The 72089-nt window shown below is 36.9% G+C and overlaps 1 long non-coding RNA gene across 1 annotated transcript; it reads left to right on the forward strand.

The window, feature by feature from the left end:
• Positions 1-7293: 7293 nt before the first annotated feature.
• LOC117979145 (uncharacterized) lies at positions 7294-28745 on the forward strand. The gene is made up of 4 exons (XR_004669815.2): positions 7294-7512; positions 10525-10696; positions 23898-23970; positions 26278-28745. It is a non-coding gene; the product is annotated as an uncharacterized LOC117979145 (long non-coding RNA).
• Positions 28746-72089: the final 43344 nt, after the last annotated feature.

Consider the following 72089-nt stretch of genomic DNA (forward strand, 5'->3'; position numbering starts at 1 on the left):
CCCAAGAAACATAAACGCCCTTGAAGTCAGAGAAAATTGTATAAAAATATGTAGCCGTCCACAGATTTAAAATGTTTAAAACACCTTAAAAATGTAACACATGCAAAATAAATATAAGAAATTTAAAATTGGCTTTGGATTAACATGTTATAATGCAGAAGTAGTAGATGGATCCCTTGATATCTGAATAATCAAGATCCCAGGCAGGATTTATAATTTAGGAGAGCTAATACACAGAGCTATATAAGCTGGTCCAACACTAAGAATTCAGCAGAGCTGTGTCAGTGTCTTCCTGTAGAGACGTGTAATTTTTTTCTGTCTGATTTTAGGACAGAAGAGTACATAGATAGGTGAATCAGAGATTTATATTTATAGTTCTATTTCTATTTGATACCAAAGCTTGCATCAGAACAAAATCAAACATTTAAAAAGGGAATTTTCATTTTATATTCTTAGTGCTCAACACTTAAAAATCTTCTGCATAATATTGTCCCATGTTCTTTGTATTTTGCCTTACCAATTAATAGCAATTTAATTGGTATTCATTCAGTAATACTGAATTCATTCAACAGACATTTATTGAGTTCCTACTATGTGCCAGATGCTGTGCTAGGCTCTGAACATGTATAACAATGACTGAGATAGGACCCATGCCCTGTTGAAATTCATAGCTTTCGAAGATTCATTTAGTTTAATTTCGTTATCAGTAGTGATTGGAAAAATGGCTAGTTGTTTAAGAGCAAATTCCTTGGAGAGGTTGGTGTGGACACTGAATATGGAGAAAAATGTAGAAAATTAAACTAGAAAAAGTATTAGGCATGTTCTTGTTAATGTAATTTCAATGGAGAGATAAATTTGAGTTTGAAATTGGGGTATGTAAAATGAGAAATGATCATTATATTTTAAAATAAGACCTTGATAGACATAGAGAGGATGGATTGGAAGACAGACTGAAGACAGAGAGATTATCAGGGAAAACTTTGAAATCTTTAAGGGATATTGAAACTTTGGGACTAAGACTGCATAAATATGAGAATAGAAAAGAATATTCTCGAGCATTTTTAAGGCAGACTTGACAAAAATCTTATTAATCAGTATGGAATTAGGAAATCAGATGTGTATGGATTATGATTAAAGCAAGAAGAGTTGTTGACACAGTTTAAATAGAAACATAAGAAAATAAAAGGCCAATGGCTGACTTTAGGGAAAGCTCAAAATTTAAGAGACCAAGAAGAGAAAAAGAAACGACTGAAGAATCTGCAAGAGAACTATGCTTTATTATAGGTGAACACAGTGAAAGCAAGTATAAGCAATGAAGCTCAAGAATTACTTATTACGTAAAACTGGAACTCCAAACAGTCCACTCTAACCTTGTAATTTTCAAGATCAGGAAAAGGACTTGCCCAGTGAATTTGCTCATGTAGTGGCAGAGCTAAGGCTTGAGCCCCATGTTGTGATTTCATAGTCAATTTTTTACTTCTATTATACATGTTCCTTAATATTTAAACATTAAAGTTGGCCGGGTGTGGTGGCTCATGCCTGTAATCCCAGCACTTTGGGAGGCCGAGGCGGGTGGATAACGAGGTCAGGAGATAGAGACCATCCTTGCTAACACTGTGAAACACTGTCTCTACTAAAAATATAAAAAGTTAGCTGGGCGTGGTGGGATGCGCCTGTAGTCCCAGCTACTCGGGAGGCTGAGGGAGGAGAATCGCTGGAACCCGGGAGGCAGAGGTTGCAGTGAGCTGAGATCGCGCCACTGCCCTCCAGCCTGGGCGACAGAGTGAGACTCCTTCTCAAAAAAAAAAAAAAAACAAACAAAACGAAAAAACATTAAAGTTAACTTGCTATTATAACTTTCCCTCTCTCTTCTGCCTTATTTGTGTCTTCCGGAAATAAAATTTTAATTTAATAATATATTTTCTTTCTTGATATACTCGGATTCAGCCTTGATCTGAGATTTTAAAAACTTGAGTTCAAAATATGTCCCTGAGCACGTTCCTAAATATCTATGCAGCTTAATTCCCCAGTTGCAAAATTAATGGTTGATCTAAATGATCTTTAGTATTCATTTGTATCTATGGTATCTTAGCTACCTATTCAGATATTTGATGAGCAACCATCACTAGGTGTGTCCCAATCTGTGTGGAGGCAGATTAAGGAACAATATTCCACAGGCAAATTAGAAGCATCTCCAAGACTTTTCCAACTCTGGAGGCCCATGGTGTATATTTTAGAAACATTCATTCTTAGACTGCAGCTGGGGAAGTCGGGCTTTTGCTGATGATAGTAATGTCTTATCATATGGTTCTGACAGCATATAACATAGGTTATTTTGCCATGTCTGCTGTTTTGCTATTTTTGTGTCTTTGGGGAAAATAATTGACCAAATTAGACTTCCTGCATATTCTTAAACATTCATGATAAAGCTCAGAGCTGCAACACTGTTCCAATTTCTTATTCATAGCTTGTTATTTTAAAAGATGTTGCATTTTGCAGAGACATTATACAGTGCATATCTTGCCTGAAAGGGAGAAAAAATTAGCCTACCTATATCCAACAGATACAGTTGTCAAAAAGCACAGCAAATTCCCTTTTCCCACTTTCTCGACTACCTAGGCCATCTCCAAATGTACACTTTGTTTCATGACAATTGAGGGAATAAAAAAGCAGGTTAAAAAAATCCCTGGAAGGGCTGTTGTGGTAAAGAGGGATTTTAATGATATTTTGACATTTTTTGGATGAGTGCTTTGATAGAACAAACTGAGAAAATGCTCAGCATATGGGAAGCTTTCACTATTCATATATGAACTACCTGTAACTATAATTTCTGTTAATTGTATGTAATATAGAGAAAATAATACTTTTAAAAAATTTTAATATGTAACACATTTTTGAGTGTCATAATCCCCAATTTTGGGAGTCCTAAATTAAATATATAAATCTGGACATAGCGAGTATCTGTTTCATTAAAAATGGTTGAAATAGACTAAATAAATGAAAAATTGACATTAAAAAATACATTAGAATAAGATAACCAAGTGAAAAGGCAGAGTTTCTTTCCCTGGAGTTGTTAAAAATTGGAATGAGTGCCCATCTGTACAGAATTATTTAGATACTCTCTTTCCTGAAGGCTAGCAGAACTATTTGACCTCCAGCAGTTCATTTCAACACTCAAAGCTTATGATTGCCTATTATTCTATTGTTTTCTCATTTAAAAGCTGTCTTAACATTCTCTCAGAAACACAGGCTTTATATGTAAAGGTTTTTGTTTAGACTTGGAGTGGAGATTTAAATAGAATATTTTGCAATATGGGAGACAGGGCAGTGTTTCTGAAGTGTGAGGGTACAGTGATTAGGAAGAGCTAATGTCCTAGCAGTTTGCACTTCTCATGCCTAATTTGATAAATGGTAATGAGCATCTGCTAATCTCCAGTGTAATGAGAACCTATTTGTAGTGCTTACAACCTGAAAAAACTGTGTGTGTGTGTGTTTGTTAGGGTATAGGAGAAATTTTCACTCTTGCATCATGAGCACTCACCCATGTGCATGCATGCACACACACACACACCTTAAACCCTAAAAAATAATTACTTAATCAATTGCAGGGTCAAATTTATTTTATCCAAATTTAGTAGAGAATCTTAATGATGCTAATAACTTCCAATCTGATAATGCGTTATTAGCTCTCCCTCCCACACAGCGCTTTTCCTCTAGCCAATTCTAGATGTAGCCATTGGCAGGTGGTGCCCTTTGCTGGCTGATGTTGTCTGGCTAAAGACCCTGCTGTCCAGGTGCTGTATTCTAGGCTTGGCTGCCAAAATATCAGTGGTGTGGGTTAAACCACATGCACTGTTGACCAAAGTGGCCTCCTAGCAGCCAAATCTCCTCTCTATTCCTGTATTACCTGAGGGAAAGCCATGACTTAACATCTCCAAATAGTTTCAGTAATGGGGGGGGACAATGGCTGGTTTGAGCCAGCTGCCTTGAGAGAGAGGCAATTATCTTGGCTGGGATTAAGTAGCTACAGGTGTCAACACCTGCTGCATAGTTAAAGGCTGTCTACATGACCGCTGTTTACTCTCATCTTGAAACAGGTCATTTGGTGCTTGAGTCAATGGAAACAAAGTCTTTGGCCTTAATTTGCTTCTCCTAACAGTCAAGCAAAATAAAAGCAGAATGAAAACACAATCCCCTTGGCTTACTCAGAGAAGGGACAAACGTGAAAATTCGGAGTTCACATTACAATAACTCTTATTTTGAAAAACAAATTGGAGTTTACATTTCCAAGATTGTAAAATTACAAATGTTTTACAATTTAGTATTCTGAAAGAGGTGTACCCATGGCCTTTCCTTTTTCATTGTGGCTATTGTTGTATTTTTTATACTTGTGATCAAATTAATATGAAAGCTTCTAGTAACAAGTATTTGGTGCCCCTCAATGCATATCTAGTTTTTGCTCACCAGTTTGTTGGAGCTTATTACAAAACCCAAATCTTCTTGGTTCACATTTTCCAGAGCTTAGCTCAGGGTTCTTATATTCTGAGAATTGTCTTCCATGAACGTTTCTTACTGTACATTCTCATAGTACTTTCCTATGTCTACAATTTCCTGTATTGCCACCTGATCCACAGACCAGCAGTGTCTACATCAGCTGGGATAATTAGACATGCAGGCTCTTGTAACCATCCCTGACCTATTGGATCAGACTCTACCTTAAAAAAATTCCCAACATTTTTACGTGCATTAAATTTTGAGAAGTACTGATACAACACATTTCAATTACACAATGCAGTTAATTATGTATATGTCTGGCTTCCCCAGGGAATGAAAATTCCTTGAGGTCAGGTCTTTGTTCAGTTAGAGCTACCAGCCTGGTAGCCTGCTCCTCATATCAATGTTCTTAAGACATCTTTCCTGTAAACTCAGTCCTGCCCTGGGCTGTGGACCACATCTTGCACATATATATCAAATTTCCCTGCTCTGCCTTTATTCCACCAGTTTAAAAGTTCAAGTTTTTTTTTTTTTTTTCTAATTTCTGAAGTGAAGTCTCTATAGCCTTTCTCAGTTTGGTAACTGGATATCTACATTTTATCACTGGGCATAATTATTTCCTGAAAATGTGCCTAGTGCTCCAGTGCTTCGAAAAGTAGGCTCTGCTTTATGCTTTGATTACAAACTGCTGGAGGATAGACTCTGGTCTCATTCCAATCTCTTTTCACAATGTGAGTATAGCCATAATGGTGTACCAAAAGGCCCTTGATCAATGATTTTTTGTAAGCTATACTGTCAATTAGATGCAGCTGCTTTACAAACTGTGTTATCTCTTTTAGGCCTATAGTATTTGGTAAGTAATTGTCCCAATGCATGAAATTTGTCCTACCAACTTGAAAGAATGAATACTTCCCCCAAGCACATCTAATTTATCCAGGTAAAGTATAACTCACCCAACAGATTTAGCTCCTTATGTTGCCATTGAATTTAGACTCATTTGGCAGAACTGAAAATCTCCAACTCTGTGCAAACTGATACTTGAAGCTCTTTGCTCTGCTGGTATGCTTTCTCATAGTTTTGGAAGGGGCTTGTGTGTGTGCGTGTGTGTGTGCACACACGTGCTATCTTTCCTGGCCCTATCTCTGTCCTGTTTTCAAATGGAAATTGTGAAAGGACTAAGGATAGAAAAAGCAACATCAATTTATGCTTATTAGAAGTAACCTATTATATTTTTATTGATATGTACCTGCATATTTCAAAGCACCTGCTGGCATTTTCCATTGGCTTGAGTAGCCCCATGCAAATAGAGAGACTAGGGTCTTTTCTGACTGTGCCTCTACCATGGACCATTGGAGGAATGAGAGTGGAGTTGAGAGTAGTTGTATACATATACCTGCAAAGAGAGAGAGAGAGAGAGTAAGAGAGAGAAGGGAGGAAGAGAGCAAGCACAATAATAAGCACAGATAAGCAAACATTTAGATAAGATGAGAGGTACACAAACCTTTGGTTCAGGTAAGTGTCTAGCTCTGTTACTAACTGGGAACAAGCATTTTTTTAAAACTCTCTGCATTTTTAAGAAGTGTTACCTAACATAGAAGAACCTCAAATTTCTCATCCATAAAATGGAAATAATATACCTAACTTTGCTTATAGCCACTATACACTTGTGCAGGCTGTGCACTGCACAAAGTACCTGCTGAGGGGTTTTTGTGGACTGAAATCCAGCCTGCTGTATATTCACCAAGACATGCATCCAGGCACAAGACTTTCTCTGCCTGGCGTTAAAAAAAAAAAGCGTTTCTAAAAATCACAAAGGTACCATATAGGCTAGCTCATAAAATGGGCTTGCTCATACAATTTCTTGTGGGTATTAAAAAAGATGGTTTGTAGAACTAAGGCAGACTGCTTGGCATTCACTAAATGTTTTGTCACTTCTCTGGTCCTTGTTTTGCTTCTCTCTAAATGTAGATTTTATTCTCATTATTTAACTTTCTCCCCCAGGCTACAATGAAGGCTGTCTATTCTTCCTGGGCTCACATCTTCCTAACTCTTCCCTCAGGTAAATAACCTCTCATCTCAGTTTTAATTTGAAAAAATCTTTGGAAAAGCAGGTCTAATAGACCTGACTAGAGTTACAAGCCCAGAATGATGGAGCCACTCTCATTATCAATTCTGAGCATAATCACGTGAGAAGCAGGAAGAAGTACAGAACTCAAAGAAAGGGCAATCATCTGTTTTTCCCCAGCAAATGTATGATATGTGGGAGAGATTAAAAACAAATATTTCCACCACGATTCTTAAAAGTATTGAGCACTTGCGGTATGTGGAGACTCCCAATAATCCCAATGAAGTACACAGAGACAGAGGAGGCGAAAAATTAGTTGAAGGCATAGAGAACACGATTTGAGAATCACTACATCGAGATGAGTCAGCAAATACAAAATAAAAATTGCAATGCTAAGTAGTGTTGTCCTTAATGGAGGTCATTTCTTCTTTTTGGGTCCCAGTTTTCTCATCTGAAAAATGAAGTGCCTGAATCAGACCATTATTATTAGGTTCCCTTTTACTCTGATGTCTATGACTCCTCCATCCATTCATCAGTCATTCCATGTCTCCATCCATCAATCCATTTCCCTAATACTGTTAGGTGCTTGAGATACTTAGATCCTAAGTCAGCAAGTGTTTATTGAGGGCCTACGAAACATAAGGCAGTATTTTTCGGTACGGTGATATATGCAGAAAATAAATGATAGTCTTTCTCTTCAAGTCGTTTCCAGTCTAGTTGGAGAAGGCTAAGTATACAGTATATGAAAAGCAAGAATTATGTAACAGACAACAATGCAACAGAACCAAGAAAAATTGGTGAACACTTGTCAAAGTCTGGTGAAGAAAATTTGGACTTCAGCATGAGTATGGTGATATAGCAAAAGGACATAGAGATGGCTCCATGGAAGAGAAGGGGTTTTACTTCCTCTGGAGACTGAGAGAAGGCCATCACCGGCTGAGCAGAGAGGTCAGGTACGCACCTTCTGTACTGGAGAAAAGGCTCGAATTTCTCATCCTTTTTAATACTAACATGGAATTGTTTAGGTTTGTGGTCTTTTTCTTCAGTGTTTCAATGTTTTCGTTGAGTATATGTTGTGTAAAATTAGAAATGCTGACATATACTGTAACTATGTATGTCAGAAAGAGAAGTTACCTGAAAACATTTGAGGTAAATACTAATTGCATTCATCTGCTAATTAGCACTTTCTTTGTCACTGACTATATCACCAGATTGGATTTCCCACTGGGAAATAGAAGTAAAAAAAAGTCGAGAAATTAGAATGCTAGTTGCTATGAAGATGTTAGAGACAAAAGTGTATGAGAAATGTTGCTGTCAGGCTAAGGTTTGAAAGTGGGTGGCCGGTAAGGAATTAAACACACATATGTCTATATGAATAGTGATTACTACCTTTTAGTTTAAACAATGTTGATTCTAATTGTCTTCAGAGCAACATGGAACTAATAGCTCATTAGAAATCAATTGATACCTGAATGAAGGTGCACAGTGAGCAGAGGAACAAGCTGGAGAAGGACTGTGATTACTTTGCAGGCTGTAATCATGGGGACAGAGAAAAGCCAAGTTTTTAAACCAACGTTCTAAATATGGTTGTGCTAAAATTAAAAGCACAAGTTTAAAAGTTGTCAGGCACAGTAAGGTATTGTTCAAAGCTCTATAGGATTTGTCTTGGAATTTAGTGTCACAAACTGACATAGTTCCATAAAATGCACTGTAATAATCATACAAAGTAGAGGCTGGTAAATTTGGATGGGAATGAATTTGCTATTTTTTGTCACATAATCAATAAAAAGGGATACAACATGCAAAGAATATATCTGGCATGGTCACCTACAATGAATGTTTAGGGATTTTGCTTTTGTTATTTATCACAATGTGTTTTTTAGTCCTTGTTTAAAATTTCAATCACTTAATTTTTTTCATTCTGTTTATTCTTTTCTGAGATTATCATCACAGAACAAAGCACGTAGTTTCCTTTGTGTATTAAGGATTGATTTACTTCATTTCTAGTCATAATTGTTAAAGTAGACCATCAAGTAATTGTGTACACTGGTGATACAGAGATGGATAAGGTGTGTCCTATGCCTTTATGGTCTTACATTCCAATGGGTCAGAGAATGCATCATTATAAGACTGTGCAGTATTTCTGTAAGAAGGTATTACAGAGAGTATAGGTTATTGGAAAAGTAAGAAAGAAAGAAGTGGGGATAGAGGAAAGGAAAAACTGATCAACTAAACTGGGCTAATCTCAGCGTCAGGATTGAAGAATAAGAACATGATAGTAGGAAATCTATGAGCAACATGCCTCTCCAAATTAAACATATCTGCCACAACATGGTGTAGCATACAATCTAGATACCACAGTTCTTGGGTGCCATAGGACCCAAGCTATGTCTCTGAGAACCTAAACAATCTTTATCAACAAACTCTGTTCCTTCCTAACTAAAATATCTCTGCTTCTGAGTGTAGCTGGCATGATACATCAAAGGGCATAATTTATTTCAGTAGTTTGTCAGAGCAGCTTTCTTATCAGGTGATTCTTGAGATTACTTTTTCGGACCCTAGAATTAGCCTGCTTTTATCCAGGAACTGTCCTACTGCATGAGGCTTATTGTGGGCAAGGCTGTGCTGAAGCTGCCAAATTGACTTCCTGTTCTCTGAACTCTGTCACCAGAAATAGAAAGATGATATTGTACATTACCTCTGTGCTAAACTTGCTATTCATTACCCCTTGTCCATGTGAGCACTCCAATCAATGGGCCTTGCCCCACCAAAAGCAAAAAACATTTAGTGCCAAGCAATTGAAAATACATTGTTTAAATTTATTAAGCCAAATTACATAGCATTTAGATATAAATATGCCCAAGAAAAAAGTGTAGACTCAAAATTATACTTTAGAGCTTTACATTCATAGCCGATTTTTTTTCACCATAGTTACCTACTTTTTTTCATAAGCCATTATCTCCAGGCAAATTGGCTTATCTATTTTTATATTTTCTCTTGTCATACTTTGTTCATGCAGCACTATCCACCTAGAATTATTTCCTATCTTCTCTACTACCAATGTACATTCTGGCTATTCTTGTAGACCCAGCTAAGATCTCTCTTTCCCCACAAGAGTATATAGTATCTTTTTTGACTTTGAGAGTTTCTTGTCAATTTAGACATGCATTGCCTTCCACTTTTCTTCCCATTGTTATCCTAAATTATTTTACTCTTTTGCTGTAGCGTAATTTTTTACTAGTTTATATTTAGTTTTCCTGATAAGTTTAAAAAGTTTTTTGAGGGCATATATCCTATTTTAGATTTCTGTATATTTCTACATTGCCAAGTATTTTAGTCTGTTTTGTGCTGCTATAACAGAATACTCCAGACTGAGTAAATTATAACAAACAGAAATTTATTAGCTCATGGTCCTGGAAGCTGGGAAGTCCAAGATCAAGGAGTTGACATTTGGTGAAACCTTTCTTGCTGCATCATCCCAGGGTAGAAGGGCAAGGAGAAAGAGAGAAAGAGCAAGAGATCAAACTTTCAGGCTGAAGCTCTTTTATTATCAGCATTTTTCTATTCATGAAGGTGGAACTCTCATGACATAAATGCTTCCCACTAGACCTCACCTCCCTACACTGTTTCATTGGTGATTAAGTTTTTAACATACGCTTTCTGAGGGGACACATTTAAACCATTTTGCCAAGCTTAGGTCATAGGTCAAAACATCAATAAATATTGTTTACAGTGTTTTTATTATTTAAAATTTTATCTGATTTTCTATAATTTGATAAAGAAGTTTGATCAAGCAAAACTTGGAAACTTTAAACTGATGGTCATCAATTATTTTCATGGTTTTTACAATGTCTTAATAAAATATTTTAAGAATTTGAGGCAAGATAACTCTTTCTAATTACTACTTATTAATTGCATGCCTTATGTATTGTTTAAATAATATTTGCATATTATATGCCTTACAGAGTTCCCGTTCCAGCTAAGACGGAGTTAACACAAGCCCCTTTTCACTTCCATTGAACTCAACTATAAAACCAGGAGAGAATTCACGGCCTAGCTATTTGAGAACTTGAAAAGCAAATAGCAACAAGTGGATCAGAGAAAAACGCCAGAATTTGGAGCATCATTGAACTAGTGGTGAGTTTATCTTTTTTTTCTTCCAGGTCTCTCCCAGCCTAAAATTCAACAAAGCCTGAAACCTGGAAGTGAGCATTGTAGTGCAGGCAGAGAGAAAGATAGAGAGTACTGCATGTATGAGCTTGAAAGGGAATTTCTAAAACTCAAAAAGAATGAGGGTAAATCCTTTGACTTTCTTTCTCTTCTTTTTCTATGCTTTTTCATTCTTCAGTCACCAGGAAATCCCATGGTGAAGAGATCAGTGACATTGACATCAGTCAGCAATGGAGGCCTGTTGGAGCCAAAGCTCTGAATGTAGAAAACATTCATCTCCATGTAGTGGATCTGTTGCTTCAGTATAATGTATCCAAACTCAATTGCCTTTCTTTCTCACTTTTGATCCTCCAACTAATTAGCCCCAGGCATGGTAGAATTATGAGAGTAGGTGGTTTCTAGCTGGACAATCAAAAAGAAGCATGAGAAAAATTACTGGGGCTGCCATGGAGAGCAAGAGGGAAAGTGACACCATAAAGTTGTTTATAAACCTTTGGGCTCATCCCCAAACTGCACATACGTAAATCTAATCCTATTTAGCATAAAAATGTTTAGAAATGAGAAGATGGGTCCCAGACTTACCACTAAGTAGTACACACATGGGACAGATCTGAATAACAGTGTAAATACATGAAAAATTAAACTCATTGGGACTGAAGGCCATAGAAGGCTAAAACTAAATACCCACTTTTTCTATAGGATTTAAACAAGACTCAGAGTCTCTTGATATAATATTCAAAATATTCCAGCATATAAAGAAATGTGAGACAATCAACTTGCATCAGAAAAGACAATCAACCTATACCAAAGATTAGATGACTGAGATGTTGATATTACTTAACAAAGATTTTAAATGAGTTGCTATAAAAATTCTCAAGTGAACTATCATGAATACTCTTGAAACAAATATATTTAATACAACATGGCAGTAATATTAGATTAAAAACTAAGTTCATGCTTAAAGTACCATATTCATAAGACTTTTGTTTTTCAAAGTAGTTTCATCTTTTAAAAACTTAGATATATTTCACAAACCATAAATGTCATCATTTTAAGGTATACAAGTCAGTAGCTTTTAGTATATTCACAAGGTTGCAAAATGACTCTCTAATTCCAAAATACCTTTATCAACATAAAGGAAAACCCTATGACCGTTAATAGTCCATTCCAAATCTTGGGTTCATTTTTCTTTGCCAAAATTTGCTTTATTTTTATTTTTTGCCAGTTTATAAACTGTCCTTATTGGACCATATGAGATTAATGTGAAATAATAATCCATAGTGAAAGATTACTGTATCTTTTTTCTTTTTTTTTTTTTTCCAAGATAGAGTCTCGCTCTGTTGCCCAGGCTGGAGTGCAGTGGCATGATCTTGGCTCATTGCAATCTCTGCCTCCTGGGTTCCAGCAAATCTCCTGCCTCAATCTCTGAGTAGCAGGGACTACAGGCACATGCCACCATAGCCAGCTAATTTTTTGTATTTTTAGTAGAGATGGGGTTTCACTCTACTAGTAGAGATGGGGTTTCACTAGGTTGGCCAGGCTGGTCTCGAACTCTGACCTCAGGCGGTCCACCTGCCTCAGGCTCCCAAAGTGCTGGGAATACAGGTGTGAGCCACCACGCCTAGCCTCTGTATCATTTTTATGACCATGGATTACTATTCCATTGTGATATGACATAAGTTCTTCTACTATTAGATATTTTGTTCTTAAATAACAAGATAGGTGAGTCCATAGAGAGGTGTATTAGTTTGTTTTCACAAGCTATAAAAAAACTACCTGAGACCAGGTAATTTATGAAGAAAAAAGGTTTAATTGACTCACAGTTCTGCAAGCTTAACCAGAAGCAAGACTGGGAGGCCTCAGGAAACTTACAATCATGGCAGAAGGCAAAGGGGAAACAAGGCACATCTTCTCATGGTGGAGCAGGAGAGAGAGAGATAGCAAGGGGGGAAGTGCCACATGCTTTTTTAACCACCAGATTTCATGAGAACTTATTCACTATCATGAGATGTACATAGGGGAAATCCACCCCATGATCCAGTCACCTCCCACAGGTCTCTCCTCCAATACTAAGGGTCACAACTCAAGATGAGAATTGGATGGGGACACAGAGCCAAACGTTATCAGTCTGCCCTTGGCCCCTCCCAAATCTCATGTCCTTCTCACATTTCAAAACACATCATGCCTTCCCAACAGTCCCCGAAAGTCTTAACTCATTCCAGCATTAACCAAAACGTCTAAGTCCAAAGACTCATCTGAAACAAGGCAAGTCCCTTCTTCCTATGAGCCTGTAAAATCAAAAATAACTTAGTTACTTCCAAGATAAAATGGATGTACAGTCATTGTATAAATGTTCCCATTCCAAATGGGAGAAATTGGCCAAAACAAAGGGGCTACAGGTCCCATGCAAGTCTGAAACCCTGTAGGATAGTCGTTAATCTTAAAGTTCCAAAATAATCTACTTTGACTCCATCTCTCACCTACAGGGCATGCCGATGAAAAGGTGGGCTCCCAAGGCCTTGGGTCCCTGTGTCTCTGCTGGGTAAAGCCCCGTTGGCTACTTTCACAGGCTGGAGTTTAGTGCCTGTGACTTTTCCAGGTGTGTGGAGCAAGCTTTCGGTGGATCTACCATTCTGGAATCTGGAGGACAGTGGCCCTCTTCTTACAGCTCCACTAGACAGTGCCCCAGTGGGGATTCTGTGTAGGGGCTCCAAACCCACAATTCCCCTCTGTGCTGCCCTAGTAGAGATTCTCCGTGAGGGCTCTGTTCCTGGAGCAGACTTCTGCCTGGATATCTAGCCACTTCCACGCATTCTCTGAAATTTAGGCAGAGTTTCCCAAACCTCAACTCTTGCCTTCTGAGCACCTGCAGGCTCAACACCAGATGGAAGCTGCCAAGGCTTTGGGCTTGCACCCTCTGAATCCATGGCCGAAGGTGTACTTTGGCCCCGTTTAGCCTCGGCTGGAGTTGGAGTGGCTGGAATGCTGAACACAAAGTCCTGAGGCTGCACAGAGCAGTAGGGCACTGGGCCTGGCCCATGAAACCATTTTTCCCTCCAGGCCTCTGAGCCTGTGATAGGAAGGGCTGCTGTAAAGTTCCCTGAAATGCCCTGGAGACATTTTCCCCATTGTCTTGGCTATTAATATTTGGCTCCTTTTATGCATATTTCTGTAGAAGGCTTAAATTTCTCCCCCAACAATGGGTTTTTCTTTTCTGCCAAATGACCAGGATGCAAATTTTCCAAACTTTTATACTCTGATTCCCTTTTAAATGTAAGTTCCAGTTTCAGACAATCTTTTTGTTCACACATATGTGCATATACTTTTAGAGACAGCCAGGATACATCTTGAATGCTTTGCTCCTTAGAAATTTCTTCTGCCAGGTGCCCTAAATCATCTCTCTCAAGTTCAGAGTTCCAGAGATCTCTAGGGTAGGGGAAAAATGCTGCCAGTCACTTTGCTAAAGCGTAGCAAGAGTGACATTTACTCCAGTTCCCAATAAGTTCCTCATCTCTATATGAGATCACCTCAGCCTGGACTTCTTTGTTTATATCACTATCAGTAATTTGGTCAAAACCGGTCAACAAGTCTCTAGGAATTTCCAATTTTTTCCACCTCTTCCTGTCTTCTTCTAAGCCTTCCAAACTGTTCCAAGCTCTGCCCATTAACTAGTTCCAAAGTCACTTCCACATTTTCAGGTATCTTTAGAGCAGTGCCCCCTCCTCTGGTACCAATTTTTTGTATTAGTCTGTTTTCACTCTGCTATAAAGAACTACCTGAGACTGGGTAATTTATGAAGAAAAGAGGTTTAATTGACTCACAGTTCTGCAGGCTTAACTGGACGCATGACTAGAAAGCCTCAGGAAACTTACAATCTTGGTGGAAGGTGAAAAGGAAGCAAGGTACATCTTCCCACTGAGGTTGGAGAGAAAGAGAGTGAGGGGGAAGTGCCACATGCTTTTTAAACCGTCAGATCTCCTGAGAACTCACTCACTATCACAAGACCAGCATATAGAAAAACCCACCCCCATGATCCAGTCACCTCCCACCAGGACCCTCCTCCAACACTAAGGATCACAACTCAAGATGATATTTGGGTGCAGACACAGAGCCAAACCACATCAATAAGTAAGACTGAAAAGAGTTTTCAATATCAACTGTGGTAAGAATCTTTCTTTGTAACCATCACTATGTTTGAGAGCTCTGAAATGTAGAGATAAACTGCCATATACTAGTTATTTATAATGAAAATATGAGAAATATTTAAATATGTAAAGGTATGCTTTTAAAAATTATACACATAGACACACACACATACACACGTATATTTTATTTCAATAGTTTTGGGGGTATGTGTAGTTTTTCGTTATATGGATGAATTGTATAGTGGTGAAGTCAGATTTTAGTGCACCTGTCACCTGTATGCTGCACATTGTAGTCAGTATGTAGATTATTTTTAATCCTTCGCTCCCCTCCTACTCTTCCCCCTCTGAGTCTTCAATGTTCCTTATACCAGTCTGTATGCCTTTGTGTACCCATAGCTGTTAAGTTAGCTTGAAGTTCCCATTTGATAATAAGGCTGTGTTATAGGAAGAATTCTAGAAAGGTGCTCATAATATCTTCAGAGAACATTATCCCTGTCTTCACGCTGGGTTGTTCCACCTAATTTATTCCCAATAAAATAAAACTGTCTATATATAATTTAAATAGGTATATTCCTGGAAATTTGATATTGACTTGAAATCAACCTACTTCTAAACGTGCACTCATCTATTTTTTCTATATAAAATGAAGTTTTATCAAAATGTTTTTATTTGCATTTGACTCCCTTTTATGCTATGTTGAAAACTGAATAGTGGGCTATAGGCATAAATTATCATTTGCCAAAAGATAAAACACAGGATAAATACAAAAGTATTATTTAATAATTTGTAGCCCATAAAAATCAGTTTATTCAGGGCAATAGCTATTGTGCACATGAAATGCCTAATATGTAAGTTATCTCAAATAGAGTTTTTTAAACCCTATCAATATTTTGAATATTAACCAATATTTTACGGAGAGCAGTACTTTATACAGTTTTCTATAGCATCTAAATCCACAAACAGAAATAAATAATTATATTCTTTCCCAGAAAATAAATCAGAATTTTTTTTAAATTCTTGATTAAAGAATACAATTATGTTGGAATCTTTCTCTGTTTAGAAATAAGCACTATAACTATTGGCCTTCTGCTGTTGAATATGTTTGTATATGCTTGTGTAAGTGGATTTGAATGTGTGTGTGAGTGTATGTATAAATAAATATAGGTACACATATGGCTATAGATCAAATAAAGATAATTATTTTTAGCAGAAAAAAACAATTAGGTGACTCAAGAATGTTGGTCCTGTTTATACTTTTGTCTTGAGGATTAGGATTTGTTAGCTCATAAAAAACTCGGAGTTTATTATAGGCATCAATTAAATTCTGCCTAGGGCTGAATCCGTGATGTGAAATATAATATAGTGTAAAATTAAATCATACTTATGAAAAGTAAAAAATAAAAACCAATTTTATTACTGAAATACTTATATAAGTGGGCATTCTGAATATAACAAATTTGAAGCATGATGAAAAATATAAGCAGACCATATTTAATGATTATTAACTGTGTGTGTACATGTATAAATAAATATACACATATATGTGTGTGTATTTATAATACCATCTCAAAGTAAATGTATTCTACATAAGAAATGTATAATAAAGTTGCCTTAAAAATTACCTAAATTTTTGAGGGATTCAAGTACTTCTCAAAGGTAAGGTTGAAATGATATACTTCAATACTAACATGTCTATAAAATATGCTCATAACTTGCTTAGTTTTATTTTCCATATTTTTTTACCCACAGAGTATTAAAAGCTCTAATGTACATTCAAGAACGTATAAAATTCATCATAGAATTCTTCATTTTATAGTAATCTTTACTTCATAGTACTATAATGTGGATAAAAAGGTTGTGAAAGCTTAGGTTCTCTCTGTCTCTCTCTCTGTCTCTGTCTCTCTCTCTATATATATACATATACATATACATATACATATACATGTACATATACATATACATATACAGATACATCTCCTGGACAAATGTTGAAATGCTATGTAGTTGAAAATCTAAATGTGCTGACATTTATAAATAATAACTATATTTACTGAGTCTTAAATATTCTGTTAGAAATAATTTAACTGAACACCCATCAAGCGTTCAACATGTGCAATTTCTTTTGTTTGTTTTTTGTTTCCTCGTCAATAACAAAACCAAACAACTCTTAAAAGTTAATCATAAGTACTATAGAAAATTGAAATGTGCACCTGCAGGCAGGGTTTCAACCTTAAGGTAAACCAAGCAAGAGATCTTACAGACTTTAAATAGAAGTCTCTTCTCTACAACCTAGAAAAACAGATTTCTCTGGCATTCTGAAATGATTGACAATTTCAAATAAGCGTCCTGAAATGATCCAGATGTACAGCTTCTGGGGAATAGTTTGATCAGGTGGCTCCATGCATGAGACGACTTGTCAGGAAGATCATCAAGTATCACCTCCCACATATGCAGTCAGGACTATTCAAATTTGTGTCAGGAAAAGGCAGCCAAACCACCAGGTAGATTTGAAGGGAAAGGGAGACTTCCCCGACAGCAAAGACATTTCCCTTGACCTATCAAAATTTCTAGAATTACACATCAGGACTGAAATATTTGGGGTGCTTATTAGTCTCACAATAACGTACATTAAAGTTTCCCCAGAAATGTTAATGCCACAAACCAACATCAGTGAAAATTTTGGAAAAAGTTCTGTGTTTTTCAATAAGGGTGTTATTGTCATTTAAAAAAATTTTTTAAAAACGTTTTAAAAAACGTTTTAAACTGAGCTTTATTGTGGTATACTTGACATACTATAAACTGCTTATACTAAAATGTACAATTTGATAAGTTTTGAAAAACCATAACTAAAAGATAGTGAGTAGATTGGTTTCTTCTTTGTAATTTCTCCATCCTATCCCTTCCTATTACTGCTCTCCCAGGCAACTATTGCTTTGTTTTCTGTTACTAGAGATTTATTTGCATTTTCTAGAGTTTTATATAATTGGCATTATAAACTATGTAATTTTTTGTGTCTGGTTTCTTTCACTCATTATAACTATTTTGAGAGATTAATCCATATTATTGCATGCATCAATAGTTCATGCCTTTTTATCAGTCAGTAGTATCTCATTGTATAGATATACCACAGTTTGCGTAGCCATTCAGACATTGTTGGATATTGCAGTTGTTTCCAGGTATTGGCTATTACAAATAATTCAGATATCAACATTTGCTTACAAATCCTTTTATGAACATAAGCTTTATTTTCTCTTGGATAAATACCTAGGAGTGGAATGGCTATTTCAATTGGTGAGTGTACACTTAACTTTTTAAGAAATTGCCAAGCTATTTTCTAGAGTGGTTATACTATTTTACTTAAACACCAGTATTTACGAGACTTTTAGTTATTCGTTATGCTCACTGGCATTTGGTATGATGATTCTATTTAATTTTAAACTTTCAAGAGGTGTGTGGCATATTCCATCCCATTGTAGGTTTAATGTGCACTTCTCTAATGTTGCATGATGTTTATAATTTTTGTGTGTGTGTTTGTTAGCCATCTGTGTATCCTCTTTGGTAAACAATATGTTCAAGTAGTTTGTCCATTTTTAGTAGGATTGTTATTCTGCATTCAAATTTTTTATCAACTATGTTTTTCAGATGTTATTAAAGATGTGTGTGTGAAAAGTGGTTAACTGAGGGTACATAAGATAAACTTCAAAAGCTGAAATATATTACTAAAAGCTGATCTCTCTTGCAAGTAACCAAGGATAACAAAAATTTAAAACTTACTAGTATTCAAGACAATCCTAAGCAAAAAGAACAAAGCTGGAAGCATCACACTACCTGACTTCAAACTATACTACGAGGCTGCAGTAACCAAAACAGCATGGTACTGGTGCTAAAACAGATATATAGACCAATGGAACAGAACAGAGACCTCAGAAATAACACCACACATCTACTACCATCTGATCTTTGACAAACCTAACAAAAACGGGCAATGGGGAAAGGATTCCCTATTTAATAAATGGTGCTGGAAAACTGGCTAGCCATATGTAGAAAGCGGAAACTGGATCCCTTCCTTACACTGTATACAAAAATTAACTCAAGATGGATTAAATACTTAAATGTTAGACCTAAAACCATAAAAAAGCCTGGAAGAAAACCTAGGCAATACCATTCAGGACATAGGCATGGGCAAAGACTTCATGACTAAAACACCAAAAGCAATGGCAACAGAAGCCAAAATTGGCAAATGAGATCTAATTAAACTAAAGAGCTTCTGCACAGCAAAAGAAACTATCAGCAGAGTGAACAGGCAACCTACCGAATGGAAGAAAGGTTTTGCAATCTACACATCTGACAAAGGGCTAATATCCAGAATCTACAAAGAACTAAACTTACAAGAAAAAAACAACCCCATCAAAAAGTGGGTAAAGGATATGAACACATACCTCTCAAAAGATGACATTTATGCAGCCAACAGACATATGAAAAAAAGCTCATCATCACTGGTCATCAGAGAAATGCAAATCAAAACCACAATGAGATACCATCTCATGCCAGTTAGAATGATGATCATTAAAAAGTCAGGAAACAACAGATGCTGGAGAGGATGTGGAGAAATAGGAATGCCTTTACACTGTTGGTGGAAGTGTAAACTAGTTCAACTGTTGTGGAAGACAGTGTGGTGATTCCTCAAGGATCTAGAACTAGAAATACCATTTGACCCAGTGGTCCCATTACTGGTTATATACCCAAAGGATTATAAATCATGCTACTATAAAGACACATGCTCACATATGTTTATTGCAGCACTATTTCCAATAGCAAAGACTTGGAACCAACTCAAATGTCCATGAGTAATAGACTGGATTAAGAAAATGTGGCACATATACACCATGGAATACTATGCAGCCAGAAGAAGGGATGAGTTCATGTCCTTTGCAGGGACATGGATGAAGCTGGAAACCATCATTCTCAGCAAACTGTCACAAGGACAGAAAACCAACCACTGCATGTTCTCACTCATAGATGGGAGTCAAACAGTGAGAACACATGGACACAGGGAGGGGAATATCACACACTTGCGGGGTGGGGGGCTGGGGGAGGGATAGAATTAGGAGAAATACCTAATGTAAATGATGAGTTGTTGGGTGCAGCAAAGCAACGTGACACATGTATACCTATGTAACAAAACTGCACATTGGGCACATGTACCCTAGAACTTAAAGTATAATAATAATAATAATAATAATAATAATAATAATAATAAACTTACTAGTATTGAATGAGCTAGTCTTATTTCTGAGTCTTATGGTAAAACATTTTTCTGTAGTATAGTGGTTTAGGGCAGGGCTTCTGGAGCTACTCTGTCTGAACTCAAATTCACTTGGCTACTTCTCAGCTGTGTAATTGTGTGTAAGTTTCTTAATATCTCTATGCCTCTTTTGTAGATGTTATACTTGTGGCTGCCTCATAGTGTTGTCATTATGCACATAAAGCACACAGTAAAGGCTCAATAATATTTGCTATTGTTTAATAAATTCATTATTATTTACCCATTCTTGCTCTCTAAATTTTATCTGTGATAGACCTCATTTAACTTGGCCAGCCTCTCAGGCTAATTTCTTTCCATAAGTGAAATGCCCTTCAAAGGCCATAGGCTGTCAGGAGGAGGAAATTATGTTCTTGAGGTTTGAGTCAAAGAAATTGTGTAAAATAAGTAGAAATCTCTGGCCAGATAGTGCTAAGAGAAGCTGCTGATGAAGATCAGAGTATTGAGGCATGGGGGGAAGGAATGATTATGGTCTGTCTTCCATCTAGGCAGTTTGTTTAAACTCATCAATTTGTTACCGTGACTGGATCTTGACACTAAATTTAACTTAAGAATCCTTGAAAAGATAGTACGTCATTGAGTTGGGGGAAAGTGCATGAATAGGGACCTTAACTGTTGTCTCACTATGACTAAAACAAAAACTCTTCTAAAACACCTACTGAGTGATGGTTTTCTCAAGAGAAGGTTTCAAGTTGGCCAAAGGATAGTTTGTGGAAACAATAATTTCAGGAATTTTACTATTAGAGAATGTAGTGATTCACCTGGGTTTGAAGCCCAAATGAAAAAAAAAAATAAGATTTTGGAATGCTCTCCCCAACCCAAAAAGAGTTAGTGTGAGAAGGGGATAATGAATTTGAAGTGATCTAGGCTGAGAACCATATGGAAGGATGAGAAGACATGAGACTGACATCTGGAAAAACAACAGGAAACATTTTTAATAGTCAAATGTGCTTTGTATTAGCATCAGGAAACACTTAAAAATATGTCATCCCTTTAGACTGTGAGTTGTGTGAGGGCTGAAGACAATGCCCATTTTGTTCAGTATTTTTTCTGGTGCCTAGCACAGTGTTTATTATATAGCAGATGCTCAACGAAAATATAAAATGTGTATTTTTAAGTACTCAACCTCATCCTTCTCTCTCCACAATGCAAAATTCAGCTCATGAAGTTTTCCTTCTCTTCCCAAATCTTGAAGGATTAGACAACGTATGATGTTGGGAGGGTTTCATTTGGCCTGAAACAATTATGACACCATACATGTCTCCTGTAAAGCTTCTAAGGACCTCACCTATTAACATATTTTATCAGTGCTGCAAGTGTTTATTTAGATTATATCTAATCAGCACATTCTAGACTAGATTGAGAATATTTAAGGTTAAGAATCTTTCTGAGTTTACTTCACCCCTTTGATCTTGCTCTTCTTCCTCCTGTAAGACCAGTTACCTAGAGCAATAGAAGCTCATGTTTAGACATGGCAACTAGTTTGGAAGAGGATGAAGCTCATAGTGAGTTGCTTCCACCCAGGCCAGAACAGCTGTATTTGGCAGAATGTAAAGGGGGGCCATATCTCTTGGACAACTGTACCTATTTTTATGGCCACAAGCTCAGGTTCAGGTGGTCTCAGCTTGTGTATGTAAGTACTATTGATGATCTAAAAGCTCTTAACTATACCATAGCTTAGTATTATATGCCATTCAGTGTTACAGGAACAGGGAAGAGGAGCATGATATTAAATACTTTGAACACACTTTTTTGGGTTTGTTGTTGTTATTTTTGGAGACAGAGTCTTGCTCTGTCACCCAGGCTGAAGTGCAGTGGCATGATTGTGGCTCACTATAGTCTTGACCTCCCGGGCTCAAGAGATCCTCCCACCTCAGTGTCCCAAGTAGCTGAGCCGAAAGGTGTGTACCACCACGCCCAGCTAATTTTTGTATTTTTTTGTAGAGCCAAGGTTTTACCATATTGCCCAGGATGATCTAGAATTCCTGAGCTCAAGCTATCCTTCTGCCTCAGTCTCCCAAATTGGCGCTGGGATTACAAGTGTGAGTCACTATGCCCAGCTAAAACACACTTTTTTTTTCTTTTTACATTTACTGGTTTATTATAAAGGATATTACAAAGGATACTGATGAAGAGACACATAGAGCAAGGTATGGGGGAAGGTGTGCACATCTTCCATGTCCCCGGCCTGCCTCTCTCCAGGAATCTCCACATATTCATCTACCCAGAAGCTTCCTGAACCTGGTTCTCCTGGTAAACAGATTTTTTAAAAAGTTATCCACCTAGAAGTTCTATTATTTTTCTTAACCACCATTCTATGTATGAAAATATTGAGGCTTAGAGAAGTTAAGTGATGCTCCCGGATCTCATGGCAAATCAACTAGTAGATCCAGTTTTCGTTGTGAAATATTTGCCTCTTCCTATGTCCAGAATGGTATTGCCTAGGTTGTCTTCCAGGGCTTTTATAGTTTGGGAATTTACATTTAAGTCTTTAATCCATCTTGAGTTGATTTTTGAATATGGTGTAAGGAAGGGGTTCAGTTTGAATTTTCTGCATATAGTAAGCTGCAAATAATATTTTAAAGAAAAGTTACTGATAGACCAATTGCACAATTGTATACAAAATAATTATATTTTAGATGATGTAATAAACAGAAATGTGATTGTCATAAATATAAAGGTGAGCTATCCACTGTCCAGTAGATTTACCCTCCATCTCTGCTGTGAGAAGAAAATTTAATTTTCTTCAGAATGTTATTTGTGTATATGTTTTTCTCATACTTATAAGCTAACCCTTTAAAGTGTCAAACCATTACAGGACGGTTATGGACTGAAATGTGTACTCTCAAAATTCATGTCTGGAAACCTTAATCCTCAAAGTAACTATATTTGGAGATAAGGCCCATAAGTCAGTAACTAAAGTTAAATGGGTCTAGAAGGTAGGGTCCGTATATGATTGATCTGATAGGTCCTTATAATAAGAGACAACAGAGAATTTGCTTTCATTCTCTTTCTTTCTCTCTCTCTCTCCCCCATGCGAGGACACACAGGAAGGCGCCCATCCATAAACCAAAAGAGATTTCTCACCCAAATCCAACCATGCTGGGGTTCTGCTCTCTGACTTCCAGCCTCTGTAATTGTGAGAAAATAAATTTCTGTTGTTTAAGCCACCCAGTCAGTGGTATTTTGTTATGACAGCTAGAGAAGACTAAAAAAAGATCTTTAATAACGTATGATCTATCCCTAAAAATTCTGTACAACAGAAATCCAGCTTTCTTTCAGTTACGGAAAAAAACAGAGACAATAGACAGTTGAGAGATAGGTAAATAGACAGATGATCACATATTCATTAAGAGCTCAGATGAACTTTTGTGACTTTGATAATTTCTGATATTGTGATAGAAATGTGAATCTATCCCAAAATATTGACCCACATATAAGCTTAGAATTTCAAGTGCTTCTATTTTGATGGCGGATGTACTAAGGGCATACAGTCTCCAGAGGGAACATAATGACCAACAGAAGTGATATTTTTAGGACTTTAACGACTTGCCAAATTGGCTGAGGCTGAGGTACAATATCAGACCTTTTACAAGTGATTATTAGATGCTAGTGGTACATAACCTGAAAGTCATTATTTTTAGAATTTTTAGACATGCACAAAAAGTAAAAAGCCTAATTACCTGTTTTTCTGCTACAGAGTGAAAATGTACGACACCCCATGAAATACTGGAGATGGCTATGCAGGACTGATCATATTACACAAAGCTGATGTAAGTAAAGAGCAGATGAGATATTCTTTATAATCCATTTCCCAGCTAGCTGTAAAAAATCAGTGCTATATCAACATATATGTTGGATCCTAATAATAAAGCTACATATGTTGGTCAAAGGAGAAAACAAATAAACACTGGTCTTGGATCTCAACTTATTTAACAGCAATCTATATGAAATGATTTTGCTGGAAAGCTTCCCCAATGACATAACAGGGTGCTGCACCTCCAAGGATGGGAGAAGTTCTTAAAGTGTTTAGAAATCTTCATGTAATTATCAAATATTGGTGACTGTGCATTTGGCATATACACTATGAAAATGTGAGAGTATTCTTTTCTCTTTACTTAAGGCAGTTCTGAGAACAACCCATAAACAGCTTCCCCCAAGTCTCCCCTTTATTATAATCCATCATGCTTAGCTATTTTAATTTGACACTGGTCGTATCTTGCTGCCAAGGAGAGCATGGATAATTCCGCATTGACATTGCTAATTTCTAGAATGTAACCACAAGGTTTGACATAATGCAGTCAGGCAGTAACCAAAAGCATATTTTCTGAGTTCCCTCGTAAAACCTCAGGGATATGAGGGTCTTAAAAAAATAAAACTTATGCCTGGTTATTTTTAGTCCACCAAATGTGAGAAAAGATGAGTGAAATCTCAGTCATTAAAAAGAGAGATAGAGTGTCTTAAAAAATCCACTCAAATTAGAAAAATATGGCAACACTTTCATTCATGAGCAAACACTTATTAAGGGCCTATATGTGCCAGCAACTGAGCTTTCTGTGCTCAGTTCAATTTTAGCGCACATCTGGTCTACTACAGAACACTGTTTGAAAATATCTGAAATAAACCCGCTAAAAAATTTAACTCTCTCTCTCCCTCTACTTCTCTTCCTCTCCCTCTGTCCTTCTTTCCCTATTTTTCTCTCTCCAAATTTCCCTCTTTCTGTATCAATGAGAAAGGCAGAATGATGGCATATTCAGAAGAAACATAGATTATTTCTGGTTTATAGTGAAAAAGCAATGGTTTAGAAATTATATGTCCTGTCACCTACTAGATGAGTGATCTCTAGCAAGTCATTTAATTTATCTGATGATGACAAAACAACACCCTGCCTAATAGTTCATAGGGTACTTTGAGACCCACATATGATAAAATATGTATGTTTTGACAACTGTCAAGTGCTTAATAAATGTTAGATGTTATCTTATGTGGGAAAGTATTAAAATGAATATCTAGTTTATATAAAGGTGTTTTAATCATATTTGTTATATATGATTAAAAATAAAAATAAATGTATAGAGTGCACACACACACAGACACACACACACATACAGAGTTGACCCTTGAACAAAGTTTTGAACTTGGAGGGTCTGTTTATATGCAGATTTTCTTCCACTTCTGCCATCCCTGAGAGAGCAAAATCAACCCCTTCTCTTCTCCTTAGCCTACTAAATGTGAAAATAATAATGAAGACCCTTAGGATGACCCACTTCCACTTAATGAATAACAAATATATTTTCTCTTCATTATGCTTTCCTTCACATTTTCTTTTCTCTAGCTTACTTTATTGTAAGAAAACAGTATATAACACATACAGCATACAAGATATGTGTTAATTGACTATGTTATTGGTAAGGCTTCTGTTTAACAGTAGTTGTATTAGTCAGAGTTCTCTACAGGGACCAAAGTAATAGGATAGATGTATACAAAAAGGGGAGTTTATTAAGGAGTATTGACTCACATGATCACAACGTGAGGTCCCACAATAGGCTGTCTGCAAGCTGAGAAGCAAAGAAGCCAGTCTGAGTCCTGAAGCTGAAGAACTTGGAGTCTGATGTTTGAGGGCAGGAAGCATCCAGCATGAGAGGAAGATGTAGGCCGGAAGACTAAACCAGTCTAGTTTTGCCATGTTCTTCTGCCTGCTTTTATTCTGGTCATGCTGGCAGCTGATTAGATTGTACCCACTCAGTAGTGCCTTTCCCAGTCCACTGACTCAAATCTTAATCTCCTTTGGCAACACCCTCACAGACACACCCAAGAGCAATACTTTGCATCCTTCAATCCATCAAGTTGACACTCAATATTAACCATCACAGTAGTTAAGTTTTTGAAAAGTCAAAATTTATTTATGGATTTTCAACTGTGTGTGTGTGTTGGGGGTGGGGGATTATTCCCTTAATCCCCATGTTGTTCTAGGCTATAACTATTTTATAATATCTTTAGTTATAATATGTATATAATATGACTATTTCAAAAGCTCTTTTTTCAAAGGAATTTTAACATTCTTCTGTTCCTACCAATAGGAGATTTTCAGAGAAAAGAATGCACTACTGAGAAGATAGGTAGTTGCGACGAATCATGTTTATATTTAATTAAGGATAAACAGGTGAGTCTTCTATAGATTATGGTAATCTTAGAGTAACTAGTAGTATGCTGAATACCATAAATAATAATCTGAATCTGCTTTTCTTTTTCAAAATGGGTAAAGTAAAACAAATGTGTTGCTGCATCAAGGAAGTCACAATGTGAGGAGAGAATATGGATGCATATGAAAAATGTTCATTGTATTAAAGTGTGTGGGGTGGAAACCAGTATTTCCGCAAAAATTCAGAAAAGAGATCCCTCAACATGGGCTGGGTTAATGAAAAATCTTCATGAAGCCTGTGTTAGGAGTTAGCATTAGGACGCATAGAAACGTGGGAACAGAGCCGTTTAAGGAAACAATACTTTGAAAGATTGAGGTAATGGTGTTTAATAGATGGCTTAGAAGCAACTGAGCTGGAAGACTAGGCAACCTGCAAAAAAAAAAAGAAAAAAAACCAAAAAAAAAAAAAAAACCAAAAAAAAAAACCAAAAAAAAAACAACGTTCCTGTGATGGTGCAAAGATGAAGTCCTGAGACCTTAATTAGGGTAGCAGCCTTGAGAAGGCAGAAGAAAGGCCCAAACCAAGTTCCCATCATATTTAGTAGAGGCAGTAGTAACCAAATACTAGTTTTATTTCCCACTGGCCTCTTTGTTGTTAGCCAAACTCACAAAGCAGATCTCATTTCAGGGTCTCATGACATATAGTTTCCTTGGACTGAAAAACATTTTGACTAGATATTCCTTTGCCTTTCTCCCTCATTATATTCATAACTTGACACTTTATCTAAGAGGCCTTCTCTAAAAACCCTGTCAAAATTAGCACCACCCAAAACATTCAGTGCCATATGATAATATGGCATATTCCTCGTGTTAGTTCATTTGGGCTGCTATAACAAAATACCACAGACTGTGTGGCTTATAAGCAACTGAAATTTATTTTTCACAGTTCTGGAAACTGGGAAGTCCAAGATCAGGGTGCTAGTACAGTTGAGTTTTAGTGAGGGCCTTTTCTGGGTTGCAGACTGCTGACTTCTTGCTGTGTCCTCACATAGCAGAAGGGATGTAGGATCTCTCTGGGGTCTCTTTTACAAGGGTACAAATTCCATTCATGAGGGTTCCACCCCTATGACCAAATCATCTCCCAGAGGCCCCATCTAATGCCATCGCCTTGGAGGTTAAGATTTCAACACATACATTTTGTGTAGACATAAACATTCAGTCTCTTTCATGCCTATTTGTTTACATATATAATATTTCTCAGCCAAAATATGAATCCTGTGAGAGCAGACAAATTCTTATTCATTCTCTTGGTTCAAAGGAAAGCATAGAAATAGCAGCAGGCAGGTGTAAACGTGGAATTGGGGCTCAGGAACAAAGCCAGATCTAGAATGTAGCTAAAGAAATCATTCCCACAGGAAAAAGTGGTAAAATCTTGAAAGGTGAACTATCCAAGATAATCATATGTTGTTGAGAACCATTCCAAGTCTCTGAGTCTCCAGTCATTCCATGATAAATATGAGGATTGAACAGTTCTTTGATATAAAAAAGAATACTAAAGGTTCTTGGAGTGATCATTCTGGTAATCAATTTCAATTATCAGTACTCTAGATAAGGCAAGTACAAGAGAATGAGGTGTGTAATGTGCTGAGCCCAAGATATATCAATTGTTACAATTCAACAAATAAATAGCATATGCTCATTTTAATATGGCTTGCCTTTTTTCAAAAGTATAGTAAGAAAAAGTCTAGTTATCTGAAGATTGTGGATATTGAGTTAAGGTTGTGCAATAATTAAAGAGAGAAGATACTTTAGATTAAATTCTGAATATTCCCTGGATATTGTAGAAGCAAAGTAGTCTGGACTCTTTGGGGCCTATGCACAACAGCCTGAACTTCGGAACAATCACAGACGTAAAAGTTAAAAGAAGTAAATTGTTGGTGGGCCACAATTAATCATCATTATTTAGATGCTTTAAACAGTTGGACTCAGCTCTGACTGATACGGAAGTGTTGGGAAGGGAAGAGTGTGTTCCCTTTAAATGATACAGAAGAGGCAGAAGGGAAGTGCTGGGTAGAAGAGGACGTGGTCCCTGGCTAGGGCTCCACCCCCACGGACCTAGGTGAGAACAGGCATTTCCTGCCCAAATGTTGCATTTCCCAAGACCACCCTGGCCTGTCATGTCCTCATCCTGTGCCTATAAAAACCTGAGATCCTAGCAAGGCAGAGACAAAGAAGCAGCTGGACATCAAGAGGGGCACATCAGCGGAGGAACACACAGGTGGCTGGACGTTGAGAGGAATGCACCAACAGGCACCAGCATAGCCAGCAGGCCACCGACTGGCAGAATGACATGGAGTTTGGCTGGGTCAGTTGGGGGAAAGCCTGGACCACCAAGCGGCCCAACTCCAGGGCAAAACCATCTCCCTTCTGGCTCCCCCATCTGCTGAGAGCTACTTCCACTCAATAAAACCTTGCCCTCATTCTCCAAGCCCACGTTTGATCTGATTCTTCTGGTACGTACGCCAAGGCAAGAACCCTGGATACAGAAAGCCCTCTGTCCTTGCGACAAAGTAGACGGTCTAATTGAGCTGGTTAACACAAGCCACCTATAGACAACAAAACTGAAAGGGCAAAACTAAAAGAGCACCCTATAACACCCTCCCACGGGGGCCTCATGAGCTGTAAACATTCACCCCTTGTCACTGCTGTGGAGTCGGAGCCCCACAACCTGCCTGTCTGTATGGTTCCATAGAGGTTTGAGAAGTGGGGCACTGAAGAAGTGAGACACTTCTCCTGTCACACACCCTGCAAAGGGGACAAGGGAACCTTTCCTGTTTCATCACCATGGCCAGTATCCCCTGCCATTGTGCTGTGTTTGCTACTTTGTCCGATGTCATTCTTAAACACTTAATCAAATACATATTCCCTAAACCAAGATACTTGGACCATATGGTTGATAGTTTATACAGAACTACTAATTCATTGACTTTTTAAAATATTGTATAGTAAGGGTGGCTGTTATACCATCTGACTAAAAAGGATAGACAGATGGCAAAAGCCAGATGAAACACAGAGGTTAGAATACCCATGATCATGATTTCTCATGTGACTGAGCACAAAATCTAGACAAAATCCCCTGCTAGATAGTCTGAAATTGGAGATGTTATTTTCCACCATCCCTTCTAAAATTACATTTATCAGATTATCTCATATTAATGATTTTCTCATATTAATGATCCTTCCACTCCAGTCAGATTGGCTCCATCACTGTCTGATGCTCATTCGTTATGTATCCCTGCCTTTAGGCTTTTGTTTATGCTACCACCTTTGCTTCTGATGCCATCTCTCAACACCTTCATTGATCCAAATCTGACCATCCTCCAAGACCAACTTCAGATTGTGAGTCAGCTGAATTCTTCCCAGACCTCTGTAGGCCATTATCAGTGTTTCCCTATTGTAGACACTGTAGAGTCTGTACGTCACTTAGTATTAGCATAATTTCTTTTATACGGTTAACTTTTTTATTCCCAGGTTTTCTCTTTACACAAAGATTACGTTCTTTGCTGTACTTCCTAGAACCTACAATATGACCAGTTCTTTGTCTTGCACAGAGCTGGTATTCTCTGTAGAATAGAGTAGAAACAAAGTGAAGGCTTTGTCAATAGGTCAAAAGACTGAGAACATAAATAATAAATTAATAATGTAATTTTAATCATCTGAAAAAGATCAACAAAGGACAGCTCAGAAACTGGTATGCCGTTGTTTAAATAAATGAGGCACTTTTTGAGACATAGACTTACACTGCATGAAATCAGAACCGGTGCTCCTGAATTTATGTTTCCCATTGTATTTAGTATGCTTACTGAAGTTTATTTAGCATGCTTACCAAATATGAAATGCAGAGGAATTTGTCAGACGTCCATTTACCTGCTTAACTTTTCATTTCCTCTCTCCCTAATTTCTCTGATCTTTTACTTGTAGTGCCCACTGGGGCCTATCCCCTCCCCTTGCAGATGATGAGTTTCCTTTTCTCTCTGTACTTAACTTCACACACAGAGTGGACACTCTTCCCTACAGCTGCCAGATCAATCTGTTCCATCATGGGGCTTCCTCAGCCAACAGTTATATTCACAACTGTATGTTCTAAACCTCACAGGAGCATTTGTATTTATGTTCTAAATCCAGAGGCTACACAATAAGAGGCTGCTATTTTAAAATTGTGGAGTAGGAGGAGAGAATTTGTAGATATTTCTAGATGTTTCCTGTAGACCACCAACCATTTATTGGAAATAAAATGACATCTACTCATACATTAAGGATAAAAGCATTTTAAACAGACTTTCACTTAACTAAAGATAAACAAATATAGGATTCATGATGGCACTCATTGTTACATTCAACATATTCAAAGGAATCAAGCTCTAATGCTCTAATAATATCATTTTCACCTCCTCTCTTGACCCAAATAATTTTGCTTTATTATATTAATATATTGAAAGCTAAATACATTAAATTCTCTGAATATTAAAATTCTCTTCATTGCAGTGCCCATTTCTACATAATATTTTTTCTATTCCCATTGTCTGCGGAGCTGTGAGGATTCCCCATATCTATAACCCAATGCATCTTTTTACTATATATCTAAACTCCATTGCTGCTGGTAATATATATATATATACACACACACACACACACACATATATATATATATACACACACACACATATATATATACACACACACACATATATATATATACACATATATATATACACACATATATATATTTTTTTTGAGACAGGGTCTCTCTCTGTTGCCCAGGCTGGAGGGCAGTGACGTGATCTCAGCTCACTGCAACCTTTACCTCCTGGGTTCAAAAGATTCTCCTGCCTCAGCCTCCTGAGTAGTTGGGACTACAGGTGCCTGTCACCGTGCCAGGCTAATTTTTGTATTTTAAGTAGAGACAGGGTCTCAGCGCGTTCGCAAGGCTGGTCTCAATCTCCTGACCTCAGGTGATCTGCCTGCCTCAGCCTCCCAAAGTGCTGGGATTACAGGCATGAGCCACTGTGCCCGGCCTGTAATATTTTTAATATATATATTTCTGTGACATTGAAAGTACTGGCTTTGCTCTGTGCTAAACTTCCACAAACAACTGTTAGGCTGATTTTCTCTATGTTCTCTTCTCTGCTTCTTTTAGTTTTCTATTTATCCCACTTGTTAGAGAAGACAAAGAAGGTGAGAAATTTGTCAGAATAAGTAATTCATGTGTCAGAAACATCAGATGAAGGATATGACATTAGAGGTGACTGGGTGGGATGCAAATGCTGCAGAAGTTGGCCCCTGGAACATTTGTTTTAATGCTTTACAATCTCTGGATAAGGGCCATAACTTCCCAGTGTTTTTGGCAGAAAATTTGCACAAAGAGATGAAATCTGTTGGAAATACTTTATTTAAACGGGATTCTCTGGTTGTGTCTTGGCCACGCCTTAGCAAAACTGACATATACTTTTTCGGTGGCTCTGGAACCTCACTCTAAGTGAATGAAATAGTCATTTTTGTCAGTAAACTACAGAACCAGAACCTATGGGATGTTTTTGGTAAGACTCGCAGTGAATAGCATTGTCCATGTGCCAGCTTTCAACTCTGGATTCTGTGTCTTTTACTCCTGTACTGAGATGTTTTATGCTGTATCACTCTACAGCCATCATTGAAAACATGATTCTTCTGTTTTACTTAGCATAGATAGAGTTCACAAGTAAGCATTATAGCAATCATATCTGAAAAATAATTCATTTTATTGAAGAATGAATAACTACAATCCATGGCTACCTAATTTTTTATGTTTGCTAGAGCAGTTAATGGCATAACATCATGGTGTAAACATGGATGGAAAATAAAGTATTTAGGATGACAACTGAGCCATTTCCTTTTTAAAAAAATATGAGTAATCCTCTCTTTAGCAAACATTCATCCATAGTTCCTAATGCATATAGGGTAGCATTTATTACATGTTGTTTCTAAGACTACTACAAATTAACACTCTTACAAAGTTTTTTTCAAGTACAACATTTAATATTTATGTTTAGTGATATAGACCTGAGGCCAATAGTTGGTCTTAGATATTGAAATATTTCAGAAACAAAACAGAAAGAATACATATGAACAACAAACAAAACAAAATCTTTGCATACATTGGGTTTTTTAAAGTTATCCGTGGCACATGACTAAGTTTTACGTAGACTGACAAAAACCTTAGTAATCGTCATGAGTGGGATGACTTAGAATCTCCTCAATTTTCTAGGATAGTCTAAAAGGCAGTAGAGCAAATGCAATCCTGACTGAAAGGGAAGCAGTGGAAATGGTAGAGGGACCAGTCTGGTACTGATGGCAAAGCTTAACATGGATTCATACAAGAATCCAGATTATGTTTCATTTTTTCTTTTTAAATTTAAAATCTTCTACCAGTAAAATTAACTGGTATTAATTTTACCCACTGCATGAGTATTAAATAAAATCATTATTGAAAATATGTGAAACCCAAAGACAACAGTAATTCTCAAGAGTTGAATATCAAATAAAAGCAGTATTGGACAATATCTCTATGCCAAGAAGAATGAGTGATGTAATCAAGCTGGCCTTCATAAAATTATTAACTCTTGTGTCCTGTGCTAATATGCCTGTTAAGATATTAGGCAAAAACATAATACCTGCATTAACAGAAAAATATAATACCTGCATTAACAGAAAAATATAGCACAGGTATATTCATAGAAGAGGATCAAATAAGTCAAATTCTTCCTTTCTTGACCCCCAATTCCTCCCTCTTTCTTCACTCTTAATCACTTTTAATTCTGCTGTTATTAGTGCTTCATGATTTTTAACCACTACATACTATCAATTCTTATCTATAAAATGTGATAAATTGTGTATACTTATCCTACCACCCTCTCCCTTCACCCTTTTTTTCTTTCTCCAACTTTTAATGTTTTTCATATTTATACTTTAATGTTTAATACTTTTCTTAACCCTCTATTTCTGAACCCACTATCTTGACTTTGTATCGGTTGAATTTCCACATTGTAAGATGAGAAAAATCACACACCCACACCTCTATACCTTCCCCTCCTTACCTCCTCACTGTGTTAGCTGCGTCATTATTTTATACTGCCAAGTTCTGTAACATTTATATTCTCCCCTGTAAATATGTCAAAGTCTTCTGTGTATCTTTAGTTTTATTCTAAACATTGAATCACATTTATTAGGATGTATAATATGATTGTGTAAAGATTATTAATTGTAAAACCAAGTAGTATGATTGGATCTGTAGGAAAAGAAATGTAATCTCGTCTTAGAAATCTGCACCACTTGAAGAATGCTCCAAGCATCAAAAGCAAATGGATTATCTTAGTGCTCCAAAAATATTGCTCAAAATAGTTGAAAATTTTGGTTTGCTTTATGCAAAGACCATGATTTCACCACACTGCCACTTTTTATAACATTTTTTTACTGTCATTCTTTCCTATTTTTGTTAGAAGAGACAGTAAGTCTTTCTTCCTTTCCAGTAATTAGAATTCATTTCATTCCTGAAGATACTCCTCATTCTAATTTAAACCGATGCTTTCTGGTTTTACTGAACAACTATAATCCCGGATGTTTATTGAAATCCAAGATCATTTCTACTATTTATTAATCCCACGTCGTTCTTGGATGCATTTTTCATATTGCTATAGTAGTTTCTTAAGGTTTGTTTTTGTTGCTTTTAAGAAAGGAGTACATAGGGAATAAACTTTTTAAAACTTTATGGGTTTGAAAATATCCTTTTGTTCGAATTTATTGATGGTTTGGTTGACCATATGGTAATTTTTTGGGATCAAAATTATTTTTACTCAAAATTTCTTATCAACATCAAGTATGTAGATAAGAAAACTAATATAGTAACTCAGATTTTAGCCTTTCATACGCAACTGTATTCTCCTTGCAAACCAGTAATTGTCATTTCTTTATCCTTGACACTCACAATGATCTATCTAAACTTGGGTATTTTATCTCTCCAGTCAATTTGTGACTATATTTTTAGTCCGTTTATGACTAAAAGGATGGTATTTCATGCTACATTCTCTGTTCTAATGCTGAATGTGCCACTTACTAATTGTGGGACCTTGTGTGAGTTACGAAGCAAACCTCTCTTTGCTTTATTTATCATAAAATAATGAGAATGTTCAGCTCTCAGGGTTGATTGAAGATTAAATAATTCAATATGTTGTGCAATTGTTATAAAGATTGCAACACATATAAAGAATGCAATAACATTAACTATTGTTATTTTATTTTGTTCAGCATTCAGCAGATCCTCTTCATCTGAATACTTTCTGGTCCTTTTCTTAGCTCAGAAATTTTTCATCTATTATTTCTTTGACAGCTTCTTCCCATCCATTTCCACAGCTTTCCCTTCCTGGACCTTATACTAAATAGACATTGTTTTTTCAAAATTGATTTGCCATATCTTTTATTATTTTTCCAGAAAATAAAAGTTTTTGGCCTTTACCATGAGATTTTTAGAAATCATGATTACTAAAACATATGTTTTGTATTTTCTTCAAACTATTTTCATTGTTTAGAAGCTTTTCTTGGGGAAAACTGGACATCCATATGCAAAATAATGAAACTACACTCCTATCTCTTGCCACATACAAAAATCAAATCAAAATGGATTAAAGATTTAAATCTAAGACCTCAAACTATGAGACTACTGTAACAAAACACTAGGGAAGCTCTCCAGGACAGTGGTCTGGCAAAAATTTCTTGAGTAATACCCCAAAAGCACAGGCAACCAAAGCAAAAATGAGCAAATGACATCACATAAAATTTAAAAACATCTATACAGCAAAGTAAACAATCAACGAAGTGAAGAGACAGCCCACACAATGGGAGAAAATATTTTCAAACTATCCATCTGACAAGGGATTAACAACCAGGACATATAAGGTGTTCAAACAAATCTATAGGAAAAAATCTAATAATCCAATTGAAATGGGCAAAAAATCTGAATAGACATCTTTCAAAAGAAAAGGTGCTCAACAGCATTGCTCATCAGAGAAATGTAAATCAAAACTACAATGATATATCATCTCACCTCAGTTAAAATGACTTTTGTCCAAAAGACAGACAATAATGAATGCTGGAGAGGATGTGGAGAGAAGGGAACCCTCGTACACTGTTGGTGGGAATGTAATTAGTACAACCACTATGGAGAACAGTATAGAGGTCCGCAAAAAACTAAAAATAGAACTACCATATGATCCAGCAATCCCACTGCTAGGTATATACCCCAAAGAAAAGAAATCAGTATATCAAAGAGATGTCTGCTGTCCTGTATTTATTGCAGCACTAGTCACAACAGCCAAGATTTGGAAGCAACTTAAGTGACTTTCAGTAAATTAATGGATAAAGAAAATGTGGTATATATACACAATGGAATACTATTCAGCCATAAGAAGCAATAAGATGGCATATGCAACACCATGGATGGAACTGGAGGTCATTACATTAAGTGAAATAAGCCAGTTCAGAAAGACAAACATCACATGTTCTCACTCATTTTTGGTATCTATAAATTAACTGAATTCATGGGGATAGAGAGTAGAATGATGGTTACCAGAGGATGAGAAGGATAGGGGTGGGAAGAAGCAGGAATGGTTAATGGGTATAAAAATATAGTTAGAATAAGAGCTAGTATTTGCTAGCACAACAGTATGACTACAGTCAACAATAATTTGTTGTACCTTTAATAATTACTAAAAGAGTATGAATGGAATGTTTATAATACAAATCAATGATAAATGCTTGAGATTATGGATACCCCATTTATCCTGATGTGATTATTACACATGGTATGCTTGTATCAAAATGTATCATGTACCACATGAATACATACACCTCCTATGTACCCCTTAAAAACTAAAAATTAATTTTAAAAAATAACTTTTTTGGTTATCTGACAATCTTGACAATACTATACAATATAGTATCCTGTTCTTGTTTATTTGGGTGCAGTCTGCTTATAATTTATCTGTGGATTAAGGAGAATTTTTATAACATTCTTTTCTCTTCCATGAATTACAATTTTTACGCTTATGATTAGTTGTTTCACTTGTTAATCTTGGTCCTTTATCCTGCTTGTATTGTTGAGTCTCTTTTTTTTGTTTTCAAATGTCAAGTGTTCATAGAGTGTCTATTAATATTTATAGATGAATAACTATGTTGATTGATATGTGCTGATAGCCCTAGTTTTCTTTCCAGTTGGTGAGGCTGTTCCTCTCACATTCCAGTCCCCTCAACAGGACTATGGGCTCCATGTAAGAGGCTGGGTCTACTAACGGGCAGGTTTTTCTTTGGGGTTTGTCAGTGGAGGTGCAAAGGGAGACATATTGATATAGTGAAAAGTTTATTTTGGAAATGGAGGAATTTGCATATTTCCCAATTGGTTCCTTTACCTTTCCTTTTTCGCCTTCATTCTTCCACATTTCTTTCTGAAGCTGACTCAAACTCTGCTTTGCTTTTTCTGTCATGGTCATGAATCGCATTAGGGTTTTAATCTTCCCCAGAATTTATCTACTTTTAACCTAGACATCAAACATCCTGCTAAGATATCTGCATGCAACAATGGGGAGAGGGCCACCATGGCATTTGGTTCTAGTGCTACCTTGACTCAGAAAATAAAGAACCTGTTGTAGTGGTTACCCAGTTTACTTTCTACTGTAATCACAGCAAAAAGGACAGGATTGTAATTCGGGTCAAATATAGATCAATGTTTTTGATGTTTTAAAGTGTTCTTTCCTTGACCAAATCAGAGCAAGATTGCATATTATCCTTTTGCCCATGTGTTTTACCAAAACCTCATCTTTAAGTGGCTCAGAACAAGTATCTGGTATGTAGACCTCTCCCTCAGGACTCATACTGGACTCAGTGCTGACCATCAGACTGATTTCTGGAAGGAGAGCTTACTTCTGATCTGCGCATTTTGGAGACGGGATCTCTACCTCAGCCATTCTCATTGTAGAAAACATTTGCAATGGAGAAGGGAAACACAGAAGAATATGAGACCCAGAAGTTACCTTATCAATTATTATATTAGAGTGGTTCCTTGAAATAAAGGGTAGCTCCAGATTGTTTTCTCTTTTTTCAATATTCAGTTGCCATGATGGTGAACAGTGGAGTCCAGGAATTTGTCCCTGTAATTTTCCTCTCCTGCATCCAAATGTTACCACAGTTTCCAGGACTGGATTTGCTCTTGGTTACCCCTATCCTGAAACACACTCCCGTTTGATTTTTAGCTTCCTATGGACAAACTCCCTGAATGAAAGCCACTGACTGTCTGTTTTTCAGCCAATACTTTCCTCCAACCCATTCCTAGTCACTGTCTTTTATCCATATCCTTTTGGGATCCTAGAAGCTTCTGCTGCCAGAACCACATATGAAATCAGATTTGGTGCCTAGAGATCCCAGAAGAAGTTTTACTGCTGGCTTTCCACCCAGATCTGCTTCTACACAGTATGCTGTCTCCCTCAGCCACTGTTGTGCTGCTCCATAATTCCTGTGATATGATTCATACTCCCATCAGACCCCACTGCTCATCCAGTACTGTTACTGTACTAGGTTTTTTTTTTTCTAAAAATATTCAATTGTAAGGAAATACATTTTTTTTTTTTTTTTTTTTTTTTTACTGGGCATGGACTCAGAAATTTCTAAGAAAGTGACACTTGGTGCTGACCATCAAACTGATTCTTGGAAGAAAAGCTTCTTATCTATGCATTTCTAAAAAGAGAACTATGTTGTGGAGGGGGATCCCTAGCTCAGCCATTCTCAATGTAGAAAACATTTGCAATGGAGAAATAAAACACAGAATGTTAGTCCCAGAAGTTACCATATCAATTATCTAACCCAAACCTTTCATTTTATCACATGAGGCCAGAAGTGTTAAGTGACTATCGGAAGCACTTCCAGTTTCTTAGTGGCAAAGCCAGTACTAGAATCCAATTCTTCTGACTCATAACAGATTATAATCATATTTATAAGTTTATATTATACATATAAGTATATAATTTTAACAAAAAAATCCTGAGTGTAAGACAGTTAATACTCTTTTACCTCTTACTAGTAGCCAGGCCCTCTACTAAGTATTATATATCCATTGTTTTATTCAATCTTTACAATAGTAGTTACGAAGTAAGTACTGTTAGCATTCCCATTATACAGATAAGAAAGCTAGCTGTTTGTATGCTGTAATAATGATGAGTGGAACCAAGGTCAAAGCGTGAGTAGGAGAGGGTCAAAACTCAGAATGAAAGCCTAGTTTTTGCTATCATAAAGGAGCAAGGAAGAATTAAAATGCACCATTTATACAAGTTTGAATTTATATTTTATTCTAATTTTTGTTTCTCATGACAACTCAGTGGGCTGTCATACCATGAGCTAAAAATGAAGCTGAAAAGTGCCTTTAGCAATCACATTTTAAAACATTGCCTCTCTTCATGGTTTTATTTGGGTTAGATGAAGAGACAGAAGCTCTTGCTTACTGCTTAAAATTGTTAAACCACAGATTCCAGTTGCTCACATTCTTACTCATTTCTCTCCTTATTTTCTTATCTGTGAGTTCCTAACTCCTCCTTCCCAAGCTCCCCTCCCAAGACTGAGACCAAAAGAAGGTTGACGATGGGGAAGATTCGCCACTGTGGATCAACACTGTTACAACCTGGGACTTAAGACTAGTGAATGCTAGACTGTATGTCTCATGGGTCAGGGGAAGAAATGGCTAAATGTAGTCATTCTGAAGAAAACAACAGATTGCTTTGGTCACCATCCCCCACCACCCCACCATCCACAATTAACTGTCTCTTCATCTGAATGCTTTTTATCTGGCTTGACTATGTTTTTGCTTTAAATTGGCAGTCTGAGCATTTTGTGGAGAGAAGAGACAGGAGAAGAAATGTGACTTGAAATATGGTTGTGGGTGTTTTTTAACAAGTTCTCTAAAAACCTTAAAAAAGACCTTTTAAAAAAATCTCTGTGAATTACCTTCTTTTGCTTCAAAAATATACAATATTCAATGTTTCTCACTAGTTTATCAGATACACCCTTTAGGGTAGAGAAGAGTGATTTCATTTTAGGCACCCAACCAAAACAGAATAATTTATTCCTTTAAAAAGAAACTTTCACTAAAGTTAAAAGTATGAGAATACATAGAACATATATGTAGACACATGAACATAAGGATAACAGTTATCAACTTTTCAAAATAAAGCTTCATCTCTGTAAAAAGTTGTGAAGGAAAATCCATCATAATTTCAATATGACAGCTTTAATTTTTCAAATTTAATTTTTAAGCTGTCCTTCACTTTTCTTCCAACAACTGTCATTTTGAAAGTCAATTCCAAAACATCTTTAAGTTGGAAACTATAGGAAAAAAGCAAGAGCCTTTCAGCAGAGATCAAAAGACAGTTGAAGTTCCCAAAACAGAGCAAGACTTTTGCCTTGGGTTGATTTCTAATCTTGAGAATCTTCATGGGATTCTCAACAAGGTAGAATTATCTGTCAGTCATTTACATTCACTTATTCAAGCCAAGCAATCATATATCTAGCTGCACCATTTGCACACATGTTTAATGCCATCTTGACATTCAAATGAGGGATATTGAGGTTCCCACTGCCTGCGTCCACAATATGGTGGGCTCAGTTTCGAAAAATAGAAAATATGCTATTGCAAAATCAACATATGGTTCCTGCATAATATAGATCTGCTTGAACATTGCAATGAGCATATGGTAAAAGAATTTTGTAGACAAGGTGGTAGAGTCAAGGGCAAGAAGCTGACTTTGGTGCTGACTGCCTTTCCATTTTCTATTGTAGAAGAAAGTCAAGAAATAATTTGGTCTTAAACACACATACACACTAACTGACAGAAAATAAATCAGTGTATCTATTCCATTGCAGGGTGACATCCTACTTTCTTATTCCTTATTCAGAAATATCAGAAAGAAATAAGAAATACGTATAGCTCTTGATAAACTAAGGCATTTTAGACATCGTACTTCTAGTACGTTATTCAAGTTGGCATAGTAAACACTCTTTGGGGTATCTCTACAATTCAAGAGTCATCTGCTTTTCTTCAATAACTGAACTATGAGCCATAGTTTGATTCTCCACCAACCATGATTAAATTTAAACTGTGATCCCATCCCCTGACCATACCTGATTACCCAAGCTGAGACAGTCTAATTCTCTCTCTTAGAATTGTGACTGAGCAAGAGAGGGTCATTCATTTCTGAGCATCACTGGCACTGATATGGAAACCTGCAATGTGTGGGGTGGTTAGGAATTTCCTAAATAAAATAAAATAAATTCCCTAAATAAAATAAAGTTCCTAAATAAATAAAGAGAGAGAGAGAGAAAGGGAGGGAAGGAGGGACAGCGGAGGCGGGGGGAGAGAGAGAGAGAGAGAGAGATTTATAGGTGTTCTAGTCTTTGCCTAAGACTTAAACTAGCTGGCCTTTATATTCCATTATATACTATTTTGTTTTTAGAATCCATTTCCCTTTTTGCTTAACTAGTCTTCTTCTGATTGCAAATTAATATAGTGTATTGGTAGCCTATGAAGGAATAAATTATAAATACCAAGATGGAGGAGAAAAGAGGGTAAAGTTGAAAGTTTTGAGGATTATCTTCCTCTTTTACACTATTATATATTGCTCTCTAACTTTAAATTAAATTTGCTTCTCCAAATTTCAGCCTTTTCACTTTGCTTCTTCAGCCTTTTCACTAATATAAAAAGACAGCTGGATTGGAGCACGTGGCCCATCCACTGCTGGGGAAAAAAAATGCTTGAATCCTCAATACCTTTGATTCACTAGTTTGTGGTGGTGAAAATGTAGCTTTTATAGCATGTACTAGAGAACTAAGTTGAATTTCATATGGTTATCTCTTCCCATCCTTCATCTACAGAATATTTCTAATTAGAGTTTTTTTTCTGAGGAAATATGAGCCATTAATAGGTAGATATTAATCTACACAAAAATTTTATTTATTTTTGTGAAGTTGGTGGGCTTTTATTCTTCCCTCCAGCAATGTGACACATTTTATAGTTTTGGTTGGGTTTGTTTTTGTATGTGTGTTGTTATTGTCTTTGTTGTTTTATATCTATCACAACAGAAGCTTATAGTGTGCACCTTCCTAAAATATATAACATAATTTCAGAAACAATGAAAATAACCATCATGTGTTTGCTGAATAACTTCAAACTATATTTCCTTAGTCGTTTGTTCATTCTATTTTCATTCCAATGCATGACGCAAAGTACTTCATTTCTAAAACAAAGCATTATCTTTTTAAATACATGGCTACAATTCTTTGTCTTATAAGTTTATCTTTTGGCTCAGAAAAATATTTTGCCATAAATTGTATTGGCTACCAAAGTATTTTGAAAATATATACAACCAGCTCTTCTGCATGTGATCAATAGACAAAATTCAAGATTACACCTTTTTTTTGCCTTCAAGTCTAACTTTTTCTAACTACAAGTTACTCTGGAACATTTTATAAGAACACCATTTGGACAGTTATTTTTGTCTGACCCTTCAATTATTGCTTCTAGGCAGCTTTTTCATCTTGGCAGCAACTTACTCTATACAGAACCAGCACCTGATATTTCTTTTAAGATGAAAATCCAGACTCTTCACAGAGGAATAAAGTCAGGAGGAAGATGGAAACTGACATTCCCCAGAGAACATGGCTCCAAACCAAGTCATTAAAAGTGGGACGTGGCCTGATTCATTTCCTTCAAATAAATGATCCATTGAGACATGAGCCGACTTGTCATACTTGGATTGCAATAAATATTTCCCAAGGAATAATGCCCTAAAATAAAATATACATTAATGGTATGTGGATATACTCAGTGAGGAAGTATTGATATAGTTCCTTCTCCCCATCACTACTGCTTTGCTCAATCTGGACCTGAATATTTGCAATAGCTTCCTTGCTAATCATTCACTGTATCATTGCCAGTAGGGACTGCTACAAAGTACATTTGATCATGTTTATCTCCCTTGATTCTAACCATGGAGTGTCACCTTCCTGGTTATTGGAGAAATCTCTAGCAACTTCATTAAACCAGAGTGACACTCTACAGATTTTAGGAGCTCAAAAACTGTCCCAGTCAGTTCTAAAAGTGCAAAATCCTTGAGTGGTTCTTATACAAGTAAAGCAAGATATTCAAAAGTCCAGTTTTCCTTCTTTCAAGGATCTTTCTTTCCTTCCTTATATGTTCCCGGGGTTCTTTAGTACTCGTAAGCATGTTGAGTGATAAAGAAAAGCTCCACTGGATCAGTCCAATCTCGTTACACTGAGTGTGGTTAATAAATGCTAGAGGCTCTGTGCAAACTAACTTAATAATTTGAGTCCCAAGTAAAGAAAATGACTGAATCCCATTTTCCATAGCCGTCACTTGTACTAAGGCAGTGTCATTATCTATAATGACAAATATTAAAGAGAAGGATGCCCATTCCCCAGTGGTTTGCTTAGTGGATGGGCTCCAGCCAAGCTAGCTAAAGTCCTTTGATTTAAAATTCTTTTCACTTCATTCACCTCATGGGGAGGAGGTGGCAGAGATAATCAGCTATTCTGGACAAGTGGTGCTTGCATCTATGTGGTTCAGGAATGGTGAGTCTTTGTGGCGGAACAAAGAGAAAGATTAGTTTTTTCTTCAGAAGATTTGCACTATATGAAAATGAGAGACTTCTCAAAATGATAAAACTGACCTTAAAGTTTTGGTCCAACATTCACTAGTGGAGGAGGTCATTTCTCTTCTGCAGCTATCATCAGTGTTGAAGCCAAGCTCATTTGTAACAGTAATTGGGGGAGCAATTACTTGCCAACAACAAGGTCAGTTATAGGCTGTCAGAAAGTACTATAGATCTATAAATCTATTTTTTTGTCATGAAATTACCTCCTGCAATGCAAATCAGCCCCACAAATGCTGGTAGGACTGAGACCAATGTCTACTACATCATATAAGTAGAACTACCAAGCTCAGTATTAAACTCCTCTCAGAATGGAACCTCCCCTTCCTCCCAGAAAGATTGGGACTTTTCGCTGTTTATTTACCCTTCTGAGTGCAACAAACTGCAGTGGTTCTAAGGTGATATCTAGGCCCCATCTATTTTTTAGCAAGAGATGCCAATATCTATTGCTAAAGAAGAGAGCAAAAGCAAACCAAAGTAATAAAATTGTGGTAATAATAACACAAACATGGTACGCAATATATTTTAAGAGCTTGCCTCAACCTACATCATGACCTTTACCTCTTGTCAATCCTCCAGTTTAATTCTACTTTTAGTAATTGCATTATCTATAATTTCTCAGATTAATTCCATTATTTATCAGAATTGCTGCTACTGCTACCTGGAATGCCTTTACTCACATCAGTTCCAACGGATGACATCTCACTTATTTTTCAGGAGCCTGTTGAAGGATACTTTTAGCTTTTGCTGAAGTCCAAGCAGATCTGAACACATTTCTTTATTTTCTACTTTTCCATGGCCTCTGTCAATGCACTTTTGTTTTATTGCAACTCTTTAACTACATGTCTACAAATTCTATTTGATAGGAACTTTTTAAGGCAGGGAATGTATCTAATTTATCTCACTATGTCTTTTTTCAAAACAGTGCCTGAAATGTAATGAATCTTTAAAAAGAAATGTTTATTCAATCAAATACTACTCATTGATTCCAAATGGTTGAAATGGGAGACCTTAAGGATAATTGATACTCTAATTGTATGTAATTATCTACATATAAGGTTTAAACTACTTGAAACATAATTTTACATGTTATTAACATGAGGCATGCACTCCAGCATATTGTGGGCTTTGGGCGAACGCATTATCTTCCATGCCATAAATGGGGTTGAAAACAATTCCCACTACTATTGTCTGAGGTCTATACCCTCAGTTATTTATACCATATGTGGGGAGGACTAAGTCCATTAAGAGCACTATCTCCATTGTCCCTTTTTATTTCTAGCCCCTCATCTGCTGACTCCTTGTATTCTTTGTATTGTTGAGAAAACTATGTATTCCCCATTCATCATGTTTCCTTGGGAAGAAAAACAGCACACCCAACCATACTCCCAGTATCCCCTCCACATTTCCTCTTCCTTGGAGAAGAGACGTAAAGCACATATCTGATGAGTAAGTTTGGCAGTGGTCACTGGGATTGTGTGGCTCAGTCCCTGATGAATTATCTCTAGTCTGCTCTCCGAAATGCAGAAAGCATCATGCAGCTGTCCAGCAGAGCCAGGAGCTGGTTAGGTAAGTCTGCCTAATTCAGGGATAAAGCATTAGTAAAATCCTTTTGGGTGTAGCTAGAAACTTTGTCTTCCATTCTAGGTTTGGTTCTGTTAAAAACAACAACAACAATAAAAACACATAAGTGGGAGGCCATTAGGCTAAAGCTGCTCTAGTGCCCAGTGTTCTTATATAAGCAAACTAAAACCAGTGTAAATGGTAAAACAAAACTTGAGCTTCATCGAAAAACATCAACTAACTTTTCACTGAAGACTTTCCACTGGAATGGTCCAAATGAGGCTACTGCAAAAATGTTCTTTGTCTTGCACCTGTGTTCACCTTGTAAAATCCTTTCCCTAACACCCTCGCCCCCACACCCTTTTGTTACAGCCCAGAAACTGCTTGTGGTCTGGAGCTGCCTGATTTATGAACTGCTGTCCCCTCCAACTTTTTAAAATTTTAATGTGCTTATGTTTATCTTTTAACAGTTCATAATATAGGCATTTTTGTTAAATCACTGCATACTTCTTGTGTCTGTCTTTTGATTAGTTTTGAATTCTGGAGAGGAAAAATGACTGTAATTCACTGACCCTTCCCTCCAAAACCCTAACACTTATTCCATAGTGCTCATAGTGAAGCAGTTTTCTTTGGTTTCTGCTCACTATTTTGATTGTAGCCTACTCTCTCTAAACTCGAGCACCAGAGAATGACAACTCTGTAGTCTGCCTCTCAGTTTAATCTGACCCACTGACACTGAGCCAAACCGTCACCCAGATTTCCTTTCCCCCAAGAGATACTTGATCATCCATAAACAAAACACTGAAAGTTTTATTTGCAAATTTGCTACACTTGCCTAAATCTATATGAATCCTCTGGTTAGCTGCCTAGTATTCTACTGGTGTTTTCACCTAAATAAATAAATCTATAGAATCTGTCAAAATCCTTCCAAATATTTGATAAGTTTGGCTGAAGGAAGTGACAGATTCATTTTCTTTTGTGAAAAAGGCTTAGTTCATTATCAGTAGTGAATGATTATAAGATCAGTTTATAAGATGTACATATGCTGAGTACCTTAGTAATAGAGAGGGCAATCAGTGTTTATCTTCCCTTCCATATTTGGACCTTTTTGACCAAATAAACCAGTCACTGGTAAGTCTGATAACCAGTGGTGCAAAGCCATTTCCTTAGTTTAGAGCCACACTTTTGCATAAATTTTCGTAGAATGGACAGCCTAACCTAAATAATTTTAGCCTCCCACCTATGGCCATGGAGTACATTAAATAGTCCCTAAAGCATTGCCTTCTTTTCTTTTATGGAAGGTTTTAGTCTTCACCAAACCTGCTAATATATAGCTCTCAGTCTCATAACCCTCATCTCCCTCTAGCTATGAGTGATTTCATTAATGCAGCTCCTCCTATCATGGTTGCTCATGGAGACACCAATGATCAGGTTGGTGGTTTTTCAGAGTGGAGTTACTATCATTTCCCAAACACTGAAAACTCCACTGAACATTTGGTGGTAGAGAGAAACTGTGCACTTCCTTGGGGAAAAGTAAAGCCCTTTCATTTTTGGCTTCTTTTAGGACTTCCAAATGTGCCTCCCTTCAGTTGCCTTAGTGATTTCCTTGCTCATCTGTCATCACAGGTGGCCCTTACTTTTCACCTGTTTTCTTTCTCTCCATTGCTTTGGAGTGACTTGACTGGTGATGATAGAAACACAAGACAAGAGGCTTCAGAGGTCACACATGACTGTAGGACAAGGGTGATGGAAAACTTTTCAGTGAGAAATTTCACTTCAGTGAGTATATTTGCAGGAGAACAGAAGGGCAGTCGAGTGACTTTTGATCACATCACACTGCTTCCTAAGCCTGGTGGTTGATTATAATTTGTGTAGTGAAGAGAAAGCAGCTGTCTATATTGAAAGAAAATACAAGTACTGGGGACAAGTATTCTAGGTTGCTTTTGGAGTTGATTTCAAGGTTTTCCACACCAACATAACCCATTCAATTTTATTTTTTTTTTTACTTGTGAAGACAGCCCTCCACTTCACAGATGTATTCTCTCCTGAAAGCAGCTTCTAAAATAGCGTGCCACTCTTTACTCACAATGAACGCCTAGTGCCCTTCAGCCCCTAAGATAAAACTTAACAGTTAACGCCAAGCATATTTCCCTCCTTCATTCTGCTGGGAAGCCTTCCTCAGGTTGGTACTGCTTTCTGTCCCTTTTGCTTGGGCAGTGACTAGGAAGAAGCATTCATTATGCAGATTTTCAAACGGCAACCTAGCCTTCCTTTTATCATCTGTCATTGCTTCTATTGCACAATAATGTCACATGAACCATATTTAGCATACTTACCTGGCTTTTACATTTTTAATTTTGGTGGGTTTTGGAAAGCAAAGGCATTGCTCTCTGACAATGTGCAATGGTGTATGAGCTGTCGATTTACCTGGATGCCTTTGCCTTCCCGGTCAAGGATTTGGAAGATATTTGTGAAGAAGAATGGAGAAATGTTTTAATAAGGTTGCTGTGAATGTGCTTGGCTAGTCTTTTGCTGCCTTAATCAATTTGAAGTATCTTCATATATAATTCATTTGCTCCTCCATCTTACAGTGCATTCAACACTGATTCTACTTCTACTTGTGTGAAAGTCACTTCTTTGGCCCACAAAACATCCCTTTCTTATTAGTTTTGTTTTATTTGTTGGCATATATTATTATCCATTACTTTGCTGCAAATTGACTCAGATTGGGAACTAGTCTAGAATCTTGCTTGTTCTCACCTGTGAGTGAAAACTCAATCCCAGATAAGGTCTTTCTGTTTTGAGGTGAGCAAAACATGGAGCACACTGAAAAAAAATAAGGTTTAATGCAGAAGATGTGCACTAGAATCAGTATGTCAGGGTCCTAGATGGAGCCTCAAACTAGAAATATGATGACCTTGGTTAACCATTTCACCTGTCTCCTGAGCCCCAGAATTCTCCTGTATAAAATAAGAATGTTGGATGACATGGTTTCAAATGGTTATTCTGATTCTAGTTCTCTTAGTTTCTAAGCATCTTTGTGGCTAGTGTGGCAAAGAACATTAATTTATTATAAATCAAGATTACCTTTGCAGAATAATAAAATTCCTTCATATGCTGACTGCTTTTCTGTAATATAGATTTTATTATCATGTGAGCCAAGTTGTCTCACAAGTATATAAAACACTGTGCTGTCTCTAACATTCCAACAAAACCAAGCTCTAACATATTTATGTCTGTTATCTCATCATTCTTCGTATACTCTCTTTCACGTAAAGATTCTTCACATTGGTTTCTTATGACTTTCAGGAGAAAGATATCAGATTATCTAATTTAGGCAAAGGAGATGGGGAAAAATAAATTCTTAATACAGGTTTTTTTCGAGCAGTTAAATAAGATCTTATGCTCCAGGTTTTACATAAATTCTGCATACAGGTTGAACTTCCATTAGTTTTCAAGCCGTAATTTTATAAAGACTTACAATATGTTGTTGGTTATCAAACTCTCCCAAAATAAATAATCCTATAGAAATTTCTACTATGTATGGCATTGTATCTGAGAAAAGTTTTAGAAATCTCAAAATTCTCCACCAGGCATTATCAGATATAAATTCAGATGATTATAGAAAAAGAAAGGAATGAGGAGGCAGTTCCATCCCAACCCCAACTACCTCTAGAAGGATTAAGAACAATAAAGTAAGGTGAGAAGAATATAAAAACCTTAGGATTTCGCTCTTATTCCTCTAAGTAAGAAAGTTATATGTCTGGAATCATGGTGGAGCACAGAAAGCAAAGCCCTAAAACTGGAAAAACAAAACAAAGCATTAATTCTGGATAGAGTACTAGACTTGGAAAAATATCATTCAGTACATATGATATCTATAACAAGCCAAGACAGTTCAAACTGAAGGAAAAAGGGTGCCCAAAATATTTCTAGTGAAAGTGTCAATAAATGGAAAACAACACGACATTGCTACTATTAATGGGTTAACGTGTGTTAACGGCATTAAAAATCTTCCCAGTTTTCTATATATTTGACTTTATTCTAATAAACAAACAAAAATATTTGCTGGATTCTCAATTCCAGTGGCCCTAGCTTTATTTTTTCCTATAGGTTTTAAAAATCAAGGTTGGAAATGGAAGTTCGTGTTTTTAAAACAACAATGATATGTGTGTTTGCCTTTTGAATTTTCTGTTGTGGCTTTTTTGGAGGGTGGCAGGTGGCATGGGAGCTATTTGATTGCTTGGGTACTCCCAAGAATGAGATATTTTTCTTTCCTCGAACAAGGAAACATAAAGGTTACATGACTTGTCTGTGACTTCTCACAAAGCTAAAGAATGGTAAAGATGGGAACAACACCAAATCTTGCAGCGTCCCAAACCTTTACTGGATACCTATGTTTCTCCCACTGTCATTTAAAACTTAAAAAATAAATTTACTTCAAATTTAGAATAACCAAAACAGCTTTGCCCCCACTTTTGCCATGTAGCCTCTTTACAATGTGTTTTAAAATCATCTGCCAGCTGTGTTACAGTGAAAATTATACTGTTCTTTGACTAGAAGTCCTGAATCTAAATCACAACTATGCTACTAAGGCCCATGAGCTCTTGGTCAAGACATTTAAACAAAGTTTTGTTTATTTAGCTGCAGAATGGTAATCAGAATATCACCACCACCCCCAGCCCCTGAGACTGGTGAATGTTGAATTAAATAATCTGTTTGGGAACACTTTTAAACTATAGATTATCACTAATAATTTATTCTGTATGCTTAAGTTGTTCTGTTTCGCAAAACTTCAATGGTTTCCTGTTGCTTATGGAATAACATTTACACTCCTATGAAAGGCATTCAAAGTCCTCTTTGACATTCATTTTCAATCTTTTTATCTGCTAATGATAATAGCTGACATGTGTTGAGCAAATACTCTGTGCCAGGGATATACCGAACATTTATTATCTCATGTAAACCCTACATCAATCCTGTGATGAAACATCATTGTTATCCCAATTTTATAGTTATCAGTACTTGGAAAACTGAAGAAATTTGCCCAGCTTCACACAGAGAATAAGGAATGGTGGAGCAGGGAGTCAAATTCTGGCTGTTTGGTTCCAGAGTAGACTTAACTACCGTGTGGTACCTCTTCCAAATACAGCATTTTTCTCAAACATCTCTCTCTCTACCATTATTACGCTCAACTCTATAGCAAATACCTTACCATGCTATTTTAAAAAATCATTGTTTAGAACTCACATTAAGGTTGGACAATTACAGTTGAGTGCCTTGACTGGATGGGTAGTGATCAAGAGTGTAGTGTCTGGAAGCAGATGGCCTGGGCTCAAACTGGTTCTGCCACAAACCAGCAGCATGGTCCTGAAGTTATTTCACTTCTGTTCTCTCATCCTTAAAGGGGGATAATAATGAATCCTACTTCAGAGTGTTGGTATAATAAATAAATAAGTGAATAAATATGTGTGCAGTTCTTAGCATGGTGACTGGCACGTAGATAATACTACACAAATGGTAGAGGTTATTGTTACCATTGAGGTTCCATTCCATGTTATGTCCATGACAGTTCTGTTTGGCATTGGACTTCACATCACAAAAGAATCTGCCTGTCTTCCTCTTTCACATAATCAGTTGACCTTGTTTGTTCAGATCTCAGCCCAAATGTTGCTTCACTAATGAATCTATCTTTGATGTGCCTGCCATGCCCCCTATTTTTTTTGCCTCCCACTTATTTGAGCCCTCCTAAGACACTCATAGTCCACTCTGATGTCTAGGAGCATTTATCATAATTTTACTTAAATAATGAATTGGGCTATTAGTCTTAGAATCTCTGCACCTCTCGCTAAAATGTGCTGTGAAGGCAGAGGCCATGCCCACTTGTTTATCTTGCACAGCAAACAGAAAGTGCTTAATAAGAATCTATTGAATTAGTTAATAATGAATGAATGAATCGCCTGTTTCTTTGTTTCTTTATATACTGTCTCATGGTTTGAAGATTTTTTTTTTTGTCTTTTTCCCCATGAATCATGTATTTTCAAACTTCCTGGCCAACACTAATTGACTAACAACATTTATAGGAATTTCCCATAGTTATATCTGTGCCATGACAACTAAATTACCAGCTTCGTCCTCCTTAAATATTAGATTTATGAAATACAAGTACCTTAATCGCCCAAAGAAAACAAGGCATAGACATCTTTTCATGTTTTGCACACTGCTTTTAAACCGCATTTTGAATGTGTTTCTTGAAAATTTGCATAATCATTCATGAATCTCTTTTCATTTGAATACTACAGTAATGACAACTTAAGATATATTGTTTGTTGTTTATTCAAAATGGATTTCAATTATCAAAGTGGATTTTTATGTATGCACCTGTTTCTATATTTGCTATAGATTCAATTAGTAATATGATCACGTATGCTGATTCGGTTTCAGAATTGTGATTTGAAATATACCATGGTAACTTCTGCAATATTAGGAACAATGTTTTTATCCTGTTAAGTTATCTTGGATGGATTTTGAAAACTTGAAATCTTAAATATGTGCCACACTGATTTGTCAATGTTTATCCTGAATATAGTTTAATACAGCAAGGCTTCAAAACATTATGGAAATAAGGTTGGCTGAGCACCAATTCTAACCAAAGGTGAACTAAAACCCTGGGGAAATCTCTCTGTTCCCATAAGCTGAAATCATATGAAAGTTGTGCCTTCATTGTGCCCCAATATAAAAAAATTATTTTGTAATGAATAAGTTGTATTCTATACATCATTTAATTACACCATTCTAGTGATGCCTAGAAAAAAAAATAGCTTCTTCATTTTAGAGTATTATGAAGTTATGATATCAGGAAACCAGTTCCATCTCTATCCCTTACCAGTTGGGTAAACCTACGTGGGTTATATAACCTCTTGAATCCTTCCCAGTCTGTAAAATGAGGATACTACTAGTTCACGTCTCACACAGATGCTGTGAGGATTCAGTGATATAGTACCTGGAAGAGTTTAGCACAGATAGTAGTAAATGCTCAATGAATATTAATTAACATTTTATTGCTGTTGTTATTATATTGTTTGTGTCATTCACTTGGGCACTTGCTATTTATTCTTTTCACTTGTATAAGTTTATTCTTCTCTATACAACATGGATCTTGATAGCTGGCTGGCAATGTTGTTTTCTTTAACATTCTTATTACCTTACACATAGTAAATGATCACAAAACAAAGACAGAAAGGAATGTGGGGGAATCAGCATACTGCCAGAATAAAGAGTAAGTGGCAGGAGGGATGGAGAGAAGTAATGCATATGAGGCTTCATCATACTGATTAGTTTGGATATTTCTATAATAATATTTGTTACTTCTATCAGTGTACGATATTATTATTTTTATAAGTACTTCAATGTACCCATACAGTTGTAAAAGTATACATCATTGATTGGTCTATTGAGCCATTGGCAAACACTTTCGGGTGTGACTGGTGCTTCTGAGAACATGTATCTTTCCTTACGGTTTGATGAAAAAGAGCTGAGAAAATTGAATTCTGTTTTCTTTGAAAGTATAAAGAAGGAAATCTTAATTTTGAAAAAGAGTAAAGAGAATCCCATTATCATTCAACTTTTTCAGAATAGCCAAATCCTGGAAAAGTATGATGCTAAAGGAAATACAAGATACCTTGCTGCATGCTTAGGAAAAAGATAATTGATGACTTAATATCATCCAACCTATAGTCAGATAGTTGGCTATAAAATGAGTTTTTACTTCATTTCCATGGACTCTAAACACCTCACTTTATGACATTTAATTTATCACACTTTTATTACACACAAGTAGCCTCTGACATCTACAAAGGACACATCTATAAAGACATATTTAGGCTCACCAATGTCAGGGCTAATCTCTTTAAGTACTCCCTCTTTTGTTGTATTTTGCATTGACATGCTTAGTAAATTTTAATGGTTTGGACCCACCATCTGTGCATAGCTCAGATGTGATAAGCTGTATAATGCACACCTACAACCTAAGGGTAAGAAATGTGATGTTGTAAGATTAGATGGTTAGACTGACTTTAAAAAAAGGTAAAACATAGCCAACTAAAAATATGATAATAAAATGTGAAAATCAGAGAGTCATGCAAAACAATGCTTCATATACAGCACTGAAAATTTTCAGGTGTATACAATGTAGTAAAAATTGAACTAAACTGGTTTTAGAAAAGGTTCAAGTATTCAGTCCAGGTTCCACTAGTGACTCAAAACATGACTTATGAATATTCCTTGCAACGTTTGTTCACCTAACTAAAAAGAATAAATGTTCTTGGAAGCATGGAATAAACCACATAACAGTCATTGAGTATATTAAGTGCATTTGGGAGGCCTTTAGGGGTCAAGGGTTTTTAAATTCTCAATGTAATACAAAATCCAAAAAATAATTTTTTTTCTGCTAGTCTAGTTGAGTAATCTAAGTATTCATCTCACAGTAAATACCCAGATTATTTTTCTACAGTTATCTAAAGTTCATTATATGAAGACACTTTCTCATTTTCCTGATAAAATTCATTTTTATCAACTATCACAAAGTATGAATTTCTATATCCTCTGCAATCTCAACACCAAAGCAATGTTATTTCCAACTAGTCATAGACTGAGGATGGAAAAGAGATTAGTGGTAGAAGAGAGAAGGGCTTTTGCTGTGAAATTTATTATCTTAAATGCCAGTGGTTTAGTTTCCAGATAGCTTGAGTATGATGTGATTTATTATGTTCAGTACCAGGAGGAGTGTAGAGATTTCACTAAATGCAGGGAGATAAGGCAGAAAACAATAACTAAAATAACCACTGAAACTCAAACAGTAATGGAGAATTACCAGTGCGAAAGAGAGAAATGCAGTGGACAGATCAGTTACTATAAGAATAATTTTGGTATTTTTTTGACACTGTATCTGTTTCAAATCAAAAGGGGGCAGGGCTGAGCTTCATTAATAACTTCGATATATTTTGGTTGTGTCCTCACCCAAATCTCATCTTGAATTGTAGTTCCCATAATCCCCAAGTATTGTGGGAGGGACCTGGTGGGAGGTAATTGAATCGTGGGGGCAGTTACCCTCATGCTGTTCTCATGGTAGTGAGTGAGTTCTTTCATGAGATCTGATAGTTTTACAAGGGGCTTTTCCCCTTTTGCTCAGCACTTCTGCTTCCTGCTGACATGTGAAGAAGGAAGTGTTTGCTTCCACTTCCACCACGATTATAAGTTTCCTGAGGCCTCCCCAGCCATGCTGAACTGTTAGTCAATTAAACCTCTTTCATTTCTAAATTGCCATCTTGGGTATGTCTTTATTCTTAGCATGAAAATGGATTAATACAAACTTCAAGTGTTCTTCAAAGTTCAAATAATATGATTCTGAATATGTGAAAAGAAGAATGGGAAAATTTTCAGCTATCTGCATACAAACATTATAATTGCTGGCATTAGCATTTTGCTAAAGTATAGATTCATTTCTTGTAATGAAGGCCAAAATAGAAGTTCATGTCTCTCTCATATAGAGTCCAAAAATAAATGGTCTAGAAATGATATGAGTGTTTTACTGTATTAGAGACCAAGGGCCTTTATTTCTTCTTGCTAAGGCATTACATATCTGCCAATCTTAGATAACTTCTCTTTAGCTCCTGCTAAGCCATCCATATTCAGCCAACTACAGGGAAAAGATAATGGGAAAGGGAAAGGGAAAAGTGTGCTACTTTTTAAAAATGCGTAACCTAGAAGTTATGATTACTTTTAACTTATAACCCATTGGCCAGGACACAGGCACATTTAGATTCAAGGGAGGCTAGAAATTGTCTTTATAACTGTGCAGCCATATGCCTCACTAAAGTTTTGTTAGCTGTAGAAGAGGGGTAGAATATATATCTAAGGAGAAAAGATCAGTCTTTGCCATGGTCCACTGCTTATCTCTCCTCTAAAAGTTCAAATCCCTTCTTCCCATGCATCAAACTGCAACATGAGGAGCCACAACAAGACCTGATAGAGAGGACTACACATCACCCAGAGAGATGGACTTCGAGTTGGATGCAATTTTGTAATTGTCTTCCTTGTAGATAGAATGAATATTCCAAGGAAGACAATTCCAAAATTGATGTGCAGTTCACTTGATGTGGCTCAACAGATTTGGAATATTAAAACATAAGAGAAAATGATATTTTTTCTCCTATGTCAATATGTAGTGATGAAATAATAATGGCACAAGTGTATTAAAATATCTTTTCAAAAGAAGCATAGGAAATTAAGCAGTTACCAATCTGTAGCAACCATCAAATCCCACTAGGCAAGAGTCATGAAAAGTCTTTGTTTTGTCACTGAATTAAGTTCCTTGGTTTACTTATGGTAGCTCATTGTGTTATAATACCCTCTGGAAATTGCTGTTGTTGTTCTTGGTTTTGTCCTTTGGGAAACTTTTCTTCTCCTTATCCTTCATAATCAAAACATTGAAAAGTGTGTTTTTAGAGGCTGGATAGTTTGTGCAGTCTGCGTGCCAGCGGTACAGGTACGAAGTCAGGGTTTTGCTTCAGGGTTTAAAAAAATCACAGGGTTTTTTAGGTGGTTTGTGTTTCTTGGAAATACAACTCCGTAAAATATTTAGTAGGCTTCTAATCAATATCCTCTGCAACTAATCATAAGCAAAAATCTCATAAAAAGACACTTTTTATACTTGAACACACTGTTCTTTAATTTACTGGATTCTTTTACTCTACCTTTAATGGATTGAAAGGCGAACATCTTAATTTGATTTTTGCTCCTAAACTCACTTTCATTGTCTAACTGAAAATTCCTATAGGACCTGCTTGAGAAGGACTTGAGGACACAATCTTATCAACTGTTAAGGCTGCTTGTTCAGAGCAACCTGTTCTAACTAGCCTATGTTGCAAAGCTCACAAAAGAAGGTAACACATAGCAATATTCTAAGGGTTTCCATCCAATTCTATTAAAGTTACGTAAGCTGTAATTTTAAATCTGCTTTCCAAGGTATTTCAGACGCCAGCATAATGAAATATTTGTCTGCATAGTAAAGGTCTTCAACTATGTAGCTTGCAATAGCCATTTCCTTGCTGACTTTCAATAATCATGAAGAAAGGGCCACATATTTTAGATTTTTAACGTTAGCATTGCTCTTATAGGTAATAGCTGTATTATTCAAATTTGTAAATGCTATTAATAAGGGACATTAAAGAATAGAGATATTTGTTTTTTCTAAGTAATTGGTGAAGTATAAAGCATTCCAAAATGAATACAGAAAAAGGATGAAATAATGAAAATAAAAAATATGTATTGAATAGAAAATAACTAAAAATAATAGGGAAGATCAACAAAGTCAAAAGTTGTTTCCTATAAATTGCTAATACTATTGACATCCCTCTGGTAAAATGGATTATATAAGACAGAGAAGAGAGGGATGACCAAATATCAGTATTTATTAGTTAGACGTAACAGGTGTTGCACATAATAAGAAGTAATAAGAACATGTAATGAAAAGTGTCATAACAATAAATTTCAAACAAATGTTATGACTACATTTTTAGAAAAATTAACATCACATTCAAATTCAAGAAAAAGAAAAATTCATGCACTTATAACCATGAAAGAAATTGAATTAGTCAAAAATATTTCCACAGAGAAGTTAAGCCATAGGTAGATTTCAAGAGAATTCTGTCAAACATTTAAGAGAAAAAAGTTCAAATCTACACAATGTCTTCTAGAGGATAGCTAAAGAGAGAACATTACTCCACTCACATAATAAAGCTACCATTACCTTGGTACCAAACAGGACAATGAAATTTTGTGAATAAAAATAGCATACCAATTTCACTTGTGGACATAGATGAAAATAACATATATTAGCAATATATGAGAAGTATAACATTTCACAACCTACTTGAGCATAACCCAAGAATGATCATTAGTTTAACATTAGAAAGTTACTCAGTGTAATCCTCCATGATAAGCAAAAAATTCAGTCTGGTGGAGAGGCTACAGTTTTACTCCACAATAGAGAATTAGAGCTTCTCATCCAATTCTAAGATCTGAGCCAATTTAGAGACCTGCAATGTTTGGCACAAAGGGGAAGCCAGATCCTATTGCCATAGGTATATCCTGTAATTTTCTGTTTATCCTTCTGCTAAAAGACCTGCAAGGAATCACCAAATTGATTGAACCTAAGGAAGAGTGAAGCACTCACTATTCTTTAATGGGATGTTAATTTAAAGCTGAAATAATCCAGAAAAACTGGAAATTCTCTGTGGCCTAGCCATCAGAGAGGACACTTATGGAAGTCAAGAGATAAGCATTTTGGCCAAAATCCATTGGACAATGGAACCAGTCAGTCTGTAAAATAACCTACTAATCATTTCCTCAATTCCTGGAAGCATCCAAGATGTACTCATCGATGGGATAATCCCCACATCGTTTTACTGACTCAAATTGTAAAGACTACCATGCTAGAAAGGGCAAGTAAAGTACTCTGAAAGAAACCCGTCTCTCTCTTTTTTTTTTGTAACTGAGGCCATGCTCTTTTATTTCCATATTATAAAAGTAATACCTGAACGCATACTTATTTTCAAAAAGTAAAGAAAACGTTATTGTATATAGAGCACTTCCCCCTTGCTCCACTACCCTTCCTAGCCTCTGGTAACTGTTATTCTACTCTTTGTCTCAGCCAGTTAATTTTTTTATTTTTAGATTCCATGAATAAGTGGGAACATACGTTTGTCTTTCTGTGCCTGCCTTGTTTCAATTAACGTAATGACCTGCAGTTCCATCTATGTTGTTGCAAATGACAGGATATCATTCTTTTTATGGATGAATACTACCCTGTTGTTTATAAGTACTACATTTTCTTTATCCATTCATCTGTTGATGGTCTTTTAGGTTGTTTACAAATTGTGGCTACTGTGAACAGGGCTGCAACAAACATGAAAGTGCAGATACCTATTTGATACATTGACTTCCTTTCTTTTTAGTGTATGGCCAGTGGTGGGATTGCTGGATGATACGGTAGTTCTATTTTTAGTTTATTGATGAACCTCGAAATTGTTTTCCATAGTAGTTATACTAATTTACATTTCCACCAACAATGTCCAAGGATTCCCTTTTCTCCACATCCTCTCCAGTATTTAATAGTGCCTGTCTTTGGATAAAAGCCATTTTAACTGAGGTAAGATAATATCTCCTTATAGTTTTGATTTGCATTTCTTCGATGATCAAAGATGTTGAGCACGTTTTCATATGCCTGTTTGCCATTTGTATTTCTTCTTTTGAGAAATGTCTATTGAAACTTATGATGGTTAATACTGAGTGTCAACTTGATTGGATTGAAGGATGCAAAGTATTAATCCTGGGTCTCTCTGTGAGGGTGTTGCCAAAGGAGATTAATATTTACGTCTGGGCTGGGGAAGGCAAATCCACTCTTAATCTGGGTGGGCACCATCTAATCAGCTGCCAGCAAATATAAAGCAGTTAGAACAACATGAAAAGGTGAGATTGGCCTGGTCTTCCAGCCTACATCTTTCTCCCATGCTGGATCCCTCCTGCTCTCGAACATCGGACTCCAGATTCTTCAGTTTTGGGACTCAGACTGGCTCTCCTTGTTCCTCAGCTTGCAGACAGCCTATTGTGGTCCTTTGTGATAGTGTGAGTTAATACTTAGTAAACCTCTATTCTATCCCTCTAGAGAACCCTCACTAATACAGATTTTGGTACCAGGAGTGGTTCCAGAGGAACAGAATATTAAGAATGGAGTTCTTTTGTTGGTTTTGGGGTTTCTGGAGTTGACTGCTTAATATGATTAGACTCAAAAATATTAAGGGCTCTACTTCTAACAGTATAGAGAAGATAGTCCTTGCCATGAACTATTTAGAGAGTTATGCAAAATACATGAATTTGACACTCCTGATTCACCACTCATGAGAGGGAAGGAGTTTAGTGAACCTATACGTAATACCTTTAACCATATGTGGTTGCTAATAAAGTTCAGTGGACAAAGTGATGAAAGAAAAAGTTGAACTCAGGGATTCTATTTCCTGGCTTCAGAAGCGAATACTGAGCCTCAAATCTGCTAATATTGTTCTGAGTGAGAGTCTTATCTTCCATACAGAAAGAACTGAAATTGTGGAAAAGCAGACACAAGCTCTTATCATGCGAGTGGCTAGCCTGCAATGAAAGATGCATGCACAGCCTTGCCAGGTGTCTACGATTAAAGTGAAAGTATTGATTGGAAAAGAATGGGACCCTGCAACTTGGAATGGGGATGTGTTTGAGGACTCTGATGAAGCTGGGGACAGTGAGTTTGTAAACTCTGAACTTTTTTTGCCAGAAGAAACAACATCCCCATTCCTAGTGATGGCAACATCCCCACCCCAACCCATGCTGCCATTAGCCCTTCCATCTTTGTCTGAGGAGATAAACCCTGCACTGCCTGAGGCAGCAGTGATGGCCTACCCTGAGGCAGTTGCCAGGCAAGATAATGTTGATTCACCTCAAGAGCCACCCCTAATATCCCTGTTTGCTTCTAAACCTATAACTAGATTAAAGTCTCAGTGGGCCCCTAGAGGTGAGATTGAGAGTGTGACCCATGAGGAGGTACATAACACTCGAAAAGAACTGCTTGAGTTTTCCAATTTATATAAACAGAAATCTGAATAACAGGCATGGGAATGGATAGTAAGAGCGTGGGATAATGGTGGAAGGAACATAGAGTTTGATCATGCTGACTGTATTGATTTGGGCCCACTAAGTAGGGACTCAGCATTTAATGTTGCAGCTTGGGGAGTTAAAAAAGGTTCTAATAGTTTATTTGCTTGGTTAGCTGAAATATGGATTAAAAGATGGCCCACTGTGAGGGACCTGGAAATGCCTGATAGGGATGCTGTTTGGAGCCTTTGGCAGGCCCCCATAAGAGGCCTCACAGCGGAGGCCTCTAGGATTTTGGAGCAAGACCCTGCCATCTTCTGCAGGTAACTACTCTCCTTTTGAGAAAGAGCTCTTGGCCGGTTACTGGGCTTTGATGGAAACTGAACATTTGACTATGAGTCAGCAAGTCGCCATATGACCTGAACTGCCTATCATGAACTGAGTGCTTTCTGACCCATCTAGCCATAAAGTGGGTGATGCAGAGCAGCATTCCATCATCAAATGGAAGTGGTATATACATGATTGGGCTGGAGCAGGTCCTGAAGGCACAAGTACGTTACACAAGGAAGTGGCTCAAATGCCTGTGGTCTCCATTCCTGCCACCCTGCCTTCTCTCCCCCGACCTGTGCTGATGGCCTCATGGGGAGTTCTCTATGATCAGCTGACAGAGGAATAGAAGACTAGGGCCTGGTCCACAGGTGGTTCTGCACGATATGCAGGCACCACCGAAGAGTGGACAGCTATAGCACTACAGGCCCTTTCTTTTTTTTTTTTATTATTATACTTTAAGTTCTAGGGTGCATGTGCACAATGTGCAGGTTTCTTATATATGTATACATGTGCCATGTTGGTGTCCTGTACCCGTTAACTCGTCATTTAACATTAGATATATCTCCTAATGTTAACCCTCCCCCCACCCCATGACAGGCCCTGGTGTGTGATGTTCCCCATCCTGTGTCCAAGTGTTCTCATTGTTCAATTCTCACCTATGAGTGAGAACATGCAGTGTTTGATTTTCTGTCCTTGCCATAGTTTGCCCAGAATGATGGTTTCCAGCTTCATCCATGTCCCTACAAAGGACATGAACTCATCCGTTTTTATGGCTGCATAGTATTCCGTGGTGTATATGTGCCACATTTTCTTAATCCAGTCTATCATTGATGGACATTTGGGTTGGTTCCAAGTCTTTGCTATTGTGAATAGTGCCACAATAAACATACATGTGCATGTGTCTTTATAGCAGCATGATTTATAATCCTTTGGGTATATGCCCATTAATGGGATTGCTGGGTCAAATGGTATTTCTAGTTCTAGGTCCCTGAGGAATCGTCACACTGTCTTCCACAATGGTTGAAGTAGTTTACAGTCCCACCAACAGTGTAAGAGTGTTCCTATTTCTCCACATCCTCTCCAGCACCTGTTGTTTCCTGACTCTTTAATGATCACCCTTCTAACTGGTGTGAGATGGTATCTCATTGTGGTTTTGATTTGCATTTCTCTGATGGCCAGTGATGATGAGCATTTTTTCATGTGTCTGTTGGCTGCATAAATGTCTTCTTTTGAGAAGTGTCTGTTCATATCCTTTGCCCACTTTTTGGTGGCATTACTTGATTTTTTTCTTGTAAATATGTTTAAGTTCGTTGTAGAGTCTAGATATTAGCCCTTTGTCAGATGGGTAGATGTTAAAAGTTTTCTCCCATTCTGTAGGTTGCCTGTTCACTCTGATGGTAGTTTCTTTTGCTGTGCAGAAGCTCTTTAGTTTAATTAGATCCCATTTGTCAATTTTGGCTTTTGTTACCACTGCTTTTGGTGTTTCAGTCATGAAGTCCTTGCCCATGCCTATGTCCTGAATGGTATTGCCTAGGTTTTCTTCTAGGGTTTTTATGGTTTTAGATCTAACATTTAAGTCTTTAATCCATCTTGAATTAATTTTTGTATAAGGTATAAGGAAGAGATTCAGTTTTGAGCTTTCTACATATGGCTCGCCAGTTTTCCCAGCACCATTTGTTAAATAAAATTGACCACATAGTTGGAAGTAAAGCACTCCTCAGCAAATGTAAAAGGACAGAAATTATGACAAACTGTATCTCAGATCACAGTACAATCAAACTAGAACTCAGGATTAAGAAACTCACTCACTCAAAATCACTCAACTACATGGAAACTGTACAACCTGCTCCTGAATGACTACTGGGTACATAACGAAATGAAGGCAGAAATAAAGATGTCCTTTGAAAACAATGAGAACAAAGACACAACATACCAGAATCTCTGGGACACATTTAAAGCAGTATGTGGAGGGAAATTTATAGCACTAAATGCCCACAAGAGAAAGCAGGAGAGATCTAAAATTGACACCCTAACATCACAATTAAAAGAACTAGAGAAGCAAGAGCAAACACATTCAAAAGCTAGCAGAAGGCAAGAAATAGCTAAGATCAGAGCAGAACTGAAGGAGATAGAGACACAAAAAAACCCTTCAAAAAATCAATGAATCCAGGAGCTGGTTTTTTGAAAGGTCAACAAAATTGATAGAACACTAGCAAGACTAATAAAGAAGAAAAGAGAGAAGAATCAAATAGACGCAATAAAAAATGAAAAAGGAGATATCCTCACAGATCCTACAGAAATACAAACTACCATCAGAGAATACTATAAACACCTCTATGCAAATAAACTAGAAAATCTAGAAGAAATGGATAAATTCCTGGACACATACACCCTCCCAAGACTAAATCAGGAAGAAGTTGAATCCCCAAATAGACCAATAACAGGTTCTGAAATTTAGGCAATAATAAATAGCCCACCAACCAAAAAAAGTCCAGGACCAGATGGATTCACAGCCGAATTCTACCAGAGGTAAAAAGAGGAGCTGGTATTACAGCCCCTTTCTAGGACATCCCTGAAGGACAATGGTGAAGGGAAATCTTCCCAGTGGGCATAACTTTGAACAATTCACCTGGCATGCACTTTCCATCGAAGGAGAAATGGCCAGATGTACAGTTATGTACTGATTCATGGGCTTTAGCCAATGACTTGGCTGGATGGTCAGGGACTTGGAAGAAGCATGACTGGAAAATTGATGACAAAGAAATTTGGGCAATAGGTATGTGGACGGACCTCCCTGAGTGGTCAAAAACTGTGAAGATATTTGTATACCATGTGAGTGCTTACCAATGGGTGACCTCAGCAGAGGAAGATTTTAATAATCAAGTGGATAGGATAACCCATTCTGTGGACACCACTCAGCCTCTTTCCCCAGCCACCCCTGTCATTGCCCAGTGGGCCAGTGGGCCAACGAACAAAGTGGCCATGGTGGCAGGGATGGAGGTTATGCATGGGCTCAGCAACATAGACTTCCCCTCATCAAGGCTGACCTGGCTACAGCCACTGCTGAGTATCTACTGTGGTGGCAGCAGAGACCAACACTGAGCCCTCGATATGGCACCATTCCTCGGGGTGCTCAGCCAGGTACCTGGAGGCAGGGTGATTATATTGGACTTCTTCCATCATGGACAGGGCAGAGGTTTGTCGTCACTGGAATAGACACTCCAGATATGGGTTTGCCTATCCTTTATGCAATACTTCTGCCAAGACTACCATCCATGGTCTCATGGAATGTCTTATCCACCATCATGGTATTCCAGACAGCATTTCCTCGGACCAAGGCACTTGCTTTACAGCTAGAGTAGTGCAGCAGTGGGCTCATGGTCATGGAATTCACTGGTCTTACCAAGTTCCTCATCGTCCTGAAGCAGCTGGATTTATAGAACTGTGGAATGGCGTTTTGAAGTCACAATTACAACACCAACTAGGTGACAATAGTTTGCAGGGCTGGGGCAAAGTTCTCCGGAAGGCTGTGTTTGCTCTGAATCAGCATCTGATATATAGTACTGTTTCTCACATAGCCAGGACTCATGGGTCCAGGAATCAAAGGGTAAAAGTGGAAGTGGCACCACTCACCATCACCCCTAGTGATCCACTAGCAAAATTTTTGCTTCCTATTCCCACGAAATTATGTTCTCCTGGCCTAGAGGTCTTAGTTCCAGAGGGAGGAAGACTGCCACTAGGAGGCACAACAATGGTTCCATTAAACTGGAAGTTAAGATTGCCGCCTGGGCGCTTTGGGCTCCTCCTACCTTTAAGTCAACAGGCTAAGAAGGGAGTTGGCTGGAGTGATTGACCCAGACTATCAAGATGATGTATTATTCCACAACGAAGGTAAAGAAGAGTATAGATGGAATACAGGAGATCCATTAGGGCATATCTTAGTATTACCATGCCCTGTGATTAACGTCAATGGGAAACCACAAGAGCCCAATCCAGGCAGGACTACAAATGGCCCAGACCCTTCAGGAGTGAAGGTTTGAGTCACTCCACCAGGAAAAAAACATGACCTGCTGAGCTATTTGCTGAAGGCAAAGGGAACACAGAATGGGTGGTAGAAGAAGGTAGTCATCAATAGCAGCTATGACCACATGACTACCTGCAGAAACGAAGACTGTAACTCTCATAAGTGTATCCTCCTTTCGTTAAAAACATGTTTGTGCGTGCATACACTTGTACTAAGAAAATATCTTCATTTTATTTCCTTTTCCTTTATCATGTGACATAAGATTTATTGACTTCATATCAGCATTTAAGTATTGTTAACTTTATGTAATAATATTTGGTTTAGGGATTGGTGCATTTCTGGTTGCACGAAGAATAGTTGTATATATATAATTTTGACCTTATTATTATCTTTATTTGAAGAGTATGTATGATCTCAGGAGATGTGTGTGGGTTCAAGTTGACAAGGGGTACACTTGATGATGGTTAATACTGAGTGTCAACTTCATTGGAATGAAGAATGCAAAGTATTGATCCTGGTTTTTTCTGTGAGGGTGTTACCAAAGGAGATTAACATTTGTGTCAGAGGGCTGTGGAAGGCAGATCCACCCTTAATCTGGGTGGGCACCATCTAATCAGCTTCCAGTGAATATAAAGCAGGCAGAAAAATGTGAAAATGTGACTCTGGCCTAGCCTCCCAGCCTACATCTTTTTCCCATGCTGCATGCTTAGTGCCCTCAAACATCGGACTCCAGGTTTTTCAGTTGTGGGACTCAGACTGGCTCTTCTTACTCCTCAGCTTGCAGATGGACTATTGTGGGACCTTGTGTTCATGTGAGTTAATACTTAATAAACTCCCCTTTATATCATATATGTGTATGTATCTATATCCTGTTAGTATTGTCCCTCTAGACAACCCTGACTAACACAAAACCTTTTGCCCCGTTTTTGATCAGATTCTTAGATTTTTTCTATAGAGTTGTTTGAGCTTTTTATTTTCTGGTTATTAACCCCTGGTCAGACAAGTAGTTTGCAAATATTTTCTTCCATTCGATGTGTTGTCCCTTCACTTTATTGATTGTATCATTTGCTTGTTCAGAGTTTTTTTTAACTTGATGTGATCCAATTGTCTATTTGTATTTTGGTTGCCTCTGCTTGTAGGGTATTATTCAAAAAATTTTTGCCCAGGCCAATGCCCTGGCGAGTTTCCCTGATGTTTTCTTGTAGTGTTTTCATAGTTTGAGGTATCAGATTTAAGTCTTTAATTCATTTTGATTTGATTTTTGTGTACAGTGAGAGACAGAAGTCTAGTGTCATTTTTCTGCATATAAACATCCATTTATCCCAGCACAATTAATTGAAGAGATAGCCTTCCCCAGTGTATGTTCTTGGCACCTTTGTCAAAAATTGGCTCACTGTACGTGTGTGGGTTTGTTTCTGCGTTCTCTGTTCTGTTTTATTGGTTTATGTGTCTGTTTTTATGCCAGTACCATGCTCTTTTGGTTACTATACCTCTGTAGTATAATTTGAAGTTAGGTAATGTTTTTCCTCCAGTTTTGTTCTTTTTGCTCAGGATAGCATTGACTTTCTGGATCTTCGGGGTTCCATAGAAATTTTAGGATTGTTTTTCCCATTTCTGTGAAGAATGTCACTGCTATTTTGACAGTGATTGCTTTAAATCTGTAGATTGTGTTGGGTAATATGGACATTTTATTAACAATATTGATTCTTCTAATCCATGAATGTGGAATATCTTTCCTTTTTCAGTGTCCTCTTCAATTTTTTTAAATCAGTTTTATAGTATTCATTGTAGAGATTTTTTTTTTACTTCTTTGGTTGAGTTAATTCCTAGGTATTTGATTGTATTTGTGTGTATCATAAATGGGATTTCTTTTCTTATTTCATTTTCAGAAGGTTCACCATTGCCATATAGAAATGGCACTGATTTTCGTATGTTGCTGCTGTATCCTACAACTCTACTAAATTTGTTTATCAGTTTGAATAGTTTTTTAGTGGAGTAATTAGGTTTTTCCAAATATAAGGCCATATCATCTGCAAACAAGTATAATTTGATTTCTTCCTTTCCAGTTTAGATGCCCTTTATTTCTTTTTCTTGTCTGATTGCTCTAGCTAGGACTTCCAGTACTATGTTGAATAGCAGTGGTGAAAATGGGCATCCTTGTCATATTCCAGATCTTAGAGGAAAGGCTTTCAATTTTTCCCCATTTGGTATGTTTCTAGCTGTGGGTCTGTAATGTATAGCTTTTATTATGTTGAGGCATGTTTCTTCTATACCAGTTGTTTGAGAGTTTTTATCATGAAAGGATGTTATATTTTATCAAACGCTTTTACAGCATCAGTTGAAGTGATCATATGGTTTTTGTCCTTCATTTTGTTGATATGATGTATCCCATTCATTGATTTGTATATGTCGAACCATCCTTGCATCCCTGGGATAAATCCTACTTGGTTATGATGAATAATCTTTTAAACGTATTGTTGAATTCAGTCAGCCAGTATTTTGTAGAAGATTTTTGCATCAATGTTTACCAGGGATATCGACCTGTAGTTTTCTTTTTTGTTGATGTGTCTTTGTCTGGTTTTGGTATCAGGGTAATACTGGGCTTATAAAATGAGCTGGATAGTATTCCAACCTCCTCTATTTTTCAGAATAATTTTAGTAAAATTGCTATTAGTTCTTCTTTAAATGTTTGGTAGAATTCAGCAGAGAAACCATCGTGTCCTAGGCTTTTCTTTACTAGACTTTTTATTACAGCTTCAACCTCATTACTTGTTATTGGTCTGTCCAGGTTTTGGGTTTCTTCCTGGTTCAATCGTGGTAGGTGGCATGTGCCTAGGAATTTGTTCATTTCTTCTAGACTGTCCTGTATGAGCTTATAGTTGCTCATCAGGCCACTAATGATCCTTTGAATTAGTGTTTTTTTTTTTTTTGAGACAAGGTCTCAGTTTGTTGCCCAGGCTGGAGTGCAGTGGTGTGATCCTGACTCACTGCCACCTTTACCTTCCAGCCTCAAGTGATCCGCCCACTTCAGCCTCCCAAGTTGCTGGGAAACAGGTGAACACCACTATGCCTGGCTAATTTTTCTAATTTTTATGGAGGTGGATTTTGCCTTGCTGCCCAGGCTGGTCTTGAATGCCAGAACTCAAGTGATCCACCCACCTTGGCCTCCCAAAGTACTGAGATTATAGGCATGAGTCATTGTGCCTAGCTAATCCTTTGAATTTCTGCAGTATCAGTTCTAATGTCTCTTTTTTTAACTATAATTTTATTTGTTTGGATCTTCCATTTTTTATTAGAATGGCTAATGGTTATGTCAATTTTGTTTGTTTTCAGAAAAAGAACTTTTTGTGTTTTATTGATATTTTGTATTGTTTTCTTCATTTCAATTTCATTTTTTCTCTGTTTTTATTTTTCATTGTCGTTATTGAACTAATTTTGAGTTCAGTTAGCTCTTGCTTTTCTGTTTCTTTAAGATTCATCATTTGGTTGTTTATTTGAAGTTTTTCTTCTTTCTTAATGTAGGCACTTATAGCTATAAATTTTCCTCTTAGTAGTACTTTTGCTGTATTCCATAGGTTTTGGTATGTTGTGTTGCCATTATTATTTGTTTCAAGACCTTTTTCAATTTCTTCTTAATTTATTCATTGACCCATTGGCCATTCAGCATATTGTTTAATTTCCATTTTTTGTATAGTTTCAACAATTCTTTATATGGATTTCTACCTTTATTCCATTGTGGTCAGAGAAGATGTTTGTTTTATACTACTTCAATTTTTTAAATGTTTTAAGACTTGTTTTGTGACCTAACATATGGACTATCCTTGAGAATAATCCATGTGCTGAGGAAAATAATGTGTATTCTGCAGCTGTTAGATGAAATGTTCTGTAAATATTTATTAGGTCCATTTGGTCTATAGTGGAGATTATGCCTGAAGTTTCTTTGTTGATTTCCTATCTGGAATATCTGTCCAATAATGAAAATTGGTTGTTGCAGCCTCCATCTATTACTGCATTGTAGTAGTAGCCCTACTCTTTAGCTCTAGCAGTATTTATTTATATATCAGGGTTTTCCAGTATTGGGTACATATATTTTTATAAGTGCCATATCATCTTGCTGAATTTACCCCTTTATCATTACATAGTGACCTTCTTTGTGTCCTCTTGTAGTTTTTGTCTTGAAGTCTGTTTTTTTCCAAGGTAAGTACAGCTATTCCTGCTTTTTTGGTTTCCATTTGCATGGAATATTTTTTCTGTTCCTTTATTTTTAGTCTATATGTGTCTTCATTGAGGCAGTGTGTTTCTTCTCAGCAACAGATCATTCAGTCTTATTTTTTAATTCATTCAGGTGCTCTGTCTCTTTTGTTTGGAGAGTTTAGTCCATTTACATTTAATGTTATTATTGATAAGTAAGTACTTTCTCCCGCCATTTCGTTACATGTTTTCTGGTTGTTTTGTAATCTTCTTCTTTTTTTTCTTTCTTTCTTCCTTTTACTTGAGGTGATTTTCCCTGATGATACAATTTAGTTTCTTGCTTTGTATTTTTTTGTTTATTTGTTGTATGTTCTTTGGTTTGAGGTCAACATGAGGCTTGCAAATACTATCTTGTAGCACATGATTTTAAGCTGATAACAACTTAATGTTGTTTGCAAACACACACACACACAAACAAGTGAAAGAAAACTAATAAGGACTCATAAGGTCTCTATACCTTAACTTTGTCCCTAAACTTTGTAAATTTTTGTTGTTTCTATTTAAAATGTCCGTGTCTTGAAATGTTGTTACAGGTGTTATTTTTGATTGGTTCATCATTTAGTCTAAGATAAGAGTGTAACCGACCAATGGGTCCTTCTTGCCCACTACCTAGGCAGAGCTGACTTATCAAGACAGGGGAATTGCAATAGAGAAATGGTTTAATTCATGCAGAGCCAGCTGTATGGGAGACTAGAGTTTTATTATTACTCATATCAGTAACTCCAAAAACTTGGGAATTGGGATATTTAAGGACAATTTAGTACATAGGAGGCCAGTGAGTCAAGAGTGCTGATTGGTTGAGTTAGAGATAAAGTCATAGGGAGTCAAAGCTGTCATCTTCTGCTAAGTCACTTCCTGGGTAGGGGCCCCAATACAAGATGAACCATTTTATCCATTTGGGTGATGCCAGCTTATCTATCAAGTACAGGGTCTGCAACATATCTCAAGCACTGATCTTAGGTTTTATAATCGTGATGTTATCCTCAGGAGCAATTTGGGGAGGTTCAGAATCTTGCAGCCTCCAGCTGTGTGACTCCTAAACCATAATTTCTAATCTTGTGGCTAATTTGTTAGTTCTGCAAAGACAGGCTAGTCCTCAAGCAGGAAGGTGGTTTGTTTTGGGCCAGGGCTCTTATTGTCTTTGTTTCATAGTTGAACTATAAACTAAGTTCTTACCAAAGTTAGTTTGGCCGATGCCTAGGAATGAGCAAGGACAGCTTGGAGATTAGAAGCCAGATGGAGTTACTTAGCTCAGATCTCCTTCACTGTTATAATTTTCTCAGTTATAATTTTTGCAAAGGTGATTTCAAGAGTAGTTTACACACCACAATTATAGTGTTATGAATTTCTAGTTTTCTGTTTATTCAGTATTACCAGTGAGATTTTTTTTTTTACCTTCAGATGATTTCTTATTTCTCGTTAACATTCTTTTCTTTCTGATTGAAGTACTCTCTTTAGCATGTCTTACAGGGCAGGTATGGTGTTGATAAAAGTCCCTCAGCTTTTGTGTATCTGGGAAAGTATTTCTCCTTCATCTTTGGAGGATATTTTCACAAGATATGCTATTCTAGGGTAAAACTTTTTTTCTTTCAACACTGTAAACACGCTATGCCACTCTCTTCTGGACTGTAAAGTTTCCATTGAAAAGTCTGCTGCCAAACATATTGGAGCTCCATTGTATGTTATTTGTTTCTTTTCTCTCTAGTATCCTTTCTTTATCCTTTACCTTTGGGAGTTTGATTATTAGATGCCTTGATTTATTCTTTGAGTTATATCTGCCTGGTGTTCTATAACCTTCTCGCACTTGAATGTTGATATCGTTCTCTAGCTTTGGGGAGTTTTCTAATGTTGTCCTTTTCAATAAACTTTCTACCCCTATCTCTTTCTGTACTTCCTCATGAAGGCCAGTAACTCTTAGATTTGCCGTTTTGAGGATATTTTCTACATGTTATAGGCATGCTTCATTGTTTTTTATTCTGTTTTCTTTTGCCAATTCTGACTGTATTTTTAAATAGCCTGCTTTCTAACTCACCAATTATTTGTTCTCCTTTATCAGTTCTTCTATTAAAGACTCCTCTGCATCTGTCAGTAAGGCAATTAAATTTTTCATCTGCAGAACTTCTGCTTGATTCTTTTAAATTATTTCAATTTTTGTTAAATTTATTAGTAGAATTCTGAATTCCTTCTCTGTTTTATCTTGAATTTCTTTGAGTTTCCTTAACACCGCTATTTTTAATTCTCTTTCGGAAAGGTCACATATCTCTGTTTTTCCAGGATTGATCCCTGTTGCCTGATTTAGTTCATTAGTTGAGGTCATGTTCTCCTGGGTGGTCTTGATACTTGTAGATGTCCATCTGTGTCTGGACATTAAAGAGTTAGATATTTATTGCAGTCTTCTCAGCCTGGGCCTATTTGTATTCGTCCACCTTGGGAAGGCTTTTCAGATATTTGAAAGTATTTGAGTGTTGTTTATCTAAGCTATATCTACTTTAGGAGGCACTCTTAAGTCAGTAATGCTGTGGTTCTTGCAGACTTATAGAGGTATCCCCTTGATGGTCTTGAACAATATCCACAAGAATTCTGTAGATTGCCAGGCAGAGACTCTTTTTCTCTTTCTTTGCTTTCTCCCAAACAAACAAAATCTCTGTGTGTGTGTGTTCTGAGCCACCTGGAGCTGGGGGTAGAGTGACACAAGCAATCCTGTGGCCACCCCTACTAAAAGTGTGCTGGGACTACCACTGCCAGGGCATAGGGGAGGGATGGTGTCAATTATTAAAGACTGTTTTTCCTACCACTTCAGTGTCTCTTTTTTTTTTTTTTTTTTTTTTTTTTTTGAGATGGCTTCTTGCTCTGTTGCCCAGGCTGGAGTGTAGTGGTGCTACCTCCGCTCACTGCAAGCTCCGCCTCCCGGGTTCTCGCCATTCTCCTGCCTCAGCCTCCTGAGTAGCTGGGATTACAGGCACCCACCACCACGCCCAGCTAATTTTGTTTTTGTATTTTTAGTAGAGACGGGGTTTCACTGGGTTAACCAGGATGGTCTCAATCCCCTGACCTCATGATCCACCTGCCTCGGCCTCCCAAAGTGCTGGGATTACAGGCATGAGCCACCATGCCCGGCCTTCAGTGTCTCTTTTAGTGATGTGAAGTTAAAAGCAGTACTGTGAGTACTCATCTGATTTTTGGTTCTTAAGAAGGTGCTTATTTTGTGTGTAGATAGTTTAAATTGGTGTCTTTTGGGGAACTGTTCAGTGGAGCCTTCTATTTTGATATCTTTCCCCACCCCAGATCCTGATTTCAATTCTTTTTGATAAATACTTAGAAGTTAAATGACTGGATTATATAGTAATTCTATTTTTAATTTTCTGAGGAACTTCTATCTTGTTTTTTAAAGTGGCTGCACTATTTTACTTTTCCACCAAGAGTGTACAAGAGTTCCAATTTTTCACATCCTTGCCAACGTTTGTTATTTTCCTTTCTTTAATATAATAACCATCCTAACAGGTGTGAGGTAACATTTCATTATAGTTTTAATTTACATTTCTCTGATGATTGGTGATGTTGAGAATATTTTTATATATCTGTCAGTCATTTGTATATGTTTTAGGAGAAATGTCCATTAAAGTCTGTTGCCCATTTTTTAAGTAAATTGTTTATTTTCTTGCTATTGATTTGAATTCTTCATATATTTTGGATATTAACCCTTTATCAAATATAAGGTTTGCAATATTTTCTACCATTCTGTATGTTGCCTTATTACTCTGTTGATGTTTTCTTTGCTATGTAGAAACATTTTAGTTTGATGTAGTCCCACTTATTTATTTTTGCTTTTGTTGTCTGTGCTTTGGTGTCACGTACAAGAAATCATTGCCAAGAACAGTGTTATAAAGGTTTTCTCTTATGTTTTCTTCTAGAAGTTTTATAGTTTCAAGTATACCAGAGATACAGTTTCAATATGTTTAGTTATTTTGTCCTTTTTGAGTTGATTATTGACTGTTTCCTTTCTTTCTTTTCCATTGTCCTAGCTAGGAATTCCGGTACCATGTTGGATAGATAGAGAGAAGTTGCACGAGTGGGCATCCTTGACTTGTCCCTTATCTTAGATGA

This window comes from Pan paniscus, chromosome 12 (assembly GCF_029289425.2).
Source record: "Pan paniscus chromosome 12, NHGRI_mPanPan1-v2.0_pri, whole genome shotgun sequence".
In the NCBI taxonomy this organism is placed as follows: Eukaryota; Metazoa; Chordata; class Mammalia; order Primates; family Hominidae; genus Pan; species Pan paniscus.